The sequence below is a fragment of the Lacerta agilis genome, chromosome 8 (genome assembly GCF_009819535.1).
Source record: "Lacerta agilis isolate rLacAgi1 chromosome 8, rLacAgi1.pri, whole genome shotgun sequence".
Lineage (NCBI taxonomy): Eukaryota > Metazoa > Chordata > Lepidosauria > Squamata > Lacertidae > Lacerta > Lacerta agilis.
In genome coordinates this window covers 16,108,471-16,179,912 of record NC_046319.1, presented here as the reverse complement: position 1 = coordinate 16,179,912, position 71,442 = coordinate 16,108,471, and the positions used below count along the sequence as shown (strand labels likewise).

Here is a 71,442-nt window from a genome sequence, read left to right as displayed (position 1 = left end):
GGGCCCCCCAGCTGTCATCTACTCCAACCCCGTGCAATTCAGGAATGCTGCCAACAGCTGTCCCAGGTTGGGCTCGAACCATCAAACTTCTGCTCAGCTGTCAGCTGCTTAACAGCCACTGCACCGCTGGGGGACGAAGTAGGCAGAGCAATGGCTGTGAATTTGATCTTTGTACGGTAGGCGAGCTACTACACAGAAACCTGTCCTTCATCTAGGCTAGCAAGAGGTATGGTCAGAGTTCGAGGACCTATTCCAGGCAGGCAAAATCATTCAAGGAAAGGTTTGTCTGGGGAGAGGCAAATCAGGATGAGTGCTCGTCGTCAGATAACCTCCCGGCACACAAATCCAAACCGACGCTCCAGAATGACCAGGTACCCTATAATCTTTGCGCAAGCTTTGTCCAAGCAAGTTGGGTCATCTGGAGGGGTCCTGGGGAGCTGTGAGGGTTGGGGGGGGGACAAAATGGCACAGGGAGGATAACCCTGCTGGACTAGCATGCTACCTCTTTTCTCACCTCCAAATCTCACCTTCGTAAGATCCTCTAAACACCCGCTGTCATGGTCTGCATACAGGGGAGAGAACGGGCTGCTTTAGGTCAGTGGAGGGACCCTGTTGCAGCCTAGATGGCACTCTTGAGCCATGGATGCTAGCTTGAAAATCTGGCAGAGGAAAGAGAGGACAGGTGAGGCGGGAGATGAGGCGGTGGAGACCCTCCCCCCATGCCCCTGGAGCCTTAACGCTGGATTCAATTTCTAAAAACACTTTTGGCTTGGGTCAACAATTGGACTGTTTGTGGAAGGGCTCTGGCTCTGGGGGGTAGAAGGCCCCAGCCTGAACCCCCAGCATCTCCAGAGTCCCCTGCCTGAAACCCTGGAGAGCTGCTGCCAGCCAGTGTTCCTGGAATGTCAAGAGATACAGGAACACCAGCATGCAGCAGGGGACTGCATCCGGTGGACCAAACGACTAATTTTGAACAAAACAACATGGTGATTATTATTTGATTATAGCATGTGTGCTTTACAGACTGCTCCATCATATAAGCCCTACTGTGAATTCATCACGAATGGTACTCATTTTCTGGGGAAGGGGCTGTAGCTCAGTGGTAGGGCGCCTGCTTGGCATGCAGAAGGTTCAGCCCCTGCCCTTTGCATGTATTTAAATGAGCCCTGAATTCATTAACCATGAGGACTAGGAGCTGGCTTTATTTTTGAGGAGAAGGGCTGCAGCTCAGAGGTAGGGCACCTGCTTTGCACCCTTGGGACCCAGGTTCAATCCTCAGCATCTTAGCCCTGTGGATAGCTCAGCTGGTAGAGCACAGGGCTCTTAATCTCAGGGTTGTGGGTTCAAGTCCCACACTGAGCAAAAGATTCCTACGTTGCAAGGGGCTGGACTAGATGACCCTCGTGGTCCCTTCCAATTTGAAGATTCTATATCTTCAGCTCAGGGTGGACAATGCAAGATGGACCGATGCTCCGACACCATATAAGGCAGCTGCCTGTGTTCCCCTTTTCTCTGCCGTTCGTCTCAAGTCAAGGGCGGCAGAAGAACCATCTCTCTAGAAAGACCCCCAAGGGCAGCCGCAAATCCACATTAAGCAGGATTAAGAGTGTGTTGGGGTGGTGTCATGCCTGGCTCCGTCCCAAGAATCTCGGCTTCGAGTGTGCCGAAGTCAAGCTGCCAGTTTAAACGATCGCCTGGAATTTTGCTGTTCTTTTCCTTTTAAAATAAAATAAACATTTCATCTGGGGGACGGCCCTTTCATCTCAAAATATCTCGCCGGTGTGTGTGTGTGTGTGTGTGTGTGTGTGTGTAGGGGGAACTGAAGAGTGGCAGGAAAATGCCATCGGGGTGCATTTTGGAGGAGGAGGAACTTGACACGGGTTTGGCCTAAAGACAGTGTTGTCTAATGGTTAGAGTGCTGGGCGCTAGGATCTGGGAGACCTGGGTTCGAATCCCCCGCTCGGCCATGAAGTCATGTGACTTTGGGCCCATCTCTGTCTCTCAGTCTAACCTACCTCACAGGGTTGTTGTGAGGACAAAATGGTGATAGGGAGAGTCATGTATACCATCTTCAGTTCTGTTGTGGAGGAAAGGAGGGGGTGTAAACAGAATAATAATAAATAAACAAGATGTTGCTTTGGGTTAATAAGGGCAGAGAGGGGAGGAAGAGCATAGCCATTATGACTAGTCACCATTGATAGCCTCATCTTGGTCGGACTAACTCAGTTGGTTAGAGGGTGGCGCTGAAAAAACCAGGGTTGCAAATTTGAACCCTGTATGAGGTAGCTGCATATTTGTGCGTTGCGGGGGGGCTGGACTAGATTATCCTCGGGGTCTCTTCCGACTCTACAATTCTATGATTCGGTGAATTTATCTAATTTGTCGTATCCTCTTTTGAAGCCCTCCGAGTTAGCGGCCATCAGTGTGTCCCGTGGGAGCGAGTTCCTCCGAAGAAGAAGAAGAATTTGAAAATGGGTCACCCTGTGGTTTGCAGCCACTGAAGTTTCACTCAGAGTGGACCCATTGAAATTAAGAGAATAGCAATGCAATGAGCCTATCCCATAAGAGCCTGCTGGGTTAGGTCAATCTAGCCCACCTGTTCTCGAGAGCCAGTGTGGTGTAGTGGTTAAGAGCGGTAGACTCGTAATCTGGGGAACCGGGTTCGCGTCTCCGCTCCTCTACATGCAGCTGCTGGGTGACCTTGGGCTAGTCACACTTCTTTGAAGTCTCTCAGCCCCACTCACCTCACAGAGTGTTTGTTGTGTGGGAGGAAGGGAAAGGAGAATGTCAGCCGCTTTGAGACTCCTTTGGGTAGTGAAAAAGCGGGATATCAAATCCAAACTCTTCTTCACAGTACCCAATGAGATCCCTCTGGGAAACTCTCAAGGCCAACTACACTCTCCCTTCCAGCGGTTTCCAGCAACTGGTATTCAGAAACATTGCCGCCTCTGGCTATGGAGGCAGAGCATAGTCATCATGGCTATTATTATTTATGAAATTTGCATACTGCCCTGTACCCGCAGGTCTCCGGGCATTTACAACACAAAACCACACCATAAAAACACAAAATACAGAACAAAAACAAAAACAACCCAATAACACTGTCCCCTTCTCCTCCATGGGTCTGCTTTGAGACTGTGTACACACCACACATTTAAAGCACATTGAAAACACATCCCCCCCCCCCCGCAATAAGAATCCTGGGAGGTAAAGTTTGTTAAGGGTGCTGGGGGTTGTAGATCTATAGGGGATAAACTACAGTTCCCAGGATTCTTTGGGAGGCGATAATGGGCTTTTGGTGCGCTTTGAATGTATGGTGCGTACACAGCCTGAGTGAGATTAGCAGTGGACCCGATCCCATGTCCTAAAGTGATGCTGCTCTCCTCTCTGACTACCCTGCTCTGTTACAGCTAAGGTGTAAGCCTTCAAGGGTGCTCAACAGGGTTTGGAGGGGGCTGACCTTGAAGAGGCAGATCCCAAGTTCTCCAGGACCTGGGACAGCTCCTACAAGAAACTGATGTTGAGCCAATAGGACCTGAAGCTCAGCCTTTATCATTCTGGGCAAAGTTTGATGATGGCCAGGACCTGATCTTCTGAGCATCGCTGCAGTGAATCGAAAGGAGCAACATAGAAAATAAGACTCATTCTGATGGATCAATGGCAGTCAAGCCCCCCATCCTGTTCTCACGGTTGCCAAACCCAATGAACATAGGAAGGATCGGAGCGCAACCATTTCTATCTCCCCCTTTGGTTTCCCGAAACCGGTATCTAGCAGCATGACCACATCCAGCTGTGGAAGCAGAGAACAGCCATCATGGCTAGTAGCCATCGATAGACTTACCCTCCAGGAATTCTGGCTTGGAAAAGCCAAGCATTCCAGCTTTGAATTTCACATGGTGTGAAGAGGACCAGTCATTACAGCATGAGACTAATCTCAGGGTCGTGAGTTTGAGCCCCACGTTGGGCAAGAGATTCCTGCACTGCAGGGGCTTGGACGAGATGAACCTCATGGCCCCTTCCAACCCTACAATTCTATGATTCTATGACCAACCTGTGCCCAGATCCTAAACCTGAGCAATATGTCTTTTTGCCTTGCGGCCAAATTGATCCTCAGGGCCAGCTGAGTGGAGTGCTAAGTCAGGGGTAAACAGACTCAGTGTTGTTTTATCTTGCAGCCTTCTTCATCTGGCCCCTGAGACTCCCCCCCCCATTCTGGCCCTCAGGAATCTCCCCAAGCTACACCCCTAAGTGGCCCTGCTCTGCACCCTCCTTGGTTGTTTTTGTGTCCTTGATCTCCGATTATGCCTCTTGCTTGCCCGGATGGGGGATAGGGAGGGGGTGGAGAAACTAGCCTACTGTACAAAGGCAGCATTAACATTCTGCCACGGAGATGCCTGAATAGCTCAGTTGGTTAAAGCATGGCCCTGAGAATGACAAGGTTGCAGGTTTGATCCCCGTATGTGGCAGCTGCAAATTCCTGCATCGCAGAGGGTTGTACCAGATGATCATCAAGGACCTTTTCCAACTCTACAATTCTATAATTCTATGGAGCTTTAGTTGAGATTCCTGCATTCCAAGGGGGTTGGACTAGATGACCCTTGGTGTCCTTTCCATCTCTACAATTATGTGATTCTATGAACCATTGCTCTGCCCACCTAAATATTGCTCAGAAGGGAATTCAGCCCCTGGGCTAAAAATGTTCCTTACTCCTCTGCAAGGAGCACAATGACCCCTCGAGGTCTCTCTCTCTCTCTCCATGCAATCTTTAAAAAGCTACATAAACTCGCAGCATTATCTTATATATACTGTGGAGTCAACTTGATGTAAACTATGCAAAAGCTGCCAGCACAGCCCAGGCTGCTTTGAGGTTATATAAACCGGTCCCTTCTCTGGAATCCAAGTCCTCATAAATAAGAGCTGCTGAGAGCCATAGCGCCACCACCGTTTGGCAACTCCAGCTGGGAAGAAGCGTCTGCTCATCAGGCACCATGTTCTGGTGGGTTTAATGCTTTCCTATGGCACAGGTGGCACTGTGGGTTAAACCACAGAGCCTAGGTCTTGCCGATCAGAAGGTCGGTGGTTTGAATCCCCGCGACAGGGTGAGCTCCTGTTGCTCGGTCCCAGCTCCTGCCAACCTAGCAGTTCGAAAGCACATCAAAGTGCAAGTACAGTGGTACCTCAGGTTACAGACGCTTCAGGTTACAGACTCCGCTAACCCAGAAATAACGCGAGATGAGCGCCGCAACCCCAGAGTCGTCCGTGACTGGACCTAACGGTCAGGGATCCCTTTACCTTTCCCCATTAGGACTTGGACAGGATTTTTTTAAAAGTGCTAATTAAGAAGCTGAAGACAAAGTACGCTGAGACACTGCAGCATTGTTTTAATAGAATTGCAGAGTTGGAAGGGATCACGAGGGTCATCTAGTCCAACCCCCTGCAGCGCAGGAATCTTTTGCCCAATGTTTCACCACGCACTCTTAGAATCCCACCTCCCAATCCCTTTTCAAGGCTTGCAATGGTTCCTGGTGAAAATGGGACTTTTGGGGAACCACCCACCATTGATACTGACTTCACCTCCAGTTCTCTGGTGCATGTAGAATGTCCCGGGTTCAGAGTCATAGCCAATGTTTGCCCTACCCAGAGGAGAATCTTTGAAATGAATAGCCATAACTAATTTCAGTCCATTAATTTAAATGGGTGCTGCTCTTAGTAGGGCTAAGGACACATTCACACTACACAGTCGTGCCTTGGTTCTCAAATGGAATCCGTTCTGGAAGTCTGTTTGATTTCCGAAAATGTTCAAAAACCAAGGCACAGCTTCTGACTGGCTGCAGGAGCTTTCTGCACTCAGTCAGAAGTCGTGGAAGCTGCTTCGGGTTCCAAAGAACGTTCACAAACCAGAACACTCACATCCGGGTTTGTGGCATTCGGCAGCCAAAACGTTTGATAACTGTAGCTCTGGAATCGTAGGACTTGTAGGATGAAGATAATTCTGTACTGAGGACTTCTGCATACAAAGCATGTGCTCTACCACGGAGCTGAACCCTTCTCGTAAGACGCAGGAACCTGGAAGCCGCCTTATACCAAGTCAGACCCTTGGTCCATCTAGCTCAGTACTGTCTACACTGACTGGCAGCAGCTCTCCAGGTTTTCAGGCAAGGAGCCTCTCCCAGACTTAACTGCAGATGCTGAGGATTGAACCTGGGACCTTCTGCATGCAAGACAGATGCTGTACCACTGAGCTATGGCCCTTTCCCAACTGGATGGCTCTGTTTTGCCTACACAAGGGCCCGTGAGGACTTCGTATCTGGGATCATTTTCACCATGCCCTCTGCCAAAACATGTCCCGTCTTTGCTTCTCCCAGCCAATTCGGGCACGCAGAGCAATTAAAGCAGTTAAGTAGTTACCGTTTAAGCCATTTCGTTTTTCTCTCCCGCGAGCTGCACCTTACAAATAAACACGGCGTTTGCTGCCCGTTCCTCGGCGGCCGCAGAGCCGGCTCCCAAAAGCAACACAGAGGACCTGCTTGTTCCAGGCTCCGTGAGCGACAGGAGGAGAAACATGGCTCATTCGCGGCTACTTAATTGGGCTTCCCGACGGACCCCCTCAGCTGCAATTACGGCAGCCGCCACAGAACCACACAGCCGGCTCTGTCCAAAGAGGGAGGGAGGCAGGCAGGCAGGATGAGACCTGGTGATCTGTGCCACAGATTGACTGTGGCCTCGTTTGACTTTGCCCCTGTTCCAGGAGGGCACTAAAAAAATCATACTTCTAGGACAGCTGTTCCTAAAAATTTTGGGGGGCCACCACCTTCTTGGTTCCATAAATTCATCCCCAGTGCCCCCTACGCTATAAAAAGAATTATTCAGACTAGCGGTTTGCACTAGCCACTAAGGAAGATAATAATAACATGATCTAACGTTCAAAACGGTAACAGTCAACTGCCTGGTTATTCAAAACCCAATTAAAACTTTTTACCTTAATTAAGTCAACAAACTTAATTCAACGAATCCATCAGTTAATTCAACAAATTCGTCACCAACGTCGTTGAACTTGATGGCAGATTTTTTTTTACGCAAGGAAAAATTCAAAACTGTAACAGTCAATTGCCTTGTTATTCAAAACCCAATTAAAACTTTTTACCTTAATTAAGTCAACAAACTTAATTCAACGAGTCCATCAGTTAATTCAACAAATTCATCACCAACGTCGTTGAACTTGATGGCAGATATTTTTTTACGCAAGGAAAACGTAAGGGTGAAGGAAATACAGAGCATAGGACATTTCTATATAACTACGTACCAAGCATGCACATTTCTTCGCCTACCGCAGACGTTATAAGAAAATCGACAGTGATGACCAATAATTGGCTTGTGACAACTCAGAATCACAAACACAAACAAATGTGACCAAAGTAAAACAGCATTGAAAGCGATAAGAGGAGCAAAGCTTTAAAAAAAGAAGCAGGGAAGATGTTTTACTCTGGGCTCTAGCCTGGTCTATCATAAATAAGCAACCAGTGCCCTCCGATGGGCCCACCTCCAGTGCCTCCATGCTTAGAATCATAGAATTGTAGTGTTGGAATGGATTCCAAGGGCCATCTAGTCCAACCCCCTGCAATGGAGGACTATGCAGCTGGCCCATACAGGGATCGAACCTGCAACCTTGGCATGAAATGTCATAACTCAGGGTTATGACTCATCTGGTTTACATGGAAAAGGTCTCAGGCTCAATTCTTGGTGCCTCTAGTGGGGCAGGGAATGTCACTGTCTGGAGCCCTGCCTCATTGTTGCTCAATAGAGCAGCTTTGCTGGATCAGGCCAAAGGCCTGAAGCTGGGAAGCAAAGCACAACGGCAAACTTTCCCTATTGGTGATTCCCATCAGGTGGTATTCAGAAGCCTACTGCCTCCAGCAGTGGGGGGAGAACATAGCCATCTAAGTCATCTAAGGAGAATACAAGACGAACATAAGAACCTACTGGGTTAGGACAATGGCCCATCCAGTCCAGCATCCTGTTCTCAGAGTGGCCACCCAACCCCCTGGGGGAAAGAAGAAGAAGAAGAGGAGGAGGAGGAGGAGGAGGAGTTTGGATTTGATATCCCGCTTTTCACTACCCGAAGGAGTCTCAAAGCGGCTAACCTTCTCCTTTCCCTTCCTCCCCCACAACAAACACTCTGTGAGGTGAGTGGGGCTGAGAGACTTCAAAGAAGTGCGACTAGCCCAAGGTCACCCAGCAGCTGCATGTGGAGGAGCGGAGACGCGAACCCGGTTCCCCAGATTACGAGTCTACCACTCACTACACCACACTGGAAACCCCCAAGCAACAGCTGAGCACAGGAGCACCCTCTCTTCCTGTGGTTTCCAGTGACCAGCATGGAGGCAGAGCTACGAGGAATAAGGAATTCTCTGCTGGATCAAGTCAAAAGACCATCTCTGGTCCAGCACCTCTGTTCTCACAGTGGCCAACCAGATGCCCCAATGGGAAGCTCATAACAAGAGCCCGAGCACAAGAGCAAACCCCCCTGCTTGCGATTCACAACAACCAGAATCCCACAATGACCATGGAAGCAGAACCCTTCCATTCCAGGGACGGAGCGGCTCCCTTGTACCAGCTTCTATTGGGTGGGCAGGGGGAAGCAGAAAGGAATTTTGACGGTGTCTTCCCCCTTTTTTCCCCTCCACTCCAAGCCTGTGCTTTGAAACGCAGCAAAGAAAGACGAGGGGCTGGGAGGGAACGGGGCAAGCTGGAGACGAGGACTCTGGAGCAGACACTTGGTGTCATCGCAGCCGCCCCCTCCTCGCCGGGGCTGGTAGGTAGGTGCCTTCGTGCGCTGCTCTTTCAGCCGGCTTGGCTCCTTTCGGCAAAGGTGTCCCGTCTCTCTGTCTGCCCCGGGATGAGTAATGTTTACACAAATTAATTTAATCCCTGCTACTTTGGAGATGTCATCGGGCTGACTGGAATGCCAGATGGAGCGATGAGTTGTGGGGGTCCCGAGGTTTACGAAAACAGGGCGAGAAGAATGACAGGCCTTTCTCTCGCTCCCCCCCCCGTCTCACTCTCTGTCTCATCCCCGTCTGAAGGAATGGCATTTTGCTGCGTCGGAAAGAGGTGCTCTCTCTCCTAACCCTCCCTCCACCAGGGACGGGTGGAATCTGCCCCTTTGAGTTTCTCTCCATCTCTCGTTTTTCCCTCCCCAAAGTCCGCTTCTCCACATTTCCACATCAGTTTGCAATTTTAAAAAAACAAAAACCATAAGCAACAATACTAGTCCTCATGAAAATTCAGTAGCAACGCCCGCCCGCCCGCACCTCTCAGTAATTCTGTGAGCATTGCATTACAAATCATGAAGTGTCACAACAGATGTACCATAGAATCAGCAGCTATTGGTAAAATCACTGAGAACATTAATGTGCTTTAAATGTATGGTGTGCACACAGGCCTTTGTTAGAGGGCTCATTTATTTATTTATTTTGTAAGGAACCTGCTGCGGTTTTTATTTTTATTTTGTTTTTTGAAAAATCATGGTGGTTTGCCAGTGTGGTGTAGTGGTTAAGAGTGGTAGACTCGTAATCTGGGGAACCGGGTTCGCGTCTCCACTCCTCCACATGCAGCTGCTGGGTGACCTTGGGCTAGTCACACTTCTCTGAAGTCTCTCAGCCCCACTCACCTCACAGAGTGTTTGTTGTGGGGGAGGAAGGGAAAGGAGAATGTTAGCCACTTTGAGACTCCTTTGGGTAGTGAAAAGCGGGATATCAAATCCAAACTCTTCTTCTTCTTCTTAAGGTTGTGGTTTTGGTAACAGGGCATTGCAAATCCTAGGCGCAGATACCTGGGAGCAGATGGAAGGATCTGTCAATTTCACTTTCCCCAGTTTCTCATTTCTCTACTCTTAAGTCTTAAATTCAGTTCTCCACATATTGCAACAATTTGAGATTAAAAAAAAAATCCTCGTGAAAATTCAGCAGTGTTTAAGGGTGAATGTATCCTAATATACACACCTTTGTATGCAGTTTCTGCCTGATTTGCACATTTTTGCAAAGTGATTTGCCCCAATAGAACACATGTCTGCACACTATTTTTTGTGCATCAAATCCAATTATGTGCAAATTTGTGCACATTGTGTGACTGTAGATTTTCATTGCAAAATTCAGATAAGTGCTAGAAGAAGAAGAGGAGAGTTTGGATTTGATATCCTGCTTTATCACTACCCGAAGGAGTCTCAAAGCGGCTAACATTCTCCTTTCCCTTCCTCCCCCACAACAAACACTCTGTGAGGTGAGTGGGGCTGAGAGACTTCAAAGAAGTGTGACTAGCCCAAGGTCACCCAGCAGATGCATGTGGAGGAGCGGAGACGCGAACCCGGTTCCCCAGATTACGAGTCTACCACTCTTAACCACTACACCACACTGGCTCTGCTAGAAGCTCTGCCACTGGTTGCAGGCTTCCCACTAGGAGAACAGGATGCTGGACTAAATGGACCAATTGGCCTGATACAGCAGGGCTCTTCTTATAAGGTTGTGCTGCTTAGTCCATCGAGCCCAATATTATAGACTCTGACCGGCAGCACCTCTCTAGGCTTTCAAGAAGAAAGAAGACTTTAACATGTCAGGGGGGGTCAAACCAAGATTTTCTGCATGTAAAACAGGCGATCTAATGCTGACTTGGGGCCCCTCCTAAAAGCTATGGCCATTTCCACGGAATTGCCATTTTTCTTCCTTAAAAAGCAATCTCTGGCCCTTAAAGGCTGTGAAGAGCACAGGAAACAAGATGGCACAGTGTCCTGATGTGGTACCATATGAATTAACTTTCTGAGTCTTAAGGGAAAGTTAATAGCCAGTGCTTTTTTTCTTGTGGGATGCAGGGGTACACACACCCCATGACATTTTGTGAATCTAAGTTTGGCCTCATTAAGGGGTAGTATTTCAATATGAGTAGGAAAATGAGAGTAGCCCTAAAATTTATGTTTTCTTTAATAGAAAAAAAGCACTGGTGATGATAGCAGTAGAATGGGATGCGGGTGGCGCTGTGGTCTAAACCACTGAGCCTAGGGCTTGGCGATTGGAAGGTCGGCGGTTCAAATCCCCGTGACGGAGTGAGCTCCCGTTGCTCGGTCCCAGCTCCTGCCAACCTAGCAGTTCGAAAGCACATCAAAGTGCAAGTAGATAAATAGGTACCGCTCCGGTGAGAAGGTAAATGGCGTTTCCGTGTGCTGCTCTGGTTCACCAGAAGCGGCTTAGTCATGCTGGCCACATGACCCGGAAGCTGTACGCTGGCTCCCTCGGCCAGTAATGTGAGATGAGTGCCACAACCCCAGAGTCGTCCGCAACTGAACTTAAGGGGTTCTTTACCTTTACCTTTTAACAGCAGTAGAGCATCTCAGATTCAGTCCCTGACATCTTAAGGTCAGGCTGGGAATGCCCCTACCTGAACAACAACAACAACAACAACAACAACAACAACAACAACAACAACTATTATTATTATTATTATTATTATTATTATTGTTACTACTACTACTACTATGCCACCCATTGGACTGCATTGTCCCAGTCACTCTGGGTGTCTTCCAGCAAATTATAAAACCACAGTAAACCACTGGAACTGGGGAGAGTTGCAGCCACTTGGACCAATGTTCTGACTCAATATAAGGCAGCTTCCTATGTTTCTTCTTACAGCAGATTCTACACTGACTAGTTTTCCCCCTTTCCCGAGTGGACTCTGGCCCAGGACCCCCTCACAACTGCGCTTTCGAAAGCCCACCCAGAGCGGTGCAACAGCTTGTTTGCTTGTCAACAGCGTGAAGACCCACACGTACGCTGAGAGGGGCTCTTGTCCGAGCGATCGCCGCGATGGGATCCGCCTCACCTGATGGCTGTGAGATGTCGGATCCCACAGAGCTGGTGGCCACAGACCCCCCGGTGAGTCAGCGTGTGGGAGGGCTGTGTTTGGGGCTCAGGAACCCGCAGGAGCCCTCCTGGGGAGAGTGACAGAAGAGGCAATTGAGTGCTCCCAAACAAGGGAGCTTTTGGGAGCCGTAATGCATCTCTTGTTGCTGTCTCTGGACCCATCTGTGGGGCAGTGCCTGCCCCTCTGCGAACAGACGTACGCCTTCCTGTTATTCCATTTTTCTTGGCAGGGCCACTGTTTCTCCTCGTTAGCCCTCTAAGACAGATCAGCAAAGATCAACACATGCTTGGCCGTTTTCGTCCGCAAAGGAGGGATCGGGGAGAGAGGCAGAGAGAAAGTCCTCCGAAGTACGGAGCCCTACGATCTGTCGAAAACCTAAGCTGAGGAATTCGGTTTCTGTTTTTGTCTACCCTCTGGTGCCCTGCCTGCTCCCACAACATACAAGCTCTCCAGACGGGCCACGTTCGTACTGGGATGCCACTTTAACCCATCATGGCTTCCCCCAGAGAATTCTGGGAACTGTTCAGGCTGCCGAGAGTTGTGAGGAGGTCCCCATTCCCCTCAGAGAGCTGTTTCTTAGTCAATTCCTCTTCACAGGAAACTCTAGGAATTGTAGCTCTGCAAGGGCGAAATAGAGGTCTCCTAACAACTCTTAGCACCATTAAACTCAAATTTCCAGGGTTCTTTGTGGGGAGCCATGAGGGTTTAAAGTGGTGCGACAGGCCCCATTTGTCCTTAGCTCTTCTCAGAGCAGCACCCATTTCAAGCGTAATCACACCGCTTTAAGCTTTCATGGCTTCCCCCAGAGAATTCTGGGAGCTGTCGTTTGTCAAGAGTGCTGAGAGTTGTGATTCCCTTTCCCAAACTACAGTTCCCAGAGTGGTTCGACAATCCATCCCTCTTCATGGGAAACTAGGGGAGGGAAATAAGGTTCAGAATGGGGGCATTCCCAGCCCTACCTGAAGATACCAGAGATTGAACCCAGGGCCTTCTGCAAGAGTGAATTTGGCTCATTGGTCCAACTCAGGAATGGGGAGCCTTGCTTAGTCCAAAGCTGCATTCCCTCATGAAGGTTGGTGGTGGCCAGAGGCAACTGTGGGTGGAGCTATGGACACCAGACTCTTTACTTTTGCACAGATAATGCAAGAAAGGGCTGTAGTTCAATGGTAGAGCACTTGCTTTGCACAGAGAAGGTCCCACTCCCAATGGCATCTCTAAGTAGGGCTGGGAATTGTCCCCTGCCTTAAAACCTGGAGAGCTGCTGCCAGCCAGTGTAGACAGTATTGAGCTAGATAGAGTAAAGGTCTGACTCAGTATAAGGCAGCTTCCTCTGTTCCTGCATCTTAAGGGAAGGTCCCAGATTCAATCTGAAGCATCTCCAGTTAGGGCTGGGACAGAACCCTGCCTGAAGAGACACTGCCAGTCAGTGCAGGCAATACTGAGCTAGATTATCTAAGCTCAGTAGCTAGATCTTATATTCCAGCCATGCCCAAGTCAGAGGCTTACACACACAAAAACCCTTCCATCCTCCTCCTCCTCAAGCAAGAGGTCACAGTTCAAGTGCACATCCCAGTGCAAGCAGTCGAGGAGAATGTGGCCTCTGGGGTGCGTCTGGTCTATGGAACCGCAAGGGCCAGAAAGAGAGGCCTCGAGGGCCACATTTGCCTCCCCCCCTCCGGACCGGAGACATCCCACCCCTTGGTCTATCCATAGCCATTGGGACTAAAGGTGAAGCTGTTCCCTGGGTAGTAAAACGTTTTCAAAGAACCATAGAAATGTCAAGCTGGAAAGTACCCAAAGGGTCATCTAGTCCAATGCAGGAATCACTTTTATTTTGCTTAATATCTTTTATAAAATTTCACATATACACTCCAATAGATTTTAAAAAATCTTTCCCCCACAACTTCCCCTCCCCTTTTCTACTGTGTTTTTTTAAATTTCTCCCGCTTTGCTTTTCTCTCTTATACCATAACCACCGTACAATAATCTCTAACTCCTTCCGCTGCTCGTAGTTCAAATCCTGCTCATGAATTCATCATACTATAATATTTCTTTAAATATTATTTTGGAGTGACTCTGGGTTGACATATTTTGAAGAGCAAAAAAAAAAAAAAAAAGAGGACGCTATGACGACTCTCATTTTAAATACCCCCTACTATATGTAGAGGAGACACGGGTGGCGCTGTGGTCTAAACCACAGAGCCTAGCGCTTGCCGATCAGAAGGCCAGTGGTTCAAATCCCCGCGACGGGGTGAGCTCCCGCTGCTCGGCCCCAGCTCCTGCCAACCTAGCAGTTCGAAAGCACATCAAAGTGCAAGTAGATAAATAGGTACCACTCCGGCGGGAAGGTAAATGGCGTTTCCATGCGCTGCTCTGGTTCTCCAGAAGCGGCTTTGTCATGCTGGCCACATGACCCAGAAGCTGTACGCCGGCTCCCTCGGCCTATAGAGCAAGATGAGCGCCGCAACCCCAGAGTCATCCATGACTGAACCTAATGGTCAGGGGTCCCTTTACCTTTACTATATGTAGGCTATTGAAGTTGTGATATCTTGTGGAGTGGGTTGGGCAGACGAAGAGAAGACGAAAACAAGTGTTCAACCCTCAGTTATGTCTCATCCAGAAAGCATAGCCAGATACATATTGGTAATAATATATATATATTTTTTAAAAAAAAATCCACCCAGACAGAAATTTCACCCCTGAAAAAGAGGACATATAGCAACCCTCGGCTCACCTGGTCTTCCCACCAGCTCTTCCTCAATCCTATGCCCTTTTGAAATTTGGGATGGGGTGGTCCCCCCCCCCCCGCCCCGAGGGGTGTGTGTTATTGGGTCGTTGTTTTAATTTTGATTGTGCATTTTGTGGCTCTCTGCATTTTGGTTTTGTTCCCTGAGCCGCCCTGAGATCTCCAGATATAGGGCTGAATATAATTCCAATAAATAACAAAATCAGTCAACCAACCAACCAACCAACTGGCATTGTTACAAGCACTGGGACTGGGACAGAGGGAAAGACATCAGTGATAGAGTCTTGCCTTTGCCACTGCTTAGGGCCTTATCAGCTGCCTGGGGATATCAGGCGCCAGCGCCAGCCCTGCAGGGCTTCTTAGAGTCTCCCGGCCTTCTGATTGCCACCCATGCAAGGTGACATCTTCACCTTCAGGGATTCATTAGCTGTGATTGCAGGGGGGTTGGGTTAGACAAGGTCCCTTCCAACTCTACAATTCTATGATGCAGAACCACTTTAAAAAAACAACAACACACAGCACCCTCTGCAAACAGGGGTGGTTTTCTTTTTTTTAAAAAAACAACTTATTGGCTTTTTTGCAAGCCGGCCAGCATTCACCTCCGACTCCCCCACCCCTCCCTTGTAAGCCGAGACGGCAGCTGACAGCCACCCCACGTCTCGAGGCTGGCGCGGGAGGGGAGAAGGGACGCCGCGAGGAGTCAGCGGGAGTAAGAGGTGACCTCACCCCGAGCAGAGCTGCCGCATTGACGCTTGTTTGCTTAGTAACATGCCAGCCCTTCGGTGCGAAAAATAATCCCAATTTTAAAAAAAAAAAAATTTTAAAGGACGGCAGAGCCAATTTGAGTTTATTACGCCGTGGAGGGCAGCAGGATCCGACAGTAAGCCATTGACTCCTCGCGACACCAGGCGGTGCCAGGGAGTTAGCTAACGCAAAGCCCAAGAGGAAGGGTGGCATCGAGGCCGGTTTCACGGGTCCCTGTATGCCGCTGGCTACTTTGCTTAACCTGTTGACGCTGCTGCCTTTGGAGCCTGTTGCCATTTATGGTCAGAAAGCGTGGCACAGATCCCCTGATCATACACGGAATGGTACCGTTAGAAGGAACCCAAACGCCATCCAGTCGGACCATCTGCTGATGCAGGAAACCCACTCCTGTAATATCCCTGATAGGCGGCCATCCATCTTCTGCTTAACCATCTCTTAAGAACATAGGAAGAGTCTGCTGGATCAGGCCAATGGCCCTCTTTGTCCTCACAGAGGCCGACCAGATGCCTGTGGGAAACTCGCAAGCAGGATCCGAGCACCACAAGCACACTCTCCCTGCCCCTTCCAGCAGCTGGTATTCAGAAGCATTACTGCCTCCGACCATGAAGGCAGAGGATGTTGTTGTTGTTGTTCAGTCGTTCAGTCGTGTCCGACTCTTCATGACCCCATGGACCAGAGCACGCCAGGCACGCCTATCCTTCACTGCCTCTCATAGTTTGGCCAAACTCATGTTAGTAGCTTCGAGAACACTGTCCAACCATCTCGTCCTCTGTCGTCCCCTTCTCCTTGTGCCCTCCATCTTTCCCAACATCAGGGTCTTTTCTAGGGAGTCTTCTCTTCTCATGAGGTGGCCAAAGTACTGGAGCCTCAACTTCAGGATCTGTCCTTCTAGTGAGCACTCAGGGCTGACTTCTTTGAGAATGGATAGGTTTGATCTTCTTGCAGTCCATGGGACTCTCAAGAGTCTCCTCCAGCAACATAATTCAAAAGCATCAATTCTTCGGCCATCAGCCTTCTTTATGGTCCAGCTGTCACTTCCGTACATTACAAGGCAGAGGATAGGTAAAGGTAAAGGTAAACGACCCCAGACGCTTAAGTCTAGTCAAAGGTGACTATGGGGTTCATCTCACTTTCAGGCCGAAGGAGCCGGTGTTTGTCCACAGACAGCTTTCCGGTTCATGTGACCAGCAGGACTAAAGTTCTTCTGGTGCAACAGAACACCGCGACGAGTGCCAGAGCGCAGAGAAACGCCGTTTATCTACCTGAGTTACCACTGTACTTGCACTTTGATGTGCTTTCGAACTGCTAGGTTGGCAGGAGCTGGGACAGAGCAACGGGAACTCACCTGTTGCGGGGATTCGAACCGCCGACCTTCTGATCGGCAAGCCCAAGAGGCTCAGTGGTTCGACCACAGTGCCACTTGCATGGCAGAGCATAAAGGACGAGGGAATTGGGTGTTTAGGCCTTGTAAAGAGGAGACCGAGAGGAGATGCAATAGCCATCTTCAAATAGCTGAATGGCTGTCACATGGAGGATGGAGCAAGCTTGTTTTCTTCTGCTCTGGGAGGCAGGACCCAAAGAAACAGATTCACTTTACAAGAAAGGAGATACCGACTAAGCATCTGGAATAACTCTTTGACAGTAAGAGTTGTTCGACAGTAGGATGGTGCTGGACTCTCCTTCCTTGGAGGTTCTTAAGCAGAGGTTGGGTGGCCATCTGTCCTGGGTGATCTAGTTGAGATTCCTGCATTGCAGGGAGTTAGGCCATGGAGAGCCCTCTCCTTCACAATTTTGTCCCATCCTCTCTTGAATCCATCCAAGTTGGTGGCCACCACTGTTTCTTGTGGGAGAGAGTTCCACAGTCTCTGAATATTTCTGCCTCCTTCGTGCCACCACTGCAGCCTGGTCTCCCTGCTATCGCCCCCCCTATGAACTTCTGCTCTGAAGCCCCACGGCACTGGCAGGCAACTCTCCGAGGAGGGATGTGGTATGTTGTCGCCTTATTTTTTTACAATAAATAAATAAAAACCCCGAGGTATAGTCTCAGGAAGACTCAGGAGAGAGGCAGCCAGCTCCCTGGGGGAAAAGCTCCGAAAGATATACAAAGGGCCCTGCGTTTTTGCGCAAACCCCCTCAAATGAGCTGACGATCATTCCAGGAAATTTGTTTTCATTCACCGGAGAACTTAATTAGCCACGGAAGGAGCTCTAATTACTCTTTTTAAAAAGCCCCCCCCCCAACACCAACGTGACCCCCGGCCAAATTCTTGCTCTGTTGTTTCTTAAGTAAACAGCAGAGGCTGAGGTAATTTTTTCCCCCTCAGAAAAAAAAATCTTTTTTTTTTTAGAGATCAAACGGCCTAGGAAAAGAGAATGACAAAGATGTATTAAGTCGATCAAAATATTGCCGCATTTCTCCCTCCCGATTTTGATGAGTCGTTTCCCAAGAGGGCAGCGCCTGAACACTCCCAGCTTCGAACAAGCACGCACTTGCTGCCTTAGTTCTGAAACGAGACAGAGACGAAGGGTTGCCTAGCCTAGGTTAGTCCTACTCAGAGTAGACCCGCTGAGGACAATAGGCATGGTCCATTCATCTCGATGGGTCGTCTCTGAGCAGGACTGAGATGAATGCAACCCCAAATTTCCGCTCAGCTCCAGATTGCTGGCTCCAGATGAAGGCAGCATTCCTATATACACCTCCTGGGAACTGGAAGCCCCATCCAGAAAGGAGGAGTTTCCCTGCTGTGCCTCTGCATGAGTGTCTGCTCAGGCTTTTTACGGAGACAGATTATCACAGGGAGGGACAACCTTTGGCCAGAAAGGAGGAGTTTCTCTGCTGTGCCTCTGCATGAGTGTCTGCTCAGGCTTTTTACGGAGACAGATTAACACAGGGAGGGACAACCTTTGGCCATATGGATGCTGCTGGACTGCAGGGCCCACTCCCCACTTGTAGCTTTCGTGCTGCTTTGGCACTCACAGCCTGGGCACTGGAAATAACAAGGATGGTGGTGAGGAAGGAGGATGAGAAACAACTTTAAGAACTCAGCATCACGGAGGTGGAGAGGGTTGGACTAGATGACCCTTTGGGCCTGTACTAACTCCACATTGGATGCTACAACAGCAAACTGTACAGCCCCAATTCTGGGATTTTAGAAATTCTCCCACTTGGATCGGAACGCAAGGGGTTGAAATGCAGAGATCAAGCACTGAAAACCATTAAGGAAGGGGAAATTGAGGGTGTGGGTGGGTTCTCTTTATCTTTAGCTATGTCCCTGTATGGACATGCACCATGTGCTTACGAATGCGCAGAAGGAGGCGGAAAGGTGCTGTGCATGATCCCCCCCCCCGGGCCGGTCACCGAGGGAGCGTGCCGCGGATCGCGGCCTCCCTTGCGAAAGGCCGGCGCTACTCCCAGAGCCGTGCGATAGAGGAGCCCCTCGTGCCTCCCAGCCTAAACAAGGGATAAATATTTAGAGTGATTTAAAAGCAATAGCCCGGGGGAGATTTAACTTGTCATGTCCAGCCAAGAAAGGAAAGCCGTCCAGGATGCGGCTCAGTGCAAGAATCAAATAAACAAAGGAGGGCTTGGAAGGAGAAGGAGGCTGAGCATCCGCCAAGCCCCTCAAACTCAGACTCCTCTCGCAGGGACATCTTCCAAACACAAGGGTTGGGGGGCTTCTCCCCCCCCCTCCATCAAGGACCACATGCAGGTAGTGGACCGGGACTGAGCCTGCAGTGGGTGGGGCCACCCCCTCAGTCATTCGTTTACCCCGCACAAAACTACAACTCCCAGCACCCTCAACAAACTAAAGTTCCCATGATTTTTTTCCCCAGGTGGGGAATGGGCTTTAAATGTGTGTGTGCAGCCTCTCTCTCCTCCTTTCTTCTTCTTAGAAATAGATGGATCTGCCTTACACCAAGACAGACCGTTGGTCCATTTAACTCAATATTGCCTGCTCTGGCTGGCAGTGGTTCTCCAAGGGCTCAGGCAGGGGACAGTCAGTGAGAGCCAGTGTGGTGTAGTGGTTAAGAGTGGTAGACTCGTAATCTGGTGAACTGGGTTCGCATCTCCGCTCCTCCACATGCAGCTGCTGGGTGACCTTGGGCTAGTCACACTTCTCTGAAGTCTCTCAGCCCTACTCACCTCACAGAGTGTTTGTTGTGGGGGAGGAAGGGAAAGGAGAATGTTAGCTGCTTTGAGACTCCTTCTGGTAGTGATAAAGCGGGATATCAAATCCAAACTCTTCTTCTCTTCTTCTTCTTCCTGGAGATACCCTTTCGGGATTTAAACTGGGACCCTCTGCATGCAAAGCAGATGCTCTATCGCTGTGTTTATGGTCACCCTCCTACTAAGTTTCTGAAATGCCAAGGGTTCCATACAAGGTGCGTCTTAATGCAGATGTAGACAGCAGGAGATGCAGCCGTCATCATTAAATATTGGTCCTAATGTCCTCCTTTTGCAGATTCAACCGCAACTGCAACCACAAAAAACAAGCTGTGATTGTTTTAGAAGTGCATAAATAAACAGTAAAAACACACACAAACATTTGGGCCAGGCTTTTAGATTCTCCAAAACAGATAACAATACGAAACAGCAAGAAGAAAGAAAAAGAGCAGAAAAAAAGATCTTGTTTGTTTTCCGTTCTTTTTCACCCTTCTCTCTTTCGATCAAGCCCCGCTCTCTCTGCCACCCTTCTCTCTCTCTCTCTCTCCCCCCCCCCTCTCTCTCAAATGGCCCTGCAGATTGCTGTTGGACTCCAACACCCATCGTCCACAGCCAACGTGGCCAACAATCAGGACTGCGAGAACCGGCGGCTGGACAAGATGGGCCTCTGCCTGATCCAGCTAGGGCTCCTGTCTTGTTCTCATACTATTCCCGGAGACATCTGGCTTCCTGGTCCTGTCTAACGGAAGATGCCAAGACTGAACCTGGGAACCCTTTGTGTGCAAAGCAGAGGTTGTACCACTGAGCCCTTCACTAGACTGAGTCAGACCACTGGTACATCTAGCTCGGTACTGCCTACACAGACCGGCAGCAGCTCTCCAGGGTTGCAGGCAGGGGCCATTCTCAGCCCTACCTGGAAAAGCCTGAGCTCCAACCTGGGGCTTTCTGCACGCAAAGCAGATGCTCTGCCACCGATCGACATCCCTTTCCCAAAATGCACAGATCTTCTGCACTGTCACGGAAAGACGCTGCATGAGAACTTCACTCGTATTTCATTCCCTGAACCGGCAAGCTATCGATTTGCAAATGCACGAGCGCCCTCTGCTGTTCAGCTTGAGCCTGGCGATGTATATGATATGCCTTTCTGCTTCCCCACTTCTATATTCTCCCAACACATAGAATAACAGAATCACAGAATTGTAGAATGGGAAGGGACCGCAAGGGCCAACCCCCTGCAATGCGGGAATCTTCTTGCCCAACATGGGGCTCGAACCCACGACCTTGAGATTAAGAGTCTCAGGCTCTACCAACCGAGCTATCCCATGGGCTCGACACGCCTATGATTGCACCAAACAACACGTGCTTCAGTTCCACACACAAACAAACACGATTGATCCGCCGCACTTCAGTCGGGGCTGTGTTGGGCCTCCCGATATTGCTGGCCTCCAGCTCCCATCAGCCACAGTGGTCAATGTTGTCATGCTGCTCTCTGACCAAATAATGTGCAGGGGAAGGGGCATAACAATGCTTACGTATATGAAAGCAATGCATAAACTGAATTATGTTAGGGGAAACCGCAGAGGCATCTTGCTGCCCACCGCGAGAGCAGCATGACGTACTAGAGGAGGCGTCTTTCAACATCTGCTAGCCACAATGGCTACACGTGTCCTGCTTCCTCAGCAAACCTTCCAAGCACCCCTATTTTCCAGGGACAGCCCCGGATTTACAGAAGGTTTCTGATTTGATGCCAGAATGTCCTGCTTTCCCTTAGGAAGTCATTGGAGAAATGTTGGAGGGTATGGAGTGATGCGACCCAAGTCCTTGTGCCAAAGTCCTGCCTTTGGGCTTCCCATAATGGGCATCTGGCTGGCCGGTCTGAGAACAGGAGGCTGGACTGGATGGGCCTGATCCAGCAGGGTGCTCCTCGTGTTTTTCCCAGAGGCATCTGGCCAGCTGCTTATTCCAAAGAGATGGCTAGACGAGTTGGCCCTTTGGCCTGACCCCGGGCAGCCAGCCTTCCACTCATTCCCATCTTTCTCAAGGGGTGCGTCTTGCTCTAATTTTCCTAATGATACGTTCTAACTTAGCCGTGGAGCCAGGCTGGAGCCACAAGACAGAGCAGGCGCTGGCACGAGGCACAGCTTGTCTCCCGGCTGCTGGCTTCCGAATGGCCTTGTGGCCGGATGGCTGGTGCTTTTTTTCTTTAATGCGTCTCAGCGGTGGGATGGGAACGGACTGTGGGAACTTTGCGTGCATGTGAAATAGGCCCCGCGAGAGTACCGGGGATAAGGCAAAGGGAGAGAGGAACTGATGGGAAGGGAAGTCTGTGTAGCCGCTTCTGTGCTGCTCGCAGCTAAGAACCTAGAACTTAGGTGCTAGGGATTGGCAACACTTGCAATTTGTGAACAGACTGCTTATAGATGTAGACTTTGTTTGGATAAATAGGACAACATTTGGAATGGGTTCATACAGAATGTAACAGGCTATTAACATCTATATCTGTATTAGGATAACAATACCATATCCATTTATGTAAGAATGTATGGGAGTATATTACATTGCATTTTTGTCATCTTTCTTTCTTTCTTTCTTTCTTTCTTTCTTTCTTTCTTTCTTTCTTTCTTTCTTTCTTTCTTTCTTTCTTTGCATCTTTGTTCTCTCCCCTCACTTCCCCCCCTTTGTATCACTTTATTTCTTTATGATTGCAATTCTTTCAATAAAAATATTAATATATATATATTTTTAAAAGACATCTGATGGAGCAAAGGTTCCCCCCATGCCTAACATTTGATATCAAGAGGTACACTGCCTCTGAACGTGGAGGGTCTGTTTGTGAGCACATAGCTCCTTTATTGATCAAAGGAGACAAAGTCATCCATCCCCTCTGAAATAACTAAGGCAGAGTGAAACCGCAGCATCTGAAAACCACATCTGGGTTTCTCCCAATGATAAAATGGCAGTCAGAGGCGAAGGTGAAAACGTCACAGGTGTCCTGCAAATCAGCCCAGACGTCACCCATTTCCTTTGTTTGCAAATCTCTGTTACAACCCATTTAGCTGACAAAAAACACACACACAAAAATGGGAAAGGGGGTGGGTGGGTTGCAAATTGGTATTTGATGGCCTTAAGGCTTTGTTTGTTTGTTTGTTTGTTTGTTTGTTTGTTTGTTTAAGGCAGAGGCCCGAGGCGAAAGAGAAGACATAAACAGAACTCTTGATTACACGGAAAGCAAAAGGGGATCACATATTTGCTCAGGGAGAAAGGGGTGAATCACAAATTGGCTCTAATCAGCAGGAAAGGAGCAGGCCCAGAGAACAAGTTCATCACAGGGGAAATGCTGGCACCCTCCATGGAGCTGACCACAGGACGAATCACCCAAGGAGTGAACTGGAAGAGGGGTGATTGACGTTTCCATAGTCTTAGCTCGGGGGTGGGGGAAGAAATTTGATTCAACTTGCATATCAAAGGGAATAGGCCCGATTCACGTTTCCCGAAACAATCTTCGGAAATGAAACGCAGTTGTCCTTTGAAATTTCGCGCTTTCCCCAAGCTCTGCAATGCCGTTCTCCGGCCAAGGTTTGGAAAAGGACAGCCAAAATGATCAAGGGCATGGAAATGATCCCCCGGAAGAAAGGTTAGCAGCATTTGAGACTTTTTAGATTAGAGAGAAGGCGAGTAAGAGGCGACACAATAGGAATTTATAACATTCTGCACGGTGTGGAGAGAGGAAAGGTTTGCTCCCTCTCTCATAATGCCAGAACTCCTGGACATCCGATGAAGCTGAACATTGGAAGATTCGGGACAGAGAAAAGAAAGGAGTTGTTTATGCAGCGTGTAGTTAAACTATGGAACTCACTTCCGCAGGAGGTGGTGAATATTTTTTAAAGAATAAGAATGTCTTTCCTCAATGGAGCCCAAGGCAATTTACCTGGGGCTCCTTGGTGATAGCCGAATCTGGCAGCTGTGATGTAACTGACATGAATATTTGATTGGTGCTGTAACGGACTTTTCAAAGGCAGCCTCATGTAGACAGCATTGCAGTAATCCAAACGGGATCCAAACTAAAGTGTGTCACGATGTCCACAAATAATTCACATTAGTCCATTTCAGTTTCTGTTGTTGGTTCTCCACATTTCTGGACCCGTTTGTGAAGATCTGTCTGTCTTTTTGTCTGCCTCTTCATGGAAGTTCACCATCATTTAAGTGCACATTTCTCTTTATAGCTGTATTTTTGTGCGCAATCTTTCCAGATCGGCACATTTTTCTTGTGTGCAATTTTCACGGACATGTGGATTTTTGAACTTTTACATGGCCTGAGCACTGCACTACAAAATTCAGAGAAGTTTCAAAGAAGAGGTTGTGTTTCAGTTTGCCTGCAGCTTGGGGCAAGGGCATATGGGGTAGATTCACGTTAAAATACAAACAGAACTGAATTCCTTCCCTGAGTCCTACCTGGCACTGAGCAGGCTAAAATCTGTTCAGTGTCAGCTAGATTGTTGCATCAGCAGCCCTTCCGCTCATGACCAAAGATCCAACATGGGGCAAATTGTAACATAAGAAACAAGCTCTCAAGAAACGACATGGGATGAAAGCAGGAATGTTCACCAGGTGGGACATCTCCAGGATCCAAACTGAACCAGAGGCAAAACAATCACCAGTGGAGGTCTTTCTGATGTTCTGCCACTGAGCTCAATAGCTTAAAAGCCTACATTGGTCCTTAGTGGCATATTACTTAAATCACCATCATCACTACCATCACAAACAAGCCCTCAGGTTCTCCTGAACTTCTCATCAGGCTGGATTTCACAAAGAAACGCAAGAAAACAGATCTAACGTTAGTCCTACTCAGAGGAAACCCATTGAAATGAATGACCATGACTAACACCACTCCGTTCCTTTCAATGAGCTACATGCAATGCTAGCCCTACACAGAGTAGACCCATTGGATTGAATGGACATGACTAACTTAGGGTCATTAATATACGTGAACGGACCTCCTCTTGAGTATTTGTTTTTATGTATTTGTTACATTTATATCCCAGCTTCCCATTGAGCTCAGGGGTCTCTTAGTCCCCAATTTATCCTCACAGCAACGCTGTGAGGTGGGCTAGGCTGAGGGACTGTGACCGGCCCAAGAAGAAGAGTTTGGATTTGATATCCCGCTTTTCACTACCCGAAGGAGTCTCAAAGCGGCTAACATTCTCCTTTCCCTTCCTCCCCCACAACAAACACTCTGTGAGGTGAGTGGGGCTGAGAGACTTCAAAGAAGTGTGACTAGCCCAAGGTCACTCAGCAGCTGCATGTGGAGGAGTGGAGACACGAACCCGGTTCCCCAGATTACGAGTCTACCACTCTTAACCACTACACCACACTGGCTCATCCAGAATTTGAACCCTGGTCTCCCAGGCCCAAATCCCACACTCTGACCAGTGCACCATCACTACAACCCTTCGTCTCCGAAATCTCCAACTGTTCAGGGAAGGTTTGTGTGAGCACGTGTGAAACTCTTATGTAACACATCTGCCGGACAGCGACAGAAACCATCTTGGCACCCCATTAAGCTTCTCCTCTGTGTCTGCAGACCTCTGACTTCCACCCAAAGGGAGACGTCTCGCTGTCTTCTCCAGTGACCCCCAACCCTTTTGGAATAGGATGGCTCAACTTTGGGAGGTTCCCCCCCTCCCCATATATTCATTTCCTACGCCTGGATAGGACCGAGCGGGGAGGAGAGGGGCCCGTCAGCATTTTCTAACTGCTGCACTTAATTTGTCTCAGCTTTTAAGAATTTATTTCTGCTGCCCCGCAACCCTCAGTGTCTGGGCCTCACGGAGAACACCAGCCACGAGCTGATCTTATCTGCAGCGATTGCAGAGGGACGAGCCGCTCTTAGCCTCCTCTGGTGACCTGTTATTTCTAAGAAACCAGATCCCCGTTGTTAAGGCTTCCCGTTGCCCTAACCCGTCTTCACATCCCATAAACTTCATCTTCACCCTGGGAGCGTGCCTTCGGTGTGGTTTTATGGGACCCAGCTGGGATTCTTATTGTAATAAGGTAACAACCGCTCTTTCAACTTATACAACGCTTCAACACCGAAGAACCGGCAGGCGTCCCCCCCGTTCCCTCTTGCCAGTTTCTAAAGGCCACGAGGTCTTTTTCATAAACTTCTCAGAGCTGTGTTTTAAAGCAGTGGGGTAGAAGTGCAGAGAGCTCTTTCTAAATGGCAAAGAGATCTTTCTGCAGCCTTGTCAGAGCCACAGGATGATCCCAAGGAGCAGCCGGTCAGTTTCCTCAGGAGAAAAGAGCGCTGGAGACTTGGATCACGCCCACAGACATTTATAAAATGGCCCGGAGAAAGTGTCTAGAGAAAAGTTCTCAGCTCTCTCTCATCATGCTAGAACTTGTGGACATCTGGGAAGTTGAATGTTGGAAGACTCAGGAGATATAAAAGAAAGGACTTATTAATCATTAAACTATGGAACTCACTCCCACAGGAAGCAGTGATGGCCACCAACCTGGGAGAAATTCACAGAGAAGGCTCTCAATGGCCACCAGCCATTATGGCTGTGCTCTGCCTCTGCTGTCAAATGTGCTACTTCTCCTGAACACTGGTTAGGGAGACGTCTCCTGCTTTTGAGCTTCCCATCGGGGCATCTGGTCGGCCACTGTGAAAACAGGAGGCTGGATTTAGATGGTCCTTTGGCCTGATCCGGCATGCTCTTCTTATGTACTGGTGTACACACCGTGCATTTAAGGTGCATGACTTCTCCCCAAGAACCCAGGGAACTTTAGTTTGCCCTTCGCAGAGCTACAACTCCCAACACCCTTAACAAGAGTACGATTCTGAGGATTCTTGCAGGGTGGGGCCAGGGCTTGTAGCTTGGATCCTAGGAACATGGGAAGTTGTCTTATCCCGAATCAAAGCACTGGTCCATCGAAGCACAGTACTGTCTGCACAGACTAGCAGTGGGTCTCCAGGGTTGCAGGCTGTAACTGGAGTTGCCAAGTCCCTGGGAGCCTGGGCTCTTCGGCAAACAAAGTGTGTGCACTGCTGACCATTGCGGGCCAGCCTTTTCTGTTCCTCCCACCCACCTTGTACTGCATCCTCCTGTGTGTCCCCCCACCCACCCACTCTTCTTTGCCAGGCGTTGGTCCATCTTACTATCATTTCCTCCCTGCCTTCCATTTCTCATTTAGTTGCCATTTCCCCTTCCATCTTTAACGATCCCACTTTGCCTTTTGTCTCTAGGGTCGGAACAGCTCGAGTAATGGCCACTCCCTTCTGTGACGTCAGGAAAGCTCAGCCAATCACAGCCAGAAGAGCTCCACCACCGCAGAATTTCGCATATTACCCAGTTTACATTGGGGGGGGGGTTGATAAGACCCCACTGTGACATCCTGCTGTGTTTCTAGGCCTGGCCCACCACAGCCACCCAGCTGTGCAACTTCCTCCTTTTCTCTCTCTCTCCCCCCTCTTCCCCCCCCCGCCTTCCGCCCTGGTCGCAGATTAATCATGTTATCACTTCCAATTGCTTAATTTGCCAGGGCCCCCAGCTCCCTCTGCAATAAAAGGAATAGCTGTGTGTTTAATTAAAACCAATAATAATTTTCGGATTAATGAATAAAGGGAACTCCCCTGCCTCTCTGGGGTGTTGCTGGGGATGGCGGCATGAAAGTTTAATCTTCCGCTGAATTATTGAAAGCCAAACGGAGTGCTGATCTTGTAACTGGTATAACTGGGAGTCCCCGCGGAGCTCGAAGATTGCCTCTAGAGCCTAGAAGGGTATAAGATGGTTGCTAGCCACGTTAGAGAGCAAGCGGGGTGCGGCGATCTTTAGTACATGTATTCACAGGCAAACCTCCATTCGTTTATCCCAAGAGGCTTTTGCGAGGCATCCGGATTCAACTGGGCAAGGAAGACTTTTGGAAATGGCCCAATTAACCAACAATTTGAGGGGGGGATCAAAACAAAAATTTCAAGAAAATTGGTCCAGATATATAATATATGTTCAGAAATATAGTAAGGGTCGGATAGTCATGCCAGCATTCCAGTAGCCCAGGAAACAGAAGCAAGGAGATAGGAGAAAATAGGGTAATGGTTGAAAAGGTAGTTGAAAAAAATTTAATTGAGGATATGTGGACAGGTTGAAATTCACTCATAAGAAAGAGCGAAATATACGGTTGGGTTTGATTGGAAGTCGAGAAAGATAGGAAAATTTGTAGATACTGATTTTTAATTTTGGAATGTGCGTGGGGGGGTTAATTTAATTTTAATTTTTCTTTTTTTGTATATTTTTCTTTGTTATGTTCTGCTATGTTTCATGCAGAAGATAAGCTATTCATGACCGATAATGTATAAATTTGGATTAATCTGCAGTAGTATAGATGTATATAGAATTATATAGAAATGAATACTGGTTAGGGAAAATAACAAAAGACGCGTATACAGTAGAAAGTATTTACGTTTGGTTTTATTTTTATTTATATATGTAATAGTTAATGTATAACTCTGTAAAATATGGCACATATGATAACAAAATAAAGTTGCATTTTAAAAAAAAGGAAGACTTTTGGATCAGAAGTTCTGTTTTCTCGCTTGTTTTTTTTAAAAAATGTGGATAGCTTTGCAACTTTGGGCTCCTTTGGAAGGGTGGGATTTAAATTTAATGAATGCATTTCAGTAGACTCACTGAAATTAACGGGCATGACCAACTTTCAGTGGGCCTACTCTCAAATCAAACGCAGGATGAGTACACACTAAGCCATTCCCCCCCCCTCCCCAGTTCTTCTCAAACGGGGATCATGTAGGCTCACCCTCAATCCGCTACTTTCAATCTAGATCGATTCTGGATCCTGCCACCCTCAAGTGGTGGGTGTAGCTGCTTGACAACCATTTGCCCGTTCTCCCCTTAAGTGGGTTATTCGTGCCTTTCCCTCCCTGCATATTGAATCATAGATTTGTACAGTTGGAAGGGCACCCCAAAGGCCATCTAGTCCTACCTCCTGCAATGCATGCCCCAGCTGGATGAAGTTAGAAGTGGTGATTGTGATCCATAACATCCTTGGGCAGGTGTCGGTACCCCCATTCGCCATCTGCCCACAGCTGCTTTCAAACGATTACAGATGCCACTGCCCGCTGCATTACTCTGGGTCTTCTATCCAAATATCTTCATGAAAAATACCTGTCTCAGTTTAGCCACAGGAAAAGAATGGTTCCATCAGCTGAGCTCGCGTGCTTTTTGCTGTTGAGCAAGGAAAATAATGTCACTTTGCCCATTTCCCTATTGGCATTGGCTGCCGGGAAATTAAGACCCAAAATTGTGGCTCATGACTTTTCCCTCTTTGCTATAACACAAAAATGGTTTCCACTGTCTTTGAACGGTACGGTCTGGGTTAATGTAGCATCTCCCTCTGCAATGAGCTTTTTGTTTTCGAGGGGGGGGGTGCGTTCTCAAGAAGCACTTTTCAGGGGCAAAAAAAAATATTTATGCAATGGATCTAGATCAGTGGTTCCCACAGCTTTTGGAACTACCCTCCACTTGGTTCCATAAACTTATCCTCACTGGCCCCTACCCTATAAAAAGCATTATTCAGCATTGCAGCTTGCACAACTAACCAAGGAAGATAAAAAAATTCAAAGCAGGAGCAATGAGTTGCCCATTTATCCAAAATCCAGTTGAAACTATTTAGCTTAATTCAACAGAATTGATGATCCAGAGAAACCAGCTTTTCGAAGCCATTCATACCTCCAGCACCCCCTGCCTCCCCCTTGTGTCCCCCCAGGTAATTCCACCCCACCCCCCACCCCAAGGGAGTGGTCCCACCCACTTTGGGAACCACTGATCCAGACTGTGCGAGGACTATGTAGACACACACAACAACAACAAATATGACGCCTCCATTGGTTCCAGTGTAAAATGTTGTGTGCAAGCAGCCCAAGTCGGATACAGCCCAGCCAGTTTACGGAGAGGCTCAGTACGGGCAGCCGGCCAGGCAGACTGGCAGTTTCCTCGTGGGCCCCCTCGCCTGGTGCCTGAAAAGGGAAGGAAGCAATAAGCAAACAAGGCATCGTATCCGAGTTCTGGCTGGCAGTATGTGGGACCGCGCTGCTCATGCATAATTCATGGTGCCTTCTAGCAAAGGTTGGTTTTGAAAAAAAGAAAACCGAAACATGTGCCAAACCCAGAAAAAGAGAGATGCGGTGGGGAGATTTGGAAAGCCGACTCCCTTATCCTTCCTTTAACCTTAGTCCTTGAAAAGAAGGGGAGGACAGGCGTGTGGGGGGGGGGAGAGAGAAGGTTGCAAAGCTACCTCGAGGAGCAGAGGATGCTTTCATCCGTATCCAAATGCAAAGAGGAAATCATAGGTATTTGCTTTCTTCCCCGCCTACATGCCGGCCGAGCTGTGTCTCCTCAGCCCTGGGGTAACGCAGCTCGCTTGCGAGGGTGTACTTAGTTACTTCTCAGATATTATCCTTGGGCTTTCTGGTGTACGTTACAGTTGCGTCTCTGGGAACCGTGCTTATTCCCCTGGTTATGCACTCGGAAAAGGATACGAACGCTCAAATTCAATTAGCGTGGCTGGGTATAACATTGGCCCAGTGGCAGACTTAGTGCGCAAATTGCTTTGCAGTTATTTATGTGCGTGAGCCTCAAGGGTGTGCCCTTAGGGAGGAGCCAGAACGGTGGCTGAGCACGCCACCAGTGTGGCGCAGGGGTTAGAGTGCCGGACTAGGACCTGCAAGACCAGGGTTCGAATCCCCACTCGGCCATGAAGCTCACTGGGTGACCGTGGGCCAGCCGCTGCCTCTCAGCATGACCTACCTCATGGGGGACTGAGAAAAGGGGAGAACCATGCATGCCACCTTGAGCTCCTTTGTAGAAAAGGGTGGGATATAAACGCAGCAAACAAGCAACAAGCACATAGCTTTGCATGCAGAATACCCCATGTTCAGCCTCCAACACCTCCATGTAGTTTATGCACAATCTAGGTCCATGGCATGTATTTTGCCCCTGAAAAGCGCTTATTGAAAAGCTAGCTTCGTTCTGAAAATAAAAGCTCATTGCAGGTGGGATTCTTAATTACCCAACTTGGGTGGCTTTAAGAGAGGATTAGACCAGGGTTTCCCAAGCCTGGGTCTCTGGCTGTTGTTGGACTACAACTCCCATCATTCCTAGCTAGCGGGACCTGTGGTCAGGGATGATGGGAATTGTAGTCCAAAAACATTAGACAAACCCAAGCAGGATAGAGCTATCAGTGGCTGCTAGCCACCCTGGTTATGTTTTTCCTCCATTGTCGGAGGCAGGATGCTACAGAATACCAGTTGCTGGGGATCACCAATGGGAAGAGTTGCTCTCGCACTCCAGTCCTGCTTGTGGGCTTCCTAGAGGCATCTGATTGGTCACCATGAGAGTAGGATACGTTTTTTGGCTTGATCCAGCGAGGCTCTCCTTAGGTTATGCTCAGTTACTGCCAGCAGGCAACACTTGGCTAAGCTGGACCAGTGGTAGCATCATTTGCCAGGCAGGTAAGAAAGAGGCAGAACAAGGTGTCGCTAGGCGAACTCCGCGGGACACGGGTGGCGCTGTGGGTTAAGCCACAGAGCCTAGGGCTTGCCGATCAGAAGGTCGGCGGATCGAATCCCCGCGACAGGGTGAGCTCCCATTGCTCGGTCCCTGCTCCTGCCAACCTAGCAGTTCGAAAGCACGTCAAAGTGCAAGTAGATAAAATAGGTACCGCTCCAGTGGGAAGGTTAAATGCGTTTCTGTGCTCTGCTCTGGTTCGCCAGAAGCGGCTTAGTCATGCTGGCCACATGACCTGGAAGCTGTATGCCAGCTCCCCTGGCCAGTAAAGCGAGTCATCCACAACTGGACCTAATGGTCAGGGGTCCCTTTACCTTTACCTTTAGGCGAACTCCACAGCCAAAGGAAGGCTGGGACTGGGAACCTTTGATTCTGTGTGTGCAGTGACCCCACGTGGTGAGCCTTCAGCACTGCAGCTTGCAGCATCTTCCTGGGCAGCGAAGTATTCAGTGTCTCTGGGCCAGCCTCGTCAAGCTAGGTTGGCGAATGTGCTATCAAAAGCTTCCCGTTTGTGCTCGAATCCTGCTTGCCTGAGGCATCGGCTTGGCTAGTGGTAGAACAGGACTAGACTGGCCTTTGGGCCTCTTGCAACAGGTAGGCTCACAGCTGCCCATGGAGATGCAGGTCAATTCTGGGTCCAGGGTGGCTCACTATGAGAAATGAGGTTACAGGGAACCAGGCAGAGGGCCTTCTCGGCAGTTTTTTATGTTTGGTGTTTTATTATGATTTTGTATGTGTTGTAGGCCGCCCAGAGTGGCTGGGGCAGCCCAGCTGGATGGGCAGGTTATAAATAATAAAGTTGTTGTTGTTGTTATGGTTGCCGCGTTCCCTCTTACAAATGGCCACTATCAGAGAGCCTGCTGTTGCATGAACGGAAATACAGATACTGTGAAGCAGCTCACTTCTTACAATGGATCACACAGAGCACCCCCAGAATTCATTCCCACAAAATGTGGGGCAGTAGCCACCAACTTTACAATTCTACAATTGCCCCTTCCAATTCTGCGATTCTATGATTCTGTTTGGCTGCGTGAGAACAGAATTCCAGCAGTTTACGCAGGTACATTGCATTGGGGTGGTGGGGTGGCGGCGGCAATTCTAGCCTTTGTGATGAGTGAATGGAAAGCGGAAGGGTTCTGCTAAAAGCTCCTGCATCTTTTTCCCCCCCTTATGCAAGCAGAAAGCAGGTTACATCCAATCCCCAGATAGTAAAGTGCTTCTGAATTATTAATGCACACTTTGGAGGGGTTCTGTCTCTCTCCCCCCTCCCCCAACCCCGGGCTCCTATTTATTAAACCGTGATTTGCCTCCCACACTTCAGCAAATCATTCCATTGTTTTTAAACGCTTAGTGCATATGTCGGAATTTGCCACGCATCTGATGCACCTTGCCTAATTGGGTCAGGGCAATTCATAATCGCGTGCCGTTAAACCATGCTCAAAATCCGACGACACGGCTCCGCACGTCTTTGAGCATTTTGCTTTTAGAGGGCAATTAAGCTTTTTAGAATATATGTTTCTCAAAAGGCATTAGCCTCCCGAAGACGATGCTTGATCTAAAGTACACAGCACTTTCTGTTCACATGGAGATCCCCGCATGTGAATTAGCTCGGCGATGCTTACAGGAGTACGTAAAACGTAGCACTAACTTTAATCCGGTTAGATGGGCAGAGAGATGCGGGAAGCTAATGCCACAACTAGATGCCACGGCAAATATGGAGGCTGCGTGACTGTGCCCCCCCAGGCCTCCCCCCCCTTGCACCCAAATTAATATCAGCTATAACTTATCCATGTCTAGAGAACTCAGATGGGAATGAAAATGGGAGCAATAATTGCTGATCGCTTATTTGGCCCTCCTCCAGGATTGTAGCTAGCTAAGTTTTAATCAGAGTAGACCCACTGAACTGAATGGACCTGAATTAGTTGTGTACATTAATCTCAGTGGGCCTCCTCTGAATCATGCCAGCAACCTGGCTGCTGAATTTTGCACCAGCTGAAGTTTCTGAACTGTCTTCAGATGCAGCCCCACATACCAGTATAATGCATTGCAGGAATCTAAAGTAGAGGTGGCCAGAGGACGGACGACAGAAGTTAGGCTGTCCCTGGTCTAGAGAGGGGTGCAGCTGTGCCACCAGCTGAAGCTGATGGAAGGCACTCTGCCCAACCAAGGCCACCTGAGCCTTAAGTGACAGCAAAGGATCCAGAAGTACAGGGTCACTCTGTGAGAAATGCAGCCAACAAGTTTAATAAATCACAATAATTCTATTCCAATGGTAACGTAGCTTTATAATTAACTACACAGTTAATTCCAGCACAGTGGACCGTGAGCCGAATAATGTGATTTTTGCCGAACTGCAGCAGGTGATGAACACAGATCAGGACAGAAATTGGTGCCTTCCTTCTTACATCCCTGTCCCACCGTTACTCGTTGGGTTATACTCTCTTCTCTGAGATCTCACGAAGAGCTTCGAGTTCCTGTCGTCTGCAACAGCACACCAGACTCTCCTTTGCAAAAGCCCCAGGACTGGACGCCTAGAGTTTCACAGGTCAAACTGTGTGCCATGTAGATAACTCTTCTTGTTCATGTTTTTAAAAGCTCCGGCATCATTTGATCTGCTAAGATGCTCCTGGAGTTGCACGCCAGCCTCCCGAAGGCTACCTTTGAAGCAACTCGGCTGGCGCCAGAGATTTAGTGAAACGATCCGTTGCGCTTGGAACATGGGAAGCATAGATCCTCTGACAAAAAATAAAGGATTAGAGAACACGATTAGAGAACGTGAGTCGAACATTAATGCTTGGGCCGCGGAAGAGCTGGGCAAAGGCAATGGAAGGCAATTCCCATGGTCTCCAGAGATTGGCAGACACGTTTATTAGATAGAGGATCAGTTCTATCCCCTATCCATTAAGATCTCAGGGAAGTCTGATACACCCTGTATCGTTTGTTCCAAGGTGTATACCATGAAAAAGAAGAAGCGTGTTTGCTTATGGGCATCTCCTAGCCCACTGGGATTAGGACCCCTTAGTGGTTCATGGACCTGATCCAAGGTGGGTCACAACAGGAGAACTACCACCAGGCAAATATATGGTAAAAGATGAAGAAATGAGTCCCCAAGCACATGTTTGGGTTAAAAACAATCCTGGGCCAAAATGGCTGAAAACCACCGCCCTAAGATATATGTGATGAAGAAATTTTATTTGGCTGTCATAAAGGAAAAAAGAAAAAATGTAATAAATATTATATAGAAGAAGAAGAAGAAGAAGAAGAAGAAGAAGACCACCCTAGCCCATAATGGCCTGACCGACACTGGTAGACTGCAGGTGGACAGGAAGTTCTCTGCAGAAGGTTGGCCTCGACTCTCACTTCAATCATATCTGAAAGGCAACGGAAGAATCCAGTCAATGATAGGTGCCATCTTTGCAACTATGTAGAGCAGGTGTGGGGAACCTTTGGCTCTACAGAAGGTGCTGAACTACAGCTCCCATCAGCCCCAGCAAGCATGGCCAATGGCTGGGGATGACAGGAGGTGCAAGCTGATCAACATCTGGAGGGTCAAAGGTTCCTTATGCCTGATGTATGAGCTCGAAACAGTCTCTCGTGTGCTCTTCTACTGAGTTTCCCCCCCACAATAGGTTAAGAGAATGCACACTTACAAGGCAAATTCCTGGTTGATCCTTAAGAAACCCTTTTGAGTCTCTTCCTTGAGGCGGTCTGCTGATCGCCAAACAGGTGGCAACGTATCTGAAGGTTGTAATAACTCTCAGGCTGTTTATGATCACGAGTCTCTAACTTGTCACCTTAATTAATAATCGGCTTTGCCAAAGCTGTGGCTTTCTATTATTTTCTATTTCATACTTTTGTTTAACTTCAGGAGACATCTGGTTGACTGACAAAGGAACAAAATCTTCCAGTAAATGTCAGATAACTAGAAAGGAAATGAAAACCTGCCTCAGTTTCTCCACTGCAGCAGAAGTGTTCATATAATCTGGCCTAAGTTGCTCCTAGTTCAGCCTGTGGTGATTAGCCATTTATAGCCTTATTCTCCATGAAAGTGTCTAATAGTATTTCAAAGACACCCAAGTTGGTGGCCATCACTACCAGGTGTCATAGCTCTGCATGCAGAACGTCCCAGGTTCAGTTCCCAGGTAGGGATGGGAATGTACCGACTTTGGAATCCTAGAGAGCTGCTGCCAGCCAGTGTAGACAACACTAAACTAGATAGACCTGGGGTCAGCTTCCTATGTTGCATGGGGCGAATTCCATAGTTTTAACTCTGCACTTGACCCTTATTTTATCCATCCTGAATCTTCCAAAATTCAGCTTCTGCATATCTGAAGGTTAACTGACCAATTAATAATCATATTTGATTGACTTTTTTTTTTTTTTTTACTGCGCTCACAATTCAGACTGCTTTGTATGAAACGAAAGGGTATGTGGTTCTTTCCCCCCTGCTTTTCAAGCCCAGCAAAGTTAAGCTGCTCTCAGCTTTCATAATGTCACCCATTTCATCCCGATGTTGTAACCAAGCAGGAAATAAACAAGCCTTGATTTCCCATCTGGCGAGCTCGGCGCTGTAAACTAGCAAGGGAGTTTGATAGATTTCAACACGCACAGCGCAGAACACCACATCGCTGGTTTCTTCCAAGGAAACCTCTCCATCTTTGCAAGGTCCGAGCTTTCAGAAAAAGAACTGTTAAGTGGCTTCTGTGGTCACGCTCACCAATTGCAAGATAATGGTGAAAAAAATCCAGACCGGTCTTCTCATAGCATGCTTAGTAATGTCCAGTGAAAAATATGACAATTCAAGGAGGTTTTTGTCATGTTTGAACAAGAGAGGTGCACAAAAACATCTGCCCATCCTGCACTGAGCAGAATAAACCATGAAGGCTGCCTGTCCCTGGACTAGTCTCACCTCAAAAGGAAGGAGGAGGGTACCATTTTTTTTTTTTTTTACCAAAAACTTACAAAATTCCATCCTGGCTGCTTGGCACCGAGTCTTATTTCTTAAAACACCAAGCTAAAACACTCACCATTTTCCAAGGCTGTTATTGTTCTCATTCTAAATTGGATTTCATATTTTTGACATCTCGTTGCTGAGAATTGTTTCAAGCCGTGGCATAGCAGAGAGCAAGGCAAGAGAGGATTTTTTCAAGAGCCGGAGAAGTAGTATCACCTGCTGGAATGCCACGGTCCTCTCCTTGCTCTAGCAAGTGAATGCGGCGACAAGGCCTTTGTGTTTTACCATGAATGACTAATAACAGCCTGCTGGATCAGGCCAATGGTCCATGAAATCCAAAATCCTGTTCTCACAATGGCTAGCCAGAAGCTTGTGAGAAACCCACACTGTGAAACCCCAGCAACTGGTATTCTTCCAACCGAGGAGGCATTGCGTACCCACCATGGTTAGTAGCCTTCAATATGCCTATTCTCCATGAATTTCTCAAATCCTCTTTTAAAGCCATCCAAGTTGGTAGTCATCACTACCTCTTGTGGGAGTGAGTTCCACAGTGGAACAATGCACTGTATAAAGAAGTCCTTTATCTATCCTGAACCATCCAACGTTCAGCTTCTGAACACAGCCCTTTGGGCATCTCTATGTGACTCTTCAAATTCTTTCCAGGCCACAACTCCTCTCCCCAGGGTACTTACCTCACTATTTCACATGTTTCACCCTTGAGGTGCTTTTGCCTGGCTGGAATGCGTCCTTGAGGACGTTTTCATCAAGGCTTTCCCCAAGTTCACTTATGGAATATTAACTGCACATCAGTTGAAATTCATTCGTTCGTCCCTGAATTGTGGAGATGGTTTTTATCGCTTGTTGAAATGGTTGTTTTGGGTTTTATATGCTATTGTGCACCATTTCAGTGGCTTTGTGCTATGAAATGCTTTATATTCTGTGAAATAAATCTCTGATAATGCCTCTCTTGCCTGAATGGAGGTTAGAGGAGGAAACTAGCCCATTGTGCGAAGATAAAGTTCACATCAATTGCTCCGCCCACTCTTTCCTCTGGCCCCACCCACTCCTGGCATGTGGCCCTCAGGAGGTTACCCTGAAGTGAATGCGGCCCTCGGGTTTAAAAACACCGCCCCCACCCCTGGGGCAGTGGAAATCAGGGAATGAGAACAGCTTGCTATTCTATTACTGTCAACTGATCCTACTAAATTGGGTATTATGCTATTTACTAATGCTCTTTGCTTTGTGGTATGTGTGTGTTTAATGAAGCAGCCAGCTGCCTGCATATTTTGGACTCTTTGGGAGCTATGGAGCTGTCATGATGGGCTCCCGCTTTTCCAAATTTTCCAGTACACTACCTTGCCCTTTCAAATTGTTTTTACATATGCAATTAACTGTTACGGTGTATGTATTGGTTTTAAATTGCTTTTGCACATACAACTGTTTTTACATATGCATATCTTGAAGGTATGTTTCCCCTCCCTTGTTTTGTGAAACCACTCTGAGGTGCTTCAAAGGAAGCAATTCATAAATGACCAATTTTAACCATTCCTTTTAAGAATTTGTTTCCAGGTCCCCTCTTGTGGCACTCAGAACCAGGCACTGTACTTGACGGAATATTCGCAATGCATAAATGTTTAGTGTAGCAGAAAGTAACCTATTAAAAATACACTGGTGTCGCTGTAGCGCTGTAATAAATTAACACATTAAAACGGCTTAGGTAGTCATTAATAAAATAAAATAAAATAAAACAGGCCAAAACACAACTACCCTAGCTTAGTCCCATTGCTTTAAGTCGACACGCCTATATACACGACAGAATGCAGGCCCTAATCCTTCAAACGCAGGTAGCTGACAACCACACAGCTTTCTATAAAAAGCCTCAGAGCCATCAGCAGTGCCCCTGTTCGCTTTCCACTGTCACATTTCATTTGGCAATTTTCCATTTCTTCTGAAGCTTAAAATCCAATCACGGCATGGGAGTTATGGGAAAGGGGGAAAGGACTCTTTTCTTTATTAAAAAAAAATGGAAACGAGAACACAGAAACGTTTTTCAGAAGCATTGATATTTCAGCTAAAAGGAGTGATTGTTACACCGTTCTTACAAGCTCCCGAGACACATGCAAGAAAGGGCTTGGGATTAAAAGTCCCAGGGGAGTTTAAATAATAAGCTGTATGGTAGGAAAAGGCATTTCGATAATAGTTACACGAGCGTCGACACGCTCCCTTTTAAATAATTTAAAATTACCGTTGACACGCGGCTGTTTCCGAGCCTCTGTAACTATACACAGAACATTTACAATATTTATAAATAAATTATCACCATTGTAAACACATAATATTACGTACAATACCAACTTCGAGTAAAGAAGACAAATGTTCCTGACTTTTCCTGAAGTCAGCATCAGAAGAGAAAACCTGCGTGCCTGGCGAGACACAGAACAGTGTCTGGCAGCCATGTATTTTGGACCACCAGGAACTGCACCTTTGCAGAACAAGGAAAAAGAACCAAGGCAGGAAGCAATGTCAAGCAGCTGGTAGGCCACCTTTCAAGGCAGGTGGGCTCGGTTCAGCTCAGTTCACAAAGGTCAGACTTCAGAACAAGGTTGGATCATATAGTTTTCTTCTTTGAAGATCAACACCAGGGCTGGGGAACCTACGGCCCTTCAGCGGTTGTTGGACTCCCATCAGCCCTAGCCAATATGGCCAATGGTCAAGGATGATGCCGGATACAGCCCATCAACATTTGGAGGGCTGCTGATTTTCCAGGCCTGATCTAAGCATCCTGGACGACATCTCTGTCCGGAGGGTCTACAAAGGATGGATACCTCAGATTTTTCCCTTATTAGTACTTTCAAGACATGTATAGGAAATGTAGGGTTTAGATTATGGAAAAGGAGTGGATGAAATTACTCCATCTCCACACTGCTCCTTACTCTCGTTTGACACACCTCCGAAGCTGTCACAACCCATTCTCTCCACCTCTTAAGTCTCATGTTGTGCAAAGAATCCCCGAAAGCAAGGCAATTAAATATGTTTACATCTGCCTGCAAGCTTTTTCTGGCTCTAAATTTACCTCTTTGTTTTTTAGTACAGGAGTTTTACTGCTTTGGAAATAAACTACAGAGAGCTCTCAGCCCCACAAAAGGGAGAATTCTATGGCTGTCCTGGTGACATCCCAGAAAATTACTCAGGAATAGGAATAATTGATTGGACGGTTAAGACCCACTCAAGGAACTAACCCACTGGTAGACCCCGAGAGAGCTGGTCTGGTCTAAGGGAACGCAACATACCAGTTGGAAAATCCCAACTTTCTTTACAATTCTCGACCCCTTAACTATGGAACAGTTCACTGACTAGGCAAAGAGGGAGTGATTCAAGGAAGGGATCTGTACAAAGCCAAGTCACTCCACTGTATGTTAATTGGCTCACAGTTGCAAATTTCATGAGAAGGGACACACACCGTTTCTTGACAAATAATATAACTGAGATGGAAAATAATTGTAATAGGCTGTATTCATCATACATCATACTCAAAGTAGACCCAATGAATATGACTAACGTAGGTAAAAAAAATTAATGTGTCTACTCTGCGCACAACTATTGTTGGCTACAATACAAAGGGTTGTATCCAACTGAATCCTACTCAGAGTTGACCCATTGAAATAAAGGGGCCTAAGCTTATCATATTGGTTAATTTTGAAGGGTCTACTTCAGGTAGGACTAATGTTGGATACAACTCAACAATTCTAGAAGCATTTAATTCCAGAAACTACACTACACTACATTGGCAGCAACTGCTGCATGATTTTCAGTCAAGACCAGGCTGTCATTGTGGATTCCTTCTAATAATCTATTCTTCCAAATATAACTAAAGAGTTGCATCAAATGTTCTTCCTCAAAGTAATGGTCCATTGAAAATATTGGACATAAGTACCTTGGCACATTATTTTCAGTGGGTCTATTGTTGAGTATAACTTAGTTGGATACAAGTTGGAGAACACCCACTGAAATTACTGAACCAGGTTAGCTATGTTAATTAACTTCACTGAATCTACTCCGAGTAGGATTAATGATTTTCAAAGGTTTCTCCCTTTGAAAGGTTTTTCAAAGGTTGACATAGAAAGGGATCTGAGGGATTTCTCTCCAGGGATAGAAGTTACACAAGCCATCCACTTATAATAAAAATGTTTAAAGGTCAGAACATTTCCTGCTAGAATGGACATCTCCTACCTCTAATACACCATCATAGCCAGTGCAAAGGTTTGTCAATGACAAAAGCAGCCCCTTCTGCTTAGGAACAGCATTATAGAGCACACTAGTAATCTCCTCCACTGGTGCTAGGGACCAAGTTACCCTTCTGTTATTATTTCACTTTAAACTTGCCAGAATCCTTGGCCAAAACCCACTTATCCTTTCAAAGAAAGGAAACAAACCACGGCTCTGTGTCTAACACTTAGTACAGTAGCTTAAAGAGCCTTTAAAATCCTTCATTTCTTTGTCCCACAATACATAAAATTTTTTCCTTTTGCCAATTCCTGCCTTTCAGGTACTATTTTTCTAGACCCGTAGTTTGTTCCATGCTCTTCCCCTATATCCTTCATATGCCACACTGGCAAGGGTGATGCAATATGGCCTGACATACTGTGGAAAATCTTGGAATAATTTAAAAGTTCCAGCAGGAGGAGGAATGCTTTCAATGTGACACACATCCATCACCACCGATTTCCTCCTGCCTGGTTGTGTTCCCTTCCCCTCTTATTTGCACAGTTGCCAAGGTATACTGTCTTTCCTCACAGTTTTCAAGGTATACCATCTTTCCTCTGGCAGCACTGTGAAGGAGGCACACTCCAGTCATACGTGTAGGACAGTCGGAGTTTAATCTCTTCTTTACAGAGCTTCCCTTCTTTGGCTAGAGTCTGATGCTTCTCCAACATGTCCTCAATGCTCTGTTTATGAGTCACAATGTATTTATTGTTGCAGCCCCGCGATTTATACTCCGTGTCGAAACGAGAGTCGTGAACTCTCTTCACATCCACTGGAGCAAGCCAGGCACCCAGGGATACGTCTTCAGCTTGCCATATGTTGAGATAGTCTTGCGTGAGGCGCAAGTAGTGCACCAGGTCAGCTGAAACCACGTAGCCGCCGCCCAGAGCATAGGGCAGGTAGTAGTCACAAAGGAGCCAGGCATTCTCTTTCCATTTCCCGCCGGATTTCACACGGGCACGCCCAGAGAAGAAGCCCCAGTAGAGGCGGCGTGGCTCCTTGGCCCTCAGCTCCTCCACGAGGACATCCAAGCGCACAAATGTGTCGTCATCAGCTTTGAGGACAAAGCGGAAGTCCAGATGCTGGTCGAGCCACACAAACATAGCCAGGACCTTGGAGGTCAGGTTCTCATAGGAGTCTCGTAGGTCAGGAAGGAGCAGAAGATCCTGATGGCGGCTCTGCTCCAGCTCCAAGGTGTGGAGCTCCTCCCCGGTCAGTCCTCCGGTGCCCACCACAAAACGGAACCAGACGTCTCCATTGGGGACCCGGCCGGCCACCGAGAGCCAGGTGCTGCGGATGATGCTACGTCGCTCTGTATATTTGGGGCCGCTGGCTACCAACACAGCCAGGAAGGCGCTCTCCTCGGGAGGAGGAGGTGGGGCGGCGGCTGGAGGGTGAGGCCCACTCACTCCCCCAGTCCGGGCAGGAGACTGCTGCTGAGGCAGCCCCCAGCCGTGGGAGGGCTTGAGGCCTTCTGAGGTGCACTTGGCCAAGTAGAGGAGCACCACGCCAAAGAGAGACAGGCCACCGAGTCCCAGAGCCGTCTTGTGGCGGCACAGCAGGCGGAGGAGCTTCATGGTGGCAGGAAGAAACGTGACAGTTAAGGGGTGGGGCAAACACCACTTCCCCTGCAGCAGCTTCCTCAGCACCGCCCTCTTGGCAAACACCTCCCACTTTCAGGAGGTGGTCCAATGAAAGGCCTTGTCCCTTTTAAAGGGCAGCTCCTAAGACCTCTCAGGGAAATGCCCCCCCCCCGTCAATGTCCCTAATGGCTCCTCCCTCTTTGGTTGGAAAGATCCCTGGCTCCTCCCTCCCTCTGGGATTGGTGGTCCCAACGCTCTGGCTCCTCCCCTTTAGGGGCTGCAGTGACGTCTCCTTCAGCCTTCTAAGGGGCGGGAAGCGGCACTAGCTCCGCCCACACATTCGCCTTGACACAGCAAGGCCTCGAGGGTTGGGGATCAGCTCCGCCCCTTTCTCCTCAGGCGCGAGGCCACGGGGTGGGGTCCCTCTCTCTCCTCTCAGAATTTTTGGCGGGAACAGCCCTGCTGGCTACGGGTGGCGGGTTGGGACAAACCGCCGCCGCCACCACCACCTCGGAACGCTTTCGAAAGCGCCGCTGGGTCCTCCCTCAGCTGCCTGAAGCGCGGGGTTCATTGTCTTCTGTCAGATTTTCATTTCCTCTCCCCCCCGCCCTGTTTCTCCTCTTCTCGCGCGCGTTCCCTAAATAGAGGTCTACGTTAAGGGAGCGCGCGCACGCGATGGTTTTCGGAGCGGTACTTATCCTTTTCTGCAGCTCCGTCTTCTCCTGAGGCGGCGAGAAAATGCGAATGAATAGAAATGCATGGGGGAGGGGGTGAGGAGGGGGCCGAACAAAGTGGAATCACGTGACTTTCCGTCTTCGCATCACCCCCTCACGCCATGTCTTGTCAGGGCTGGGGAGGCGGAAGACGGCGGCGCCATCTTTAAGGGCGTTTCATGCCCTGCCCTCCCCTCCTGCGAGCTAATACTGTAGTGCGTATTCGCCACCTTGTCTCCAGTCACTTGAGGCTGCGGCTATTGCCATCTTAGCTAAGGGCACTGCAGTGTCCTTATCTGGCCGTGAGTATCGGTCATCTTGTGTTAGGGCAATGGAAGCCGCGGCTGCTCGCCATCTTGACTAAGGGCGTTTCCCTCGAGTTTTCCCTCCTCCTGTGCGAGTTTTTATCTGCCATTTTGCCTCAGGGCGGCTGAAGCCGAAGCGGTTGCCGTCTTAAACTTGGGGGAAAGGCACTGTCAGCCTTTCGTTTTTGGTACACAGACACCTATCCCACCAAAACAAATTGCCGTTTAAAAAATGGTGAAATGCAGTGAAACCGCACTGGGATTAAAAAATGCAGCAGTCACACGGTCCAAAACAAAAATGGCTACGTAAGACTCACGTGCCCGAAACAAGCATGTCTCCCCCCCTTTTTTAAATAAAGGTCCCCTTCATTACCATTGGAATATAGGTTCCTAACAAGGCGCCTGTTTTGCTGTTGCAGTAGTATTTAACAACAGGTAGAGTTGAATAGGCACTATTTTATTTCAGATTTTATGGCGGCGAGGCGAAAAGAGACAGAACAGCCGCTTTCCGCCCCGACTAATTAGTCTTTATACAACCAGAGAAGGAGGTCCTCGCGTTAAATTTAGGCAGCCTCGGGAGGTCCGGAAGAGGCGGGCTAAACTCTCTTCGGAGATGCGAATGGCGTCCCCTGTTTCCGGCCAGCCTCCCTCCCTTTGGCAGGCGCGCAGCGTGTGTCTGTCTGTCTGTGTTGTCTGTTGAGTGGAAGGCGGAGAGGAAGCCCCAGAGCAGCGAGGCGGGGCTGGGCATGAGGAGCCTCCGTGGCCTGCGGGGCAGGTATGGAGGCGGCATGGGAGCAGAGCGGAAGGTCACGGCAGCCTCTGAGCATATGCAGAGCGCAGGAGGAGCGAATTTGGGGCGGGGGATACAGAGAGGAAATGAGATGCTTTGACGGCTCTTTGAATGGATACCCTTGAACGAACTTTCCGTTTTATTTGTTTCGCCTGCCTGCTTAAAAAAAAACTGATTTATTATTATTATTATTTGGATTGTCAGCTACGTTTCAATTCAAGGGCGTTTTAAAACGATCCCAGCGGGATAGGTTATTGCGCGTCCTTAATTGCCGGTTTTAATACCTGCTTTGGGAGTCATTTTTTTTTTGGTATCTGTGTGCAAACAAATTGCGGAGGAATAAACAGCTGTAAATCACGTTCGCGGGTGCCACGTAACACGCCCGTTCCGCGTTTGTAAGAGAAGTTGGCTGCTTTGCGTGGCAGCGCTTGCACTTTGGAACTCCCTGCCTATTGAGATCAAGGAGGCGCCTTCGCAGGGCTGCCTTTGGAAAAGTTATTGTTTATGCAGGCCTACCCAGATGCTTAGAAAGTTAATGTGGTATTTTAAATTATTATTATTATTATTATTATTAGTTTAGTTGCTTTATGTTGCCTAGGGAAACCCAATGCGACATACAACCAAACAAACAAATAACAACCTCCCGCCTTCCCAACAGATGTATTAAAACCAGGGGGGGGGGGGGAATACATAATAATTTTCATCTGTTTTAAAATTTTAACTTTTGTATGTTTAAAGTAGGCATGTGAATTTTTCTCGGCTTTATTTTTCTGTAAACCATTTTGAGGAGTGTTTTGTTTTGTTTTTTTACAGTCAAGCAGTGTGTAAATGTTATGAAATAAATATCCATTGTTAGTGCTGCTACTCAGGGTAGACCCATTGAAGTCAATGGGCACTGGTAACTTAGCTTCATTGATCTCAGTGGGTCTGCTTTTGAGTTGGGCCTAAGTTGAATACAACCCATAGGGATATTATTACTTTATATTATTTTGAAAAATTGATTCTTTGTGCATGAGTAGACTTGTCTCTTCTCTGGTTTTACTGTTTGATTGTTGGGGTATTTTTTAAGTTGTTTCTCACAGCATGTGCAGAATTTATAGCATAGGCAAAAAAAAAAGTATGTGAAGGGTAAAAAAATTCCTTTTATAAAAGCAACAACTGTTCCTCTTGGAACATTTGGACAGAGCACTTCTTTACTGAGCAAAACAGAAGTATAGTTTCCCTTTCCTTTTATAAGAAACGTATGGCGAAGTGACTTTCCTATTTGGCATGACAAAATGTCAGGTGTATTAGAAGTGTTTTAACTTGTGGGCAGGGCACTGAAAGAAGCTTTGACGGAAACAGGTGACCCAAAAATCTGAATGGAAATGGCTAGCCAAACAGTGAGCTCTTATTTGGACACAATTCTAAGTGAGGTGCCCAATAATTCAGCAGAGTGCAGTACAGTAATATGCTGTGCATTCACATTAAACCATAGTTCATTTTTAAACTGTGGTTTACTATGATGTGGAAATCGGGTCACTGAGATTCTCAGCCTGTGGTCTTTACTGTAGTGCTTCAGAGTGTTCAGGGGGGAGGCAGGAGGAATGGTGCATAAAGATGGACTTCTCTAGTTTAGTATTTTTCTTAATGTGCCGGAGTCTGTAAAAGAAGTAAGGGAAGCCTATTAATAGACTCTGAAGCAGATGAGATACTCTTAATAGAGCTTGGGATCTGGGACTGAACTTGCGTGAATAGGGTATTCTCACAAGCAGAAGGACCACAACGTGGGAGGGGGGGCGAGTTAAAGCCTGCTCAGATGCCATTAATCATTAGCACCTGCCTGATGAAATTTGAATGCATTTTAAACCGCACCTTGGATGCAAAGGGTATCCAGTGAGTCACTAAAGTTAACATGTACGGTCGTTTGAACCTTGTCTCTTAACGTAGACCAGTTGCACAGGTTTGGAGTGTGCAGGAAATCTTTGAGAACTGGATTCTCAATAGATGAAACAGGATGACAAATAGATGGCAAATTCTTCTGAGAGCAGTGAGCTATTGACACCTCTGAATATCGCTCAGATTTATAATTTCCAATAAAAAAATAAGCAAACCAGTTGTGAATTGTGCATGAACTCTGTGTCATGGTGTGTGGTGGGTGGAGGATTCTAAGCATACCAGCTTGTTACGCAGGCAGGAGTGAGGGAGAAGTGAGGTGCCCCCACTACTTTATCAGAGTACAGTAATATGCTGTGCATTCACACTAAAGTACCAGCTTTTCTACCTTTGGGTTCTGACTTGCCTCCAGGAGCAGGGTTCGAAATTAGCAGGGTGCCAGGCGCATTTTGTGCCTTAAAATTCTCCATTTGCGAGCACCTCAAAAAGTCTGGGTGCCATTTTTTTACACTTGGCTGACACTCAGGGATTAATGAAATGTATGTGCTTTGAAGCCTCAAAGTATATGTTTTAAGGAAAATAAAATAAAAGAGTAGAGTGATTTGAAAACTGAAATATGGTACCAATATTTTTTATTGTAAACAGCAAATTAGACATGTATTAACACAGTGTTTTTCAACCTTTTTTGGGCAAAGGCACGTTTGTTTCATGAAAAAAATCACGAGGCACACCACCATTAGAAAATGTTTAAAAATTTAACTCTGTGCCTATATTGACTATATATAAAGTAATTCTCTTGAATTTTTCAATTTTCCCACGGCACAATGTCACTTTTGTGAACGACATTCTGTTTTGGCGCCCCCCAAATCAGGTCCCAGAAGCCATTTGGCTCCTAGCTTTTCTATCCCAGTTTCTAACACTTTCCAGGAGAGCATCTTAGCTGCAAGGTGGTGTGAAATATTTGTGATTCTTTTTGCAAACTGTGTTTACAGGATTAGAGCTTTAGGCGTTAGAGAGTTTGTCATGGTGGGATTATTGGTAAAAATTCTTTATGCTTCTAACCATCTAATGTGTGCCCCCCCCCAAGAAGCTTAAGTGAGATGTGTCCTCATTAAAGGATATATTTTTCAGAGGGAATGATTGGAGTCCTATTAGTAGGTTAAAAAAAAAAGACTTGTCAGAATAAATATATAAAATATCACATACCACAAAATTAAGGGGTAGCATTTTGCTCACCTGAAGTTTAACACCATAGACCAGAATGGGGAACTGAATTAGTTACATATTTATTGTAGTTATATCCCACTGTTTTTCTCCAAGGACGTCCAGGTAGTGTACATGGTTCTCCTCCCCCCCCACATTTAATCCCCACAACAACCCAATGAGGTAGGTTAGACTGAGAAGCAGTGACTGGTCCAGGCCTGAATTGGGATTTTGAACCCTGATCTCCCAGGTCCTAGTCCAGCACTCTAACCACTATGCCACACAGACTGACTGGAGGGCCATATCTTTATTCCCCCCCCCAAAAAAATGGGCTAATTTTGACAGTGCGGAGTGGTGTCGCCACTTGCCAGTCAGCTGATCAATGCTGAGAACAAGCTCCTTTGAAGGTGTGCTACTGTCTGCAGCAGTCAGCTGATTATCACCCGACAGCACACTTCCAAAGTTCATCTGCAGGTGTGGTGTGCTACTGCAAAATGTGGTTACGGCTGCCAACCTGAGACAACTTTAATGGTGGTGTGGAGGAGTAAGACGACTTTGCAAGTTTGTCAAAGGTTACCTGTCATACTGGAAAGAGGGCACCCTGGCTTCTGATTCCAATGGCTTTGGGCCACAAATGGAAGAGTACTCTTGTGCTTGTCTCCTGTTTGCAGACTTCCCATCACCATTGGCCTTTGTGGGAACCTAGGAAGCTGCCTTCAACTGAGTTAAATCATTGGTCCAGCTGGCTGGGTGTTGCCAGTTCTGACTGGCAGTGGCCCTCCAGAGTTTCATCCCAGAGTCTCTTATTGGAGAGGCAGTGGGGTTTGAACCAGGGTGTTTCTGCCTGTGAACCAGGTAGACTGTTGGCCCGATCCAGCAGGGTTCCTGAATTCTTAGCAGGACATTCAGTATGATCCAACAGGACTGATCTTATGTTCTTAATAAATAGATGCTATGAAAATATTGCCCAAGGTTAAGGCAGCGGTCCACATTTAGCACTAACTATCAAGAGCGAAATGTCCGTCTAATGTTGTGTTTAATGGGGAATTACTAGCTCAGCCTCTGAGCTCATAAAGACCACCTGGAAGTGACAGATCATTGTTCACCTGTTGGTTTTCCTCCCAGGGTATTCCGTCGCCATACCAGTATTATAAGCTGCTGACGCTCCGAAGGGGAGGAGCGATGGTTTCGAAACGGGCCTTCATCTGCAGCCTGGGCTCCATCTACCTGTCCCTCCTCTTTGTTTTCCTCCTCATGGACGTCTATGCGCGGCCTGCCAACAACTCTGCCTTGAAAGAGAAGGCGGCGGCCGAGAACAACGATGAGAACGAGATCCTGCCCCCGGACCACTTGAATGGGGTCAAGATGGAGATGGATGGGCATCTCAACAAGGAGTTCCACCAGGAGGTCTTCCTTGGGAAGGAGATGGAGGAGTTCGACGAAGATTCAGAACCACGAAGGAACAGGAGGAAGCTCATGGTTATTTTCTCAAAGTGAGTGTTGCTCCAAATTGAATTAGGCCAGATGCACCGAGGAACTTGGGTCCATCTAGCATAGACGTCATCAGCTCAGTGCATTCCAGATGTTTTGCAGCACTACGAAACGTTGGCCATGTTGGCTGGTAGGGCTGTTCAGAGTTGTAGCTTCTGCAGTGCAGGAGGTTTGAGAAAGCTAGCCTAACTCACTGCCTGCACCAGCTGGCAGCAGCTGTCTCAGGTGGAGGTCTTACCTGACTGTACCTGGAGATGCCAGGCATTGAACCTGGTGCCCGATAGGGGGTTAAGCCATTTCCCTGGTCTAAATGGCTCCCAGAGTCTCTGATTCTTTCCACTGCAGGGATCCTAGAAGCATCAGGGTGCAATTTAGATTGGGTGAATGGTCTATGTTAATGTTGACCAATGTCACCTTTTAATTTGGAGCTGCTGTAATTGCTTCAGGTAACTGAAAAAGCGGGTTGGTTAAATCACCACTGTTTACTTGTATACCGCTTTTCCATAGCAAAACATGCTCAAAGCAGGTTACAACACCAGAGGATTTACAAAATTACAAAAACATGGCAAAGCCTAAGTAATCATGAACAATGAATGAAAATATCTCAACAAGTATACAGCAAAGTTAAACAATTTCCACATAATTGATAATAAGGTCCAGCAATAAAGATTCAAAAACTGGATACCAAATAACAGCAGATATTAAGCATTCCCAAAATTAAATCTTCACCCCAGCAAAAACTCCCAACCAATAGCCCACCCTCACAGTCTCCAGGTCTTGCAGAACTCTCAGCCCTACAATAGTCTTTGCCCACAGCTAGTGTGGCTGAATTGAGGAAATTAGCTGTGAGTGTGCAGAGGTCGTTCTGTCCAGCCCCTACACAGCCATCTTTGCTTGAGAATAATTTATCACGTGTGTCTGATGCTGTTGGGTCGGTAACCACTTCCCAGACATCCTGTCTGCAAATTAAAAGGTTTATTGTTAAGTGCATCGCAGATAAGCAGCCTGCAATAATGAATTCAAAAGCTGATTAGAGCTCTTGCCGGCCGATTAGTGACTGTATGTCATTCCCTATCCCTCCTCATCTCAGAAAGGGCAGGTCACAAGCAGTTTGGCTGCCTTTGCCTTGACCTTGCAAATGATCTTGTGCAAAGGGCAAGCACTTTTTATTCTCCGTTATCCCCTTGGGAGCAGAGAGAGGAAATTTGACCAGGCAGATCTCAGGAAGCAAATGATGAGAGGGAGAGAGAGGAAGAGGTAAATCTCAACAATTGGGGTGAAGAGTGGCAGGGATCTTTCCTCAGTGAACACAGTATATAAAACATAGAATTTCCAACACAATGCATGAATTTGTTTTTTTAAAAAAACCTCAGTATAAATGGTTACTGACGTTTGCTCTCTGATTTCATATTGAGTTTTCTTTTGATTCATGCACTGGTCAGTAATTTATGTGGGTCTGCTCTGCACAGTAGTAGAATTGAATCCCATGGTTTTAAAAATAGTTGAATTATCTATATATACATATTTAAAATCCATTCTCAAGGTTTTCAGAGGAAGCCCTTTCCATCTCTACATGGAAACCCCAGGATTTAATCTGGCACCAGTGACTTGGATGTTCCCCACATGTGCTCTAGTCTTTGATCTCCAAGAGTGACTAGATCCAAATGCCACATAGGTTTCTTTGCGGCCAAGTAGAGGTTTGAACCGCAGTTATTCTGGCATCAGAACCAATTGCCTTCTTCCATTCCACATGGATTAATTGACTGCATTTCTATCCCACCTTTTTTCACCAAGGTGGTGTACATGGTTTCTCTCCCTGGCTCCCATTTTATCCTCACAGCAGCCCTGTGAGGTAGGTTAGTCTGAGATACTGTGACTGGCCCAAGGTCCACCCAGCAACTTTCATGGCTAGACAGAGATTGGACCCCCGCCCCTACCCTGGTCTCCCAGGTCCTGGTCCAACATGCCCTTCACCTCTGGAGACCTAACTTGACTCCTTTCCTATCTCTTACCTGCCACAGATTGACATCAACAGGGACAAAAAGATCACGCAAAGGAGATGCAGCGCTGGATCATGGAGAGACGGAAGAGCACTTCAGGAGGCCGTGGAGAGAGAACAAAATGCACTTCCGGGCTGTGGACCCCGATGGCGATGGTAGGAGGTGGATGGATGGGGGCATGTCATGTTCAGCACAGCAAGGCAGGCAACCTGGTGCCCTCCAGGTTGGTGGAGTTCCAGCTTCTCATCAGCCCCAGCTATCATGGCCAATGGGCAAGGGTGATGGGAGCTGCTGTCCAATGCACATGGAGAGCAACAGGGTGCCAACCCCTAGTTTACCAGCTGCCAGGCAGTGGCATGGTGTGCATGTAGCACAAGAAGCATCCATGCAGCCCACCAGCCATGCATTTGTCTGTCAGGGGGCTTCGTGGGTCAGGTGGGGGATCGGGGAAACAACCTGTTGATGGCTGGGAAGGACCAACGCCAAAAGTGGGTTTGCCACCTCCTCCTCTCTGGCATACTGCACAGACGAGACTGGAGAGATTTGCCGAGGCACAGTTTGGAAAGCCCTTTTCTCTTTCTTTACCTTACTCCAAACTGCAGTGCAAGCGAGAGCCTGGGGGAAGGCTGGTGGAGAGTCAAGGCCACTTGCTCCTAGTAGACCGGCGAGTGGATTTGTGGCACCTTTGGGGGCCAAAATACCCAGCTGTTGGTTGCCTTAGGCCTGGTGGGTCGCATTGATGCAGGCGCACACTAGTGTCTGTTTAAGGGGAAGGACCATAGCTTAGTGGCAGGGGAGCTGCTTTGCATGCAGAATGTGGCATCATCACCAATTCAAATAAAGAGGTGGCAGGAGAGGTCTTTCCCAGTGTCCTGCAAGTAGGACTGAGCACAAGAGCCCTCTACCCTCCTGCGGCTTCCAGAAACTGGTATTCATAAGCGTGACTGCCTCTGACTATGAAAGTAGAATACAGCCATCAGGGTTAGTAGCCAATGACAGCCTTATCCTGCATGATTTGTCCTCTTTCAAAGCCTTCCACATTGATGGCCATCAGTACCTCTTCCGGGAGCAAGTTCTGTAGTTTAATGGTGTTCTGTGTGACGTCCTTTCAGTGTATCTGAAGGAGTGTGCATGCACACGAAAGCTCATACCAAGAACAAACTTAGTTGGTCTCTAAGGTGCTACTGGAAGGAATTTTTTTATTTTGTCCTTTATTTTGTTTGCCCTGAATCTTCCAACGTTTAGCTTTGGTATATGTCCCCAAGTACTAGTGTTGGGGGGGGGGGGGGCGGGGAATCCTATCCACTTCCTTCATGCCATGCATTAAAAAAAAAAAAATCTTGGTCTGGTAGAATATTCTTCATCTGAATCGGTTCCTGTTTTTCTAGGTCACGTGTCCTGGGATGAGTACAAAATCAAGTTCTTGGCAAGCAAGGGGATGAACGAGAAGGAGGTGGCTGAAAAAATCAAAAACAACGAGGAGCTCAAAATAGACGAGGAAAGTAATTGGTGCTGGTCTCTCTCTCCCCACCTCCCACAAAGACCATATTAAAACTGTTGCGTTCTGCCTTCAATTCCTGGAAGTGGGCTGAAACGCTAGCTTGGGCACTGAGTTTTCAAGTAGACAGATCTCTGCAGATTTTACTGGTTAATAGCTGGGCTGCTCGTCATCGAGCAGCTGCACATAAAATAAAAATCGAGTAAACCGATCCTGCTCTTCCTTCAAAAAGCTCAGAAGAGGATACATCATCATTTTAAACCCCCCCCCCCAAAAAACTGAACACCTTATGCTTGCAACAATCCTGTGACTGTGAGATGATAGTTCTGTGAAAGTTCCCCCAAAATGTAGTCAAGGGAAGCTTCCTGTGGCTTGTGATGTCCGATTTGGGGGAGGGACCACATCTCAGTGATAGAGCACCAGCTTTGCCTGCAGAAAGTCGCAAGGTTCAATCCCTTGCATCTCCAGGTGGGGTTGCGAATGTCCCCGTGCCTGAAATCCTGGAGAGCCACTGCCAAGTCAGTATTAATACCGAGCAGTATGGAACAGTAGCATAAGAATGCCGTCTGCACTATACATTTGAAGCTGTATCATGACGCTTTAAGCAGCCATGGCTTCTCTCCCAAATAATCCTGGGAACTGTAGTTTGAGGGTGCTGAGAGTTGTTAGGAGATCCCTTATTCCCCTTTCAGAGCTTCGAGTTCTGGGCAGAAATACTGATCGTTAAGCCACTCTGGAAATTGTGGCTCTGTGAGGGTCTTCTAAGAACTCTCAGCAACCCTAACAGACTACAGTTCCCAGGATTCCTTGGGGGGGAAATAACGCAGGGGGAAGGAAAGGAGCTCCACACTTAACCGTTCTCAGCGGGGGTTCATCCACCCATTGGGCTTCCGAGAGTTCAGCAAGCATTGCCCTCCCCCAACACACACTTTGCAACTGTAAGAGCTAAGATCATGCATCTTTTTAGAAATAATTCTCTGGAAGCTGAGTTATCCGCCCAATATCTCATTTGCCTGCAGCGGAGGCAGGGGTTGAGAATGGGCTAACGCCACTCACTCCACTGGCAAGAAGGAGACAATTTCAGAGGGGCTACCAGCTCCACTCCAGGAAGGGCACAATAACTCTCTGCCAAGCTCCAAGGACTATTTGGGAGAAAAGGAAGGATACTGGGGGGGGGGGGTTCTCCTCCTTTGCCTTTGGATAAGGAAGCAGGAAGCCAGATGACTCAAGCAGGGTGGCCTGGGTCTTCCCCTCAGTTGCCTGCATTTCCTGCTGCAAGAACGTGAGTCTGAGGCACCCAAACAGCGGGGTTTGGGGATTTCATTCTGTGCTGCTGCAGGATTACAGCGCACACAAAGCAGTTGTATCTTTGTGGCAGAGGACACACTTTGCATGCAAAGGTTGCCCGGTTCAGTCCCCGGGTAGGGCTGGGAGACACCTTCCCTGCCTGAAAACCCCAGAGAGCCCCTATCAGATAGTGTATTCTGAGCTAAATGAACCAGCGCTGTGGTCTGGCTTGGGTTCAAACCAAGGTCAGGTTACAACAATCCAGAAGTGGGTGATAAGCATTTCTAGTAATTGGTCCATGTCCTTTTGACACAGTCTGATAGACACAGTCTGCATCTATCGTGTCTCAGCCTCCTTTTGTTCCCTTTTCCCAAACCAAAAGGTCCCAAATGTTTTAACCTGCTTTTTCTTTTAATTTGATTGTTTTAATTGCCCAATTTTTTTAGCACCTTTACTATTTTCATGATACCCTTTCTAAGATGGAACAGTCAGAACTGTACTCTTATAATTATAAAGCCATAGAACTCCGAATGTGCCCTGCCCTTAGCAGCTGTTTCAGGATTTCTAACACTTTTATTATGAATAGCATCCCTATGCCCACTGGCATTCTACCTAACAGGGCTCTGAAACTTACTCATTTATTGTTTTATTTATTCGATTTATTCTACCGCACTTTCCTCGTAAGATCTCAGGGCGGTTCGCTGATGCATTGACCACGTGAACTGCTAAAAACTAGAGGCATGTCCGTGTCACAAAGTTCACTTCCAGCGGCTGCCGTTAAATGCAGGCATTATTGACCAAAGCAGTATGTCTTTGGAGGAACGTACCACTAGAACTGGAACAGGCACAGCCGAATTTGAAAAACGCACTCGCGTACGCAAGTATATCGGGCCATCCAATCTAAAGCGAGGCTGTCGGCGTTTGTTGCATGCAAGCTTTAATCTCATCCGTAGGCATTACGCACACGCTGCCTTAATCAACTGTGTCTTGAGCAGTGCGCCATATGGAGCACGGAAGCCCATCTGCTGCCACTCCAGCATGAAAGGAAGCTGGCTGCCTCATCTCCAAACTCTTCCCTCTTCCATGTTGCTCCCCTTAGGGGTTTGCCGTTGCTCATTTTGCCAGAGCTGCTCGGATACAAGAAGCTTGCTGGAGGCGTAAGGCACTCCTTAAAAGTCTGAGCCTAACGTCAGTCTTGCCTAGAGCTGATCCGCACCACAGATTTGCAGCACACGAGCTCCCCCAAAGAATCCTGGGAACTACAGATAAATTAACAGTGGTGCTGTGAATTGCAGCTCTGTTGGGTGGGAAGCTACAGTTGCCCAGGTTTCTTTGGGCAAAGTTGTGTGCTTTAAATGGTGCAGATCTGTCCTTCGATGCGTAGGCCCCTTCAAACATGGACTAGGGAGTGTGGCTGCCAGGCCTCCTCGCCCAGCCCAAAGGCATCTTTGGGAAGATCTGGAGCTCTCTGGCATGCTGTGTAGCTTTCCGCTGTTATCTCCTCCCCATTTCTGGAGAGGAGGAAGGAGAAGAACACCTTTATTATAAGTTATATTGTATATGAACCCTTTTAAATCAAACCCAGGCCTGCAAAGAAGTTAGCCATCGTAGTAAACCAATCCACTGTACTAAAAAATAGGAAATAAAAGGCCCCGTCTGCACCATTCACAGCCATGGCTTCCCCCAAGGAATTCTGGGAAGTGTGGTTAACTAAGGGTGCTGAGAGTTAGGAAATCCCTGTCCCCTTTACAAGCCTACAGTGTTTCCTGCTAAAAGTGGTTGGCTGTTAAATCATTCTGGGGATTGCAGCTCCGGGAGGGGAATAGGGGTCTCTTAACAACCCTCTGCTGTGGTGGTCAGGTGCTTCTTGCAGACCTCTCTTTGGGGCTTCTGGTTGGACACTTTGAGAGAAATATGCTGGACAATACGGGCCATTGGCCTGACGCAGCAGGCACTTACTTTGTTCTTAGGCCAGGGATGAAGCCTGGGACCTTTTGCAAGCAAAGGAGTTGTCCTGCCACTGAGGTAATGGTTACTTCCAGTATTATAGGGCATATATCAGGGTCCGGGAAATGCCAGTCTGCAGGCTACATTGGGTCAGTCTTGATCTTGTTGATGGTTTTTTTTTAACCATGCTATTTCGCAAGAAGAGAAACTTTGCAATACGTATTTGTTTAAATTGCAGTCTTGCTGCCTCGTGTTTTTTTTAATTGTCTTACGTCAAGTTGTTTTAAATTCTATGTTTCGTTCGCTTGTCTGATTTGTTCTTGAAATGGGCCAATGGCCGTAATAAATTTTACTTACTTACTTACTTACTTACTTACTTACTTACTTACTTACTTACGTATTCAAAACTTGTAGCTCAAACTTAAAAGAGAATGTGATTTTTAAAACAGAAATAAATAAATCTGCTTGTCTGTCCCCGTCCCCCCAATCTGCAGCACAGGAAGTCCTTGACAACTTGAAAGACCGCTGGTATCAAGCAGACAATCCGCCCACCGACCTTTTGCTGAATGAGGAAGAATTCCTGTCCTTCCTTCACCCAGAGCACAGCAGGGGAATGTTGAAGTTTATGGTGAAGGAAATCGTCCGGGATCTGGGTACGTTTCCAAGCCGTAATGGGCAGAATCTCAGGAAAACTTGACGTCATCCCAGCTACTAATGTTGCTGGAGTGCCTCCTGGAGAGATGCCCGATGGGGACGAGATCCTGGAGGATGCCAAATGGTTACCCCTTGTTGGCTGCTGGTAGTGGGCAGAGGGAGATTTGGGACACAGAGAGAGGAGTGTGGGTTGTGTCCTGTGTAAGGTAGCCTTGGGCACAGTGTTGCGGAAGGGCCATAGCTCACTGGAACAGCATCTGCCTTCCATGCAGGATGTCTGGGTTCAGTCTGCGACATCTCCAACTAGGGCTAGGAATTAAAAGCCCGGAGAGCCGTGCTGCCAGTCTGTGTAAACAATAATCAGCTAGTGTGGCCGATAGTCTTTCTTAATTCCAAGGCAGTTGGCTATGTTCCCAATAAGGGAAGAGCCTGTAGTTCAGGGGCAGAGCATCTGCTTCTCATGTAGTCAGTCCCCTGCAGCTCAGTTGGTTAGAGCATGGTGCTGATAATGCCAAGGTTGCAGGTTCGATCTCCGTATGGGATGGCTGCATATTCCTGCATTGCAGGGGGGTGGACTAGATGATCCTCAAGGTCCCTTCCAACTCTACAATTCTTGATCTCCAGGAATGTCCCCTACCTGAAATCCTGGAGGGCAGCTGCCAGTCGCTGCAAGCCAGAGCTGAGGAACCTTTGGCTCTCCAGGTGTTCCTGAACTCCAACTCCCATTGGCCCCAGCCATTGGCCAGGGTGATGGAAGTTGTTCATCAACATGTGGAGGGCCACAGGTTCCCCATCCATTTCGTAGGCAGTACTGAGACCAGTGGTCTCGCTTGGTGCAAGGCAGATTCCTGCATTCGGTTTCCAGCTTTTGGAGACAGCTTCCATACCTGTTGAAGTAGAAAGGGCACCTTTCGGTGATATTTTTTAGGGTGAGGGAGCAGAAAAGTTTTTTAAATTGGTCAGAGGCAAGGGGGCTTGGCCTCCATGGCAGAGCCGTGATGTGGCCTCGTTTGATCTTCTTTGTTCCCACAATGCATCTGGGGCTGTGCTGCACCACGCCATGGCGTTCGAAATAAGGGAGCAGGAGAATACGGCGGCCAGGCTGGCTCTCATGCTGCTTCAGTGCCTGCCACGAAGGGCTAGGTAGCGCTTTCCCATTGCAAAATCCAAGCAGGCAGGCAAGTGTATCTCGGTTCAGCGCCAGCCACCATAATCTGCGCCTGAAGACAGCAGTCAAGCGGAGCAGAGGCAGCAGCAATGGCCGCCGCAGGGGGAACATGGCTCGGTCTGCTGCCTGCCCCTCAGCAACTGTGGCCTCTCGTTGTCTAATGGTAGAGCCGGGCCATTGAAGCAGCTGGGGAAATTTCTTCAGAAGAAAAATAAAAGAGGCAGTGTTGGGGAGAACAGTTTAAAAACACTTCTCCTCTTCTGGCTAGCTCCCAGGCCTCTGAAACTCTTAAAATTTCCACCTCCTTTTCAGAGATAATAGAAATTTCACCTCCTACTTTTCTCAGGTAAGATGGTTAGAATTCCAAGGAGGGGTTAATTAATTGTTGTTGTTTGTAGTAGTAGCAGTAGCAGCAGCAGCACCCTCCTTGGCCAGAAGGTGGCACCCTAGTCCATCTCTTGGCTCCTTGTATCCAGCTAAGTTATACTTTCGAGGGGACCCACTGAAATGAATGAACTAAGTAGTCATGTCTGTTAACATAACCCTACTCTGAGTAGGACTAGAATTGGATAGAACCCTAAAAAAAATCAGCATAGCAAATATGTCAACTTGCATTAACAATAAAAGTAATCCAGCCAGCCTGACGTGAATGCTTACATTAACGTAAGCAGCTCTGTGGGTTGTATCTAGCTAAGCTCTACACAAAGTAGACCCTGGAATTAGTGGACCTAAGTTAGTTGTGTTCATTAACTGCAGCGGGTCTGTTCTTAGTAGAATTAACACTGGGTACAACCCTATATAAGAAAGAAGAAAGAAGAAAGAAAGAAAGAAAGAAAGAAAAAGAAAGAAAGAAAGAAAAAAGAAAAAGAAGAAAGAAAAAGAAAGTCAGTCCAAACAGGTGGATGATTATAGGATATGCATTTGAAACTAGTTGTTGCATTTGTATTTTTCCTTTTATCCACGGAGCTTTGGCCAGCATAATTCTCCTTCCGCACCTGCTATAAAATTGCAACAAACCTTAAATTTAAGTCGAGGGTTGCTGGCCTCCAGATGTTGAACTGCAGCTCCCATCATCCTCATCTAAATTAGCCTGTTTCCGGGGATGATGGGAAATGCAGTCCAGGAAACCACTGGAGGGCCACAGGGTCCCCCCCCCCAGCACTGGTTTTAAGGTAAGAGAGAACAATTTAACCCGGATTCACTCTTGAGGAGAGCGGATTTTAACTCTGGTCTCCCCAGCCCAAGTTCCAACTCGCTAACCATTGGCAGAAAGTATACTGGGCCTCCGGGTAAATGCCCAGCAGAAGCTCAGTCCAGCGGTGATGCTGCCTTTGCAAATATTCTTAAAGGTTACTGTCCCAATCCAGTGAACAACCTGCTGGAAGCTATGAGCTGCCTACACATTAAATATATAATATAATAATAATAATAATAATAATAATAATAATAATAATAAAATAAAGCTTCTTGGGAACTGTAGTCACAGAGTTAAAATCACCACCACGCTAAACGAAGCACAGTCCCTAGGATTCTTTGAGGGAAGCTATGCACTTTGAACATGTGGCAGGAACCTAGTCCGGAATGGTGGAGCGTTGGTGGCAGCTCACATGCTGAATTCGCGAGTCCCGTTATTTTGACCGTCAAACGCCGTAATCTCTGCAGATCAGGACGGCGATAAGAAGCTGACCCTTTCCGAGTTCATCCTTGCCTGTCGGCACCGTGGAGAACCAGCAGGCTCAGGACATCGACGACGACTGGGTGAAAGACAGGAAGAAGAGTTCGAGGAAGTCATCGATGCCGACCACGACGGCATCGTCACTATGGAAGAGCTGGAGGTTAGTGTGTCCGGGAACGGCTGTAGCTGCATATGCTCAAATTGTGAACTTTTCACGTACAGTGGTACCTCAGGCTAAGAACTTAATTCGTTCTGGAGGTCGTTCTTAACCTGAAACTGTTCTTAACCTGAGGTACCACTTTAGCTAAGGGGGCCCCTGCGCCGCGTGCGATTTCTGTTCTCATCCTGAAGCAAAGTTCTTAACCCGAGGTACTATTTCTGGGTTAGCGGAGTCTGTAACCTGAAGCGTCTGTAACCTGAAGTGTCTGTAACCCGAGGTACCACTGTATCTTGGTTGAAATCCCATGTGAGAGGCACACACTGTTTTTTCCCCCACTTCCCCTGTTGCCCTGATCCTTTAAAAGAAGAAGAAAGAAATACAGATTTCTACTTAAAAATAATTAAAAAGATATTGTGCAATATATTTCCAGGAACGCTAAACAAAATATTCAATATATATACACACAACGTTATGCACTTCTGAGTTTTTATACTGTGAACTGCCTTAGAAGAAGGGTAGTATATATAAATACATTTAATTAAATTTCCACAAATTTCAATACATAATAATTTTTATTTTGTTTTATCGTCCTCCCGTTCCATTTCCATTAGTGTGTTTTTTAATTCTATCTCATTGCTGCACCCTGTGACTTCCCCCTTTTTATATCATAACCATAATACAATCATCTCTCATTTATTTCTGTTGCTCGTAGTTCAAATCCTGCTCGCGAATTCATCACGTTACGATATTTCTCTAAATAGTCCAAAAAAAAAAAAGGCCTCCAATCTTCCGTTTAAAAAGAGGCTAATGTTCTTCCATAAATGAAGAGCGGTATATAAATTATAATACAGGAAACAGAACTGTATTGTTATCCCAAATTAGCATCCAACTTTTTTTTTTTAAAGGCAAAGTCAAGATTAGAATTATAAAGCACCACCTAACGGTTTCCAGGTTCACAGTGTCAAGTGGTGTTCTGACCTTTAATCAAGCTTATCGATTTCTGAAGGTTGAGAAAGCTGCTTCCCACCCCCCTTGAAACAAGCAGGCGCACCCCCTGCTGGTCATGCGCCCTGCTCTGCAAAGAATTCAGATGCGAAGGGAGATAAAGAGCTACCTATAACTTCCTACTGTCTCGCATTTGAGCTGTATCGCAGCAGGTGATCAGCGCCAGCGTGGGCCCCCTCCGCTTCCTGAGACGTTGCTTGGGAACGAGGTTTGCTCGGTGCTCTTTCTGACGTCACTTTAACTCTTTCTCAGTTCCACCTTGGAAAAAGTGAAATTAGCGCAACTGTGTGTCACGGAGGCAGTTAGACCTTTTCGGCTATGTTCCGAAACAAAAGTTTTGGGTATCTGAACCCTGGGCGAATCTACATTTGTTTCCTTCCATAACAAAGCTCTTTGTGTTTCAAAGAAGGGGAGACTCACAGCAGGAAGTTTGGGGACTTTTCTGAAATAAATACTTTCTGATAATGTGACCATGAATCTGATAAAATGTTTTCTTGCGGACGAGGCCACTGAGGCTGTGGCTTAGGGTTTCTTGTATATCTGAAGAAGTGTGCATGCACACAAAAGCTCATGCCAAAACAAACTCAGTTGGTCTCTAAGGTCCTACTGGAAAGAATTTTCTATTTTGTATATCTTGCCATACATTTCATTTTTGGGGTTTAGTATTCTAGGGGGGGGAATCTTCCGTATGCACAGATTTTTACTCATAATCAAGTTCCTCTCCTCTTCTCAAGCTCCACACCAAAGACAGCCAAGTTCTGCAAGTACACCGCATCAGAAGCAGAATTAACTCAGTCCAGATTTTCAGATTACCAGGTTGTGTCCAGTTGGTCCTACTCGGAGTAAAACCACGAATTCTAGAAACTCACCTGGATTGCGATGTGGTTACTACCGACCTGTCCTGGTGCAGTGAATGCAAGGCTTGATTTTCTTAGAACTCAGTTATAGGCATAGGGAAACTGCCTTATACAAACTCAAAGCACTAGACCAGCCAGAACAAATCTCTATATTGGCGCCAGCAGCAGCTCTTTCAGAGAGGCCTTTCCTATCACTCAACAGCTGATCCTTCTTGCCAGACATGCCAGGGTATTTCAGCCTGGGGCATTCTGTGTGCTAGTCAGGTCCTCTGCCAGTTTTGATAACTTCCACTAATCCCCTTTGTCCAGAAAACACTGAGCAGCTATGCAGGGTCATCCCAGCTTCCCCCCATCCTGCCTCTGACCAGTTTTTGCTGCTGATGTTGCTGCAGAGTGGCCCTCCCCCTCTGGCTTGGTTTTGACGCAGCCATTTTACCAGTCCATCATCAGCAATACTTCTGAACATCAGTTTCTGGAAACTACAGAAGGGGAGAGTGGTTTATACTTGGGTCCTGCTCGATGACCCACAGGGTGGCCACTGTTGACAACAGGATGCTGGACTAGGCGCCCCGTTGGCCGGATCCAGCAACCTGCTCTTAATGCCCTTTGCTTCTCTCTCTCCCTTCCCCAGGAATACATGGACCCCATGAACGAATACAACGCCTTGAACGAAGCGAAGCAGATGATTGCCGTGGCTGACGAGAACCAGAACCACCACTTGGAGCAAGAGGAGATCTTGAAATACAGCGAGTATTTCACAGGCAGCAAGCTCATGGACTACGCACGGAACGTCCACGAGGAATTCTGAGGGCTTGGCCCGAGAGGGCTCACACACTCTCTCTCGCTTTCTCTCTGTCTCGATGCACCTTCTTGCTTTCCCCCAAAAAACAAAGGTTACCTTTTGCTGCTATACCTGTGTCCTGTGTGTATACAGTGTGGTGTTCTAGACTTAATTTTTTATTTTTAAATGAAAGCCGTCCAACAAATGAAAAAGAGCTACAACTCGCTTGCCTTCAAGAGGAAAACGCCCTCTGATTTCTACAGGGAAGGATCCGCACCAGTTCTTGCCTGTGCTGTCGATCGGCAACTTCTTTTCTTTCCCTCCTTCAGGACGCTCGGTTGTACCCTGCAAACCACGCGCAGTTCTGCTCTACTGTTTGGACTTTGAGAAGGCACTTTTAGTATTTGAGGACCATTATCGTTGCCTGGGGGCGGGGTGGGTGGGGGGACGAGGAACTCACAGGCCGCATTTGTTTGGTTTGAAGTTTCTGTTTTGGCGATTGCAGCTGTTCCCACACCCAGTACATCCTTTCAAACCAGCGTTGGATTCCCTTTGCAAGCAGCCGGGTGGTGGGCCAGTTCTGGGTTAGAATGCAGCCTTTCCCCCCAGAAAATTAGCCAAGTCCGCCTTGCAGTGGATTGTGTCCTTCCACTTGCCCAGGCAGGAGCCCACATGACAAGCTTGTCCAGCACTTTCTCCTCTCCTCTCCTTTACTCTCCGTTTTCCTCCTGGCTCAACACACGCCAAAGCTCAAGCGATCCTAAGCTGCAATGCAGCAGGCTTGGCCCCAGCTTCAAGGAACGACGAGATCTTGCATAGATTGAGTGCCTTGAGCCAGGACACTCCAGCAGCTGCTTCTGCTGGAGTTAGTATCACACAAGTCTCATGAACAAGTCCCACTCGCATGCCAGCTGCTGCGTTCTTTCCTGGGCAGCAAGAGTCTCAACAGGCATAACTACAGACAGCAGTCTTCAGGGCTAAGCTCCACTGCACGGCCTGTGGAAGAGGCAACACTCAGCATTTATTGGCTGGAGTTCGGCGGCAGCTTCCCTTGCTATCGAGCACTCCCCCCCCCACCCCCCAGCAGATAGACCTCAAGAATGTTCTCTTGCTCATGGACAAAAGCACCATGAAGGTGCATTTTAACCATCTCGAGTAATCACAACCCAAGTCACTGTGCAGGGAGGCAGAGGACCTCTTCCAATGGGCAGAAGTCCCATCTTGAGTTGGTTGTATAGCACGACAGATCCAGGGGGAGGACAATCCAGTAGCAAGTTCCCTAAGCAGCAGGCACCAGGTAATACCAGGGGGCATAGGCTGCTTTCTAGATGTTTGAACAGCATCTGCTTCTCAGTTAAATAGAGAGAGGTGGGTGCACCTGTCTCTTAATAAAAATGATTTGTTTCAGAAAAGAAAATGTGCACGCGCAGGTTGTCAAAGAGAGAGCTGTGAGTGCTCTTTATATTTCAGGAGTGCCTGGGAGTTAATACAGTGCAAGTGGCAAACTTGCCCCTCATGTTTGTTCAAAAATGGAATAAGGGTAGATGGGCCTCTGGCATTATCCCAAATGGGCAGTGGATTATGGTTAAGCTCTAAACCGCAGCATTCATTAGGTACATCCTACCTTGTCGTAAAGGGATGCGGGTGGCGCTGTGGGTTAAACCACAGAGCCTAGGGCTTGCCGATCAGAAGGTCGGCGGTTCAAATCCCCGCAACAGGATGAGCTCCCGTTGCTCGATCCCTGCTCCTGCCAACCTAGCAGTTTGAAAGCACGTCAAAGTGCAAGTAGATAAATAGGTACTGCTCTGGCGGGAAGGTAAAAGACGTTTCCGTGCGCTGCTCTGGTTCTCCAGAAGCGGCTTTGTCATGCTGGCCACATGACCCGGAAGCTGTACGCCGGCTCCCTCGGCCAATAAAGCGAGATGACCTCCGCAACCCCAGAGTCGTCGGCGACTGGACCTAATGGTCAGGGGTCCCTTTACCTTTTACCTACCTTGTCGTAGGACCTAAAGGGGGTATCACATAATTGTAGAGTTGGAAGGGACCCTCAGGACTATCTAGTCCAACCCCCTGCAACGCAGGAAGATGCAGCTGTCCCATACAGGGATCGAACCTGCAACCTTAGTGTTACCAGCACCGCGCTCTAACCAACTGAGCTATCCAGGGTGGCGTCAGAGGCAACAGTTTATTCCGTTGTCCTGCGCATGCCCGGTTTATCTGCACTTGAAGAGCGCACTTGTTTAATAGGCTATGCAAACCCAAGTTGCCTGGCCTGTGGTCTCAAACCTGTGCTCGCCACAGAGAGTTTGCTTTATGCCGGGTATAGGTGCATGCTTGGGAGCCGTTCAGAATGCAGTGGTGCAAGAAAAGTGGGTGGGATCCAGTTACGCTGAGGAAGAGGTCTCATGGAGATTTCGTGCTAGCAAGGTGGAGCAGCCCGGTGAAACCAGATCTGCACAAAGCGAGAAGTGAGAGTTGTGTAGTTGTTAAGCAAGAGACTTCCTGGCGTGTGTTGGATCTGACACAGGTAATCTTAAGGAGAGGGCTGGAGGAAAGGCATTAACATAAAAAGTCACAGGTAGTGAATGGGAGGGAGATTACGAGTGAGTCTCTGGCCGGTCAAAACTTAGTCCGATAATGGAGTTGTTCCTCAGGAATACATAAATTCAAATAACCCAGTTACTGGTGGAAGACTATTTCTACAGGAAGGCTGAACGATTCCCCTCTTCAGGTTCAGAAGTTGCTTCCCCTATGAGGGTTACACTCATGAACGTTTCGATTTTCATTTAAATGGGTTTATTCTGCTCCTGTCCTTTATACAGAAACACCAACACAACCCTGTTTAAGAATTGCAGCTTAAGGTGTCTGATGTTACCCTCCTTAATAGAATGTAAATACATGTAACTGTGTGTTTTTTTAATTATTCTTTCAAACACCCCCTGCTTTATTTCAACAAGAGGAACCTGTGGTCCTCTAGATAAGGTTGCTGGACACACCCCCCCCCCAAATCAGTCCCAGCCAGCATCACCAATGGTCAGGGATGTTGGGAGTTGTAGTCCAGCAATGTTTGACGTGACATGGCAAATAAGGACAAAAGGATTGGGAGGGAGAAGGAAAAATGCAAGCCCAGGCACCAGTTCTTAAAAAGTCACAGCTCTTATTAGAACCAGCTGGGATTGAAATGCTTCATGGAGCCTAATATGTTTTACCGGTTTTAATTCTCAATTTTAAATTACTGTAACCCATTCTGGGACCTGCTGGGGAAGGGCACATCATAATATTACAATAATTTGGAGGGGCACAGGCTTTCCATCCCGGGACTAAAGGCTCCTGGGAAAGGGGAAGAGCCATTCAGAAAGGAGTCTCCCTGCTGTGTCTCTGCATGAGTAGCTGCTCTCGCTTTCTGTTAAGACTAATTAAGCAGGGACTGCTGTTTACACTTCCATATCGCATCAGCCATGGCCAGTGGTTGGTGTCCGACATGAATTGGAGTCCAGCAACCTCGGAGGGCTGCAGATTTTCATTCCCATTTTAACAGCTTGTATAAAGGCTTTTAGGGGGGTGCTCCTTTGGGCATATGGGGAAGAAAAGCACACTTGAGTGGCAGACTGCATGCAGAGTCTCTCTTGTTCAGGCGGGAAGAGACGGGGGTGGCCGTTTTCTGCCTGAGACCCAAGTGAGCCTGCTGCCAGTCAGAGCAGTAGATAATGCTGGGCAAGAGGGTCTGATCTAGCAGGCAGCATCTCCTTGTGTTATTGCTATGACTCACTGCTTTGCAATTTCCTCCTGGCCGTCTGCATATAGCAGCCTTGCTCTGTATGGTAGTGGTTTTAAACCAGTGCCTAGGTGTCTCGGGGCTCGTGGGTTTCACCTGCAAACTGGAGAAACTTGTGGTCTCTCTCACATTCACTACAACCAAGTACACATTGCAACCTGTCGGCTACCATGGGATACTTCTTTCAAGCTTACTCCAGCAGAAGACGAGGTGACCCAGCAACCAACTACATTGGTGAACCCTGGGTGAGCTTTCAAAAATGAAAATGCAGAGGAAGGGGGTCAAGGAGGTAAGGTTGAGCCTTTGAATGCCCAGAGAGAGCATTCCAAAGATGGCGCTGTCCCCTCTCGGGAACACACACTGGGCAGTCCTTCCTTTGGGTAGTGCTCCCCATCAATGTCCCATGAACGGTTGTAGCTCAGTGGGACAGCATCTTCAGCGGGTCCCAGGCTCAGTCCCCAGCACTACTGGGTAGGGTTTGGAGGGACCTGCCTGAAATCCCGGAGAGCTGCTGCCAATCTGTGTCGACAGTACTGAGATAGATAGATAGCCAATGGTCTGAACTGGGGTAAGGAGCCTCTTGTTTCCTATTTAAAGGAGCCCTTCAGAACCATGAAGACAAGGCTTCTTCTTTTAGTTGCAGGGAAAGAGTTGTTTCATGCTGGCAGAGCGCCTGCTTTGAGTGCAGAAGGCCCCAGGTTCAATCCCTGGTAGGCCTGAAATCCTGGAGACCTGTTGAAACTGAACCATATGGATTGGAAGGGAAGGGCAATGAGGCCAAGGTTTCCCCATGCTGGCCTTTGAGGCATCTGGGCTGCCTTCAACATTTGTTGTACTCAGAGTAGACCCATTGAGATGAGTGGGCATGGACTAGCTTGGGCCAATTAATCCAGTGGGTCTGCTCTGAGTAACAGTGGCAGCTGGTCCATGAGGGCAAATGGGGCACTGCCACACCAACCTATTCACAGAACAGCACCCACCTGGTCTGCCTTCTTGCATCCAGCCCAGTCTCTGCTCATCTGCCTCCTCCGCCCCCATAGTCTCAGTGTTGCTCAGTGTTTGTACAACTCGGCAGGGAGGAGGATGAAACTAGAATGAGTTTTTCTCTGTCTGCCACAGAATCGTTGGGACTTACCTTTCTAGAGGTGCTGGTATCAGCATAATTTCTCTTCCTGTCCTTTTTCTCCCATGAGGACTGCAAGCTTTGCTCTCTGCAGAATGAGGCTTCCGAGACAAGCAGGGACTTCTATCCATGTTTGGTCAGGGCACCAGTAGATCTTACTAAAAGTCCACCTAGCTTAGCACCCTGCTTCCAAGGGGGCCTGGCCCGGTGGTCCTGCAAAGACCACACTCTGCGCCTCTCTGCAATGCAGGAATCTCAGTGAAATAACCCCTGACAGACGGACAATGTGACCCTTATTTAGAAACCTCCAATGAAGGAGTGTTCGCCACCTTCCCAGGTAGTTACTCTTAATGTTTAGTTGAATCCCATTTCTTATAATTTGGTTTGAGCAGCAGAAAACAACCTTGCCTCCACATTTAAATAGTTGAAGATGGCTGTCATATCTCCTCTTTTCCAGGCTAAGCATGTCCAACTTCCTTGACTGTTCCTCATAAGGCTTGGTTCACAGACCCTTGATCATCTTGGTTGCCCTCCTCTGCACACGTTCCAGCTTGTCAATATCCTTCTTAAAATGTGGTGTCCAGAACTGAACACAGTACTCCAGGTGGGGTCTGACCAAGGCAGAACATAGCGATACTATTATTTCCCTTTGTCTGGACACTATATATCTGTTGATGCAGCCGAGAACTGGGTTAGCTTCCCCGCCACGCCCATGCCCCCGCCTGCATCTATTGGTGACTCATGCTAAGTTTGTGGTCTACTAAGACCCCTAGATCCTTTTCGCATGTCCTTGGCTCTGGCTGCCCCAGAGAGAAGTGCTGATCCTTGCAATTTGCTGAGCTGACTCAGAAAGAGGAAATTGATTTTGGCTTCCATTTAGAAAGAAAAACCCAGTCTTCTGCTGGGAACTTCCCTCTGGTTCAAGGCTGAAATTTGCCAGTCAGCCTCCAGAGTCTGCACACCTTTCTCTTCCTGTTCTGCTTCAATGAAGACAGCAACTGGCACAGCCACGCTGAAGCTGGCCATGAAATACAGCCTGGGGCTCGCTCTACTCTTGATCTTTGTTTTTGCCCATGCAACCACGGGGGGGCTTAAAGTGTGACAGGGACGAATACCGCTTGGGAACTCGAAGTGCTGCAGGAAATGTCCGCCAGGTAACTTAACGCTGAAGGTAGGGTGTCGGATGGTTGCCAAAGTCAGGTGGATGCTGTTGGCCCCCAACTCTCTCGCATCAACCCCCCAACCAGTTTGACCCAACAGAAGGAGAAGGTGGGTTGTGCGATCCAACGTCATCCAGGGATATCTGGCATTTGGGGGAGCCATATGGACTAGAATATTAGCAAAAGGACTCCGAAACACGACAGGGGCAGGTAATCTGTGACTCCCCAGATGTTGGGCTGCAACGTTCATCAGCCCCCAGCCAGCTTGGTTCAAGGCAACACCTGGAGGACCACAGATTCTCCAGTTGAGGTTAAATGGCAAATTGTGTGTGTGTGTGGTGTGTGTGTGTGTGTGAGAGAGAGAGAGAGAGAGAGAGAGGAGAGAGAGAGAGAGAGAAGGGGGGTTGCTTTCAGACTTGTTTATTGAGCACCCATCCTGATTTTTTTGCGGGGAGATTAGACCAGAAGTTCCCAAACTTTGGTCCTCTGGCCACTCAGGGGATCCGCACCGCATCTGTGGATTTGTGGTTGAAGGAGGAGGTGACACACCCATCGCGTAAAATATCCCCATTGCTTTTTAACTCTGTTGTTATTGCAAAACCTCTGAACCTTTTATCAGAGGGGGGAAGGTTGCAGAAAGGTTAATGCGAAAGAACGCCAACTAGATTTGCCTGCATGTGCTTAAATTAAAAAATAGTGATAATCTGGATTGCAGGGAAAGGGAGGGAAGACCCTATAATAGAACGGGATTTTGTTACTCATTTATTTATTGCAATGCACTCTCTGTGGGGCTGCCATGGAAGAAGACTGAGAAACTTTGATTGGTCCAAAATCAGCAGCCAGATTTCTGGTTAGCTTTCTGTTTAGATAACCCCTGTTTTAAAACAGCTTTAGTGGCTACCATTTCGTTTCTGGGCCCAATCCGAGGTGCTCACATTGGTGTTTAAAGCCCTCCATGCCCAGGCCCCAAATAGCTGAAAGACTATTTCCTTCCCTGCAGATCCTCTGAGTTGGTCTGAGGGGGGACCCTCTTGGTAGTCGCTCTGTCCTCAGACGCTCAGTGAGGGTGGCAGCCCAGGAGAGGGCCTTCTCTGTGGTGGCCCCTAAGTTGTGGAACTCCCTCCTCATGGAGGCGCGACTGGCGTCTTCACCACACAGCTTCCAGAGAACACTGAAGACACATCTCTTCACCCTGGCTTTTGAGGTGTATATTTTTAGGGCCCACTTTTTGTGATTCCATGTTGTTCCAGACTGTTTGGGTGAAAACACAAGAATCCTGAACATCTTGCTACATTTTGAAACGTTTGGGGATTGTTTCACCAGTGGTTGTCCCCGCCCCTCGCCCCTTTCTCAGCACCCCTCTCTCTTCTGTTTAGGAAAAGAGTTGGCAAGACGTTGCACGGCGTCTACCGACTCGATCTGTGAGCCATGTGGCCATGGCTACTACAATGAGGGCTACACCGAATCGAGGTGCAAGCGTTGCACGTCTGCTCCAAAGGTGAGGTCCTGTTCACCACACACACACACCTCAGAATATGTGGAGAAATGAGCATGACTGGGAATGGGAGGAAATGAAATTGACAGATCTGCCGCCCCAGAAGACAGAGTAATGCAGACACCAAGCCTGGTGACTTCTGTTTCAGTGTATCTGGAAGAAGCGTGCATGCACACAAAAGCTCATACCAAGAACAAACTTAGGTGGTCTTCTAAGGTGCTACTGGAAGAATTTTTTTATTTTAAAATTTGTTCAGATGATGATGGTAATGATTGATTATATGTAGGTGCTAGACCCTCTAATCCCAGCAAGCATTAGAATTTACTCAAGCCGTCTAATTCTTGGACTAGCCAGGCTTGCCTCCTGGAGAGGCTTGGTGTGAGATGGCAAATCCCTCCCTCAAGGGCAGAGTTTGGAGTTGAAATGGGGCAGTGGCATGACCTAGAAATAAAGCAGCAAACTGGAGAAAGAGACAGAGCAATGTCTGAGAGCAATGTTTGATTTCTGTTTGAATCCAAGGCTGTGGCTTTGGAAGAAACAAGACCCTTTTGGGGTGTTAATGCTGCGAACCCCTCCATCACAGGTTCAGCTTGTAAATAAACCATAGATCATAAAGACACCACAGTCTCCGCTGTGCCTCATTCCAAAAGGAAACACGAACCCTGGAATATCACCCTGCTCAGAGATCAGGGTAGAACACAGCATTATTATTATTTAGACTGGTGGGTTTTCTTTCAAAGAGTGGTGGATTATCTTCAGCAAACACGCCATTATGATGTTTGAGGCAGCTTTACTTGGACATAATAACAACAGACACCAGGGAACCCCCCACAAAAGGCCTGTAAACCATGCAGGCTTTTATAGAGGCACTCCCAGGCCTTAGCTTTACACTGTGCGTAGAAATTAGGTTAGGTTCTCAAAGGCAAAGCATGCCTGCATTATCAGAGCTGGACGCTTGATTCGGCGGGGGGAAAAATGGTGCCTACTTCTGTCAGAGGCCGAGTCCTTCCTGCACAAACATTCTTGACACATCCTTAAGACACTCTTGAGTAAGGAGGTTCTCCGAACAATATCCTCTCACACACTCATGTGCACCTCTCATCACATGTAGGCTATCTATCCCAGCATATACTATAATTCCCACTACATCTTCCAGGACGGAATGGAGATTCAGAATCAGCCCTCCAGACTCCTAATGGGACCTTCTCTGCAAGTGCCTTATGCTCTGTCTGCCCTGAGCATAGGCTCTCGGCCAAATCCTGATCCCTGGGACCTCTTTTCTGCTGCCACTGATCTATGGCATCTTTCCCCCCAAATCTGCTTTCCCACAGATCAGGCCAGTGGTTTATCGCCTGCAGGAGCAGGGAGCCACCTTCTTTTCAGCTAGCACATCTCATTCCATCTTCATTTTTTTCTCCTTTTTCTTCCGCAGACAAAGGACTCCAGGAGGAGGAGGAGTGTAAAGGACTTCCACAGAGTCTGCACATGCCTCCCAGGCCATTATCCAGCCAGAGGAGATTATGGCGAAAGAAGTGAGTGTTGAGTTTTCTGAAGTCCAAAGCCAGTAGTGGCCTGTGCAAATACAGTATATTGCTAGTGGAAGCCACTTCTTGATGGTTCCTAGCCAAAGCAGGAAGTAACATTGCCCAGCAGGAATTCAGCCTGCTCCAGTATTGCCTTATTTCTTAGGGATTTATTGCAGATATTAATATCTCACAGTTTGAAACAACTGGATGCATAAGAACTGGCTCCTTTTGGGAGAAATCGTTCTCCAGACCCATAAAGATATGATTCAAAGTTTTACTGGCAGAACCTTCTTCGTAACAGAATTAAAAACATCAAATGTACATTTTAAAAAATGTCTTGTGCTGTCCAGCACAGGCTCAGCATCTTAAAAAATATGAAATAATTTCAACAGACCTAGAAGCAGAGGTCTGTCTCTTCCCACAGCATCCATTTCTAGCCTGGAGCTGTTTTCTCTCTCTCAGTCAGAGAGGGTATTTCACATGTTCTTACTTCACAGAGCCTTGAAACAAAAGACACAAAGGCAACTCCCTACAAAATGGAGATTTGCAACCCAATACCTTCATTGCATGATCTAAGGTTACAACACTCACATGTTAGCTACCAAGAACATCAGTGACTTAATTATCAACTCAGCAAGAGCTCAGAGTGCTCTTCTTGGCTTTCATAATGGGGGATAATCCCCACATTAAACCTTTTCACCAATATACATTTAAGCATTCTAATTTCAGTGTCGGTTATTAAACTATTATAATTAACAGGATTATCCACACTTACCTTTCCTCTGCACTTTGCAGGCATGAGCCAAGCACTTGTTTGTGTGTGCAGTTTTTCTCACAAAAACCTGCACTTTATGGCTGAATGGGAAGAAACGTTAATCCATGGAGAACCTGAATTGCTTGTTTGTTGTGTTTCAGCTTTAAGGAGCAGGTTTTTGCAGGGAAATCTCTAGAGCTTTAAAGTGTGGTCCTGTGTTTGCAAAGTGCAGGGCA

General features: G+C 47.6%; 2 protein-coding genes across 2 annotated transcripts; one reads left to right on the top strand and one right to left on the bottom strand.

Annotated features, from left to right (window-relative positions):
- Positions 1-39,646: 39,646 nt before the first annotated feature.
- On the bottom strand, positions 39,647-42,064 carry B3GALT6 (beta-1,3-galactosyltransferase 6). Its single transcript, XM_033156301.1, has one exon. The coding sequence runs from the start codon at positions 41,956-41,958 to the stop codon at positions 40,918-40,920; it is 1,041 nt and encodes a 346-aa protein (XP_033012192.1). The 5' UTR covers positions 41,959-42,064; the 3' UTR covers positions 39,647-40,917.
- A 1,554-nt stretch (positions 42,065-43,618) lies between these two features.
- On the top strand, positions 43,619-61,807 carry SDF4 (stromal cell derived factor 4). Its single transcript, XM_033156299.1, is given in 11 exon segments — positions 43,619-43,757; positions 47,976-48,347; positions 50,363-50,387; positions 50,390-50,419; positions 50,422-50,496; positions 51,730-51,843; positions 55,568-55,726; positions 58,558-58,594; positions 58,596-58,666; positions 58,669-58,730; positions 61,224-61,807. Coding segments are annotated over 10 exon segments (1,065 nt in total). The 5' UTR covers positions 43,619-43,757; positions 47,976-48,032; the 3' UTR covers positions 61,401-61,807.
- Positions 61,808-71,442: the final 9,635 nt, after the last annotated feature.

Excerpts from the sequence above, each read along its gene's own strand:
- B3GALT6 (XM_033156301.1), bottom strand. The coding sequence starts at position 41,958 with ATGAAGCTCCTCCGCCTGCTGTGCCGCCACAAGACGGCTCTGGGACTC.